Source organism: Chiloscyllium plagiosum, unplaced genomic scaffold (assembly GCF_037043375.1).
Source record: "Chiloscyllium plagiosum isolate Xiang-an unplaced genomic scaffold, Cpla_swu_hap1 HiC_scaffold_29, whole genome shotgun sequence".
Taxonomy (NCBI): Eukaryota; Metazoa; Chordata; class Chondrichthyes; order Orectolobiformes; family Hemiscylliidae; genus Chiloscyllium; species Chiloscyllium plagiosum.
The window spans coordinates 51,556,697-51,628,785 of record NW_028270167.1 but is presented as its reverse complement, the minus strand read 5'-3'; the positions used below and the strand labels follow the sequence as shown (position 1 = coordinate 51,628,785).

The 72,089-nt window shown below is 44.8% G+C and overlaps 1 long non-coding RNA gene across 1 annotated transcript; it reads left to right on the top strand.

Annotated features, from left to right (window-relative positions):
* The first annotated feature begins 37,313 nt into the window (after positions 1 to 37,313).
* On the top strand, positions 37,314 to 69,715 carry LOC148142303 (uncharacterized). Its single transcript, XR_015752061.1, has 5 exons — positions 37,314 to 37,353; positions 37,992 to 38,098; positions 40,853 to 40,935; positions 47,835 to 47,939; positions 68,320 to 69,715. It is a non-coding gene; the product is annotated as an uncharacterized LOC148142303 (long non-coding RNA).
* Positions 69,716 to 72,089: the final 2,374 nt, after the last annotated feature.

Below are 72,089 nucleotides of genomic sequence, written 5' to 3'. Positions count from 1 at the left end.
GGAACTGGGTGAGCACTGTCCGAGGTACTGGGGGAGCACTGTCCGAGGTACTGGGGGAGCACTGACCGAGGTACTGGGGGAGCACTGTCCGAGGTACTGGGGGAGCACTGTCCGAGGTACTGGGGGAGCACTGTCTGAGGAATTGAGGGAGACCTGTCTGAGGAATTGAGGGAGAACTGTCTTAGGAATTGAGGGAGAACTGTCTGAGGAATTGAGGGAGAACTGTCTGAGGAATTGAGAGTGCATTATCTGATGTACTGAGGGAGAAATATCTGAGGTATTGAGGGAGCAATTTCTGAGGTACTGAGGGAGCACTGTCTGAGGTACTGAGGGAGCACTGTCTGAGGTACTGAGGGAGAACTGTCTGAGGAATTGAGGGAGAAGTGTCTGAGGAATTGAGGGAGAACTGTCTGAGGAATTGAGAGTGCATTATCTGATGTACTGAGGGAGAAATATCTGAGGTATTGAGGGAGCAATTTCTGAGGTACTGAGGGAGAACTATCTGAGGAATTGAGGGAGCACTATCTGAGGTACTGAGGGAGCATCTTCTGATGTACTGAGGGAGAAATATCTGAGGTATTGAGGGAGCAATTTCTGAGGTACTGATGGAGAACTATCTGAGGTATTGAGGGAGTACTATCCGATGTATTGAGGGAGCACTATCTGAGGTACTGAGAGAGCACTATCTGTTGTACTGTGGAAGCAATATCTGAGGTATTGAGGGAGCACTATCTGATGTCCTGAGGAAGCACTATCTGAGGCATTGAGGGAGAACTATCTGAGGGACTGAGGGAGCACTTTCTGAGGTATTGAGGGAGAACTGTCTGAGGAATTGAGGGAGAACTGTCTGACGAATTGAGGGAGAACTGTCTGAGGAATTGAGAGTGCATTATCTGATGTACTGAGGGAGAAATATCTGAGGTACTGAGGGAGCAATTTCTGAGGTACTGAGGGAGCACTGTCCGAGGTTACTGAGGGAGCACTGTCCGAGGTACTGAGGGAGCACTGTCCGAGGTACTGAGGGAGCACTGTCCGAGGTTACTGAGGGAGCACTGTCCAAGGCCCTGAGGGAGCACTGTCCGAGGTACTGAGGAAGCACTGTCCGAGATACTGGGGGAGCACTGTCCGAGGTACTGGGGGAGCACTGTCCGAGTTACTGGGGGAGCACTGTCTGAGGAATTGAGGGAGAACTGTCTGAGGAATTGAGGGAGAACTGTCTGAGGAATTGAGGGAGAATTGTCTGAGGAATTGAGGGAGAACTGTCTGAGGAATTGAGAGTGCATTATCTGATGTACTGAGGGAGAAATATCTGAGGTATTGAGGGAGCAATTTCTGAGGTACTGAGGGAGCACGGTCTGAGGTACTGAGGGAGCACTGTCTGAGGTACTGAGGGAGAACTGTCTGAGGAATTGAGGGAGAACTGTCTGAGGAATTGAGGGAGAACTGTCTGAGGAATTGAGAGTGCATTATCTGATGTACTGAGGGAGAAATATCTGAGGTATTGAGGGAGCAATTTCTGAGGTACTGAGGGAGAACTATCTGAGGAATTGAGGGAGCACTATCTGAGGTACTGAGGGAGCAACTTCTGAGGTACTGAGGGAGAACAATCTGAGGTATTGAGGGAGGACTTTCTGAGCTATTGAGGGAGCACTTTCTGCGGTACTGAGGGAGCACTATCTGAGGTATTGAGGGAGTACTATCCGATGTATTGAGGGAGCACTATCTGAGGTACTGTGGAAGCAATATCTGAGGTATTGAGGGAGCACTATCTGATGTCCTGAGGAAGCACTATCTGAGGCATTGAGGGAGAACTATCTGAGGGACTGAGGGAGCACTTTCTGAGGTATTGAGGGAGAACTGTCTGAGGAATTGAGGGAGAACTGTCTGAGGAATTGAGGGAGAACTGTCTGAGGAATTGAGAGTGCATTATCTGATGTACTGAGGGAGAAATATCTGAGGTATTGAGGGAGCAATTTCTGAGGTACTGAGGGAGAACTATCTGAGGAATTGAGGGAGCACTATCTGAGGTACTGAGGGAGCATCTTCTGAGGTACTGAGGGAGAACAATCTGAGGTATTGAGGGAGGACTTTCTGAGCTATTGAGGGAGCACTTTCTGCGGTACTGAGGGAGCACTATCTGAGGTATTGAGGGAGTACTATCCGATGTATTGAGGGAGCACTATCTGAGGTACTGAGAGAGCACTATCTGAGGCATTGAGGGAGAACTATCTGAGGGACTGAGGGAGCACTTTCTGAGGTATTGAGGGAGAACTGTCTGAGGAATTGAGGGAGAACTGTCTGAGGAATTGAGGGAGAACTGTCTGAGGAATTGAGAGTGCATTATCTGATGTACTGAGGGAGAAGTATCTGAGGTATTGAGGGAGCAATTTCTGAGGTACTGAGGGAGAACTATCTGAGGAATTGAGGGAGCACTATCTGAGGTACTGAGGGAGCATCTTCTGAGGTACTGAGGGAGAACAATCTGAGGTATTGAGGGAGGGCTTTCTGAGCTATTGAGGGAGCACTTTCTGCGGTACTGAGGGAGCACTATCTGAGGTATTGAGGGAGTACTATCCGATGTATTGAGGGAGCACTATCTGAGGTACTGAGAGAGCCGTATCTGTTGTACTGGGGAAGCAATATCTGAGGTATTGAGGGAGCACTATCTGATGTCCCGAGGAAGCACTATCTGAGGCATTGAGGCAGAACTATCTGAGGGACTGAGGGAGCACTTTCTGAGGTATTGAGGGAGAACTGTCTGAGGTATTGAGGGAGAACTGTCTGAGGAATTGAGGGAGAACTGTCTGAGGAATTGAGAGTGCATTATCTGATGTACTGAGGGAGAAATATCTGAGGTATTGTGGGAGCAATTTCTGAGGTACTGAGGGAGCACTGTCCGAGGTACTGAGGGAGCACTGTCCGAGGTACTGAGGGAGCACTGTCCGAGGTGCTGAGGGAGCACTGTCCGAGGTACTGAGGGAGCACTGTCCGAGGTTACTGAGGGAGCACTGTCCGAGGTCCTGACGGAGCACTGTCCGAGGTACTGAGGGAGCACTGTCCGAGGCACTGGGGGAGCACTGTCTGAGGAATTGAGGGAGAATTGTCTGAGGAATTGAGGGAGAACTGTCTGAGGAATTGAGGGAGAATTGTCTGAGGAATTGAGGGAGAACTGTCTGAGGAATTGAGAGTGCATTATCTGATGTACTGAGGGAGAAATATCTGAGGTATTGAGGGAGCAATTTCTGAGGTACTGAGGGAGCACGGTCTGAGGTACTGAGGGAGCACTGTCTGAGGTACTGAGGGAGAACTGTCTGAGGAATTGAGGGAGAACTGTCTGAGGAATTGAGGGAGAACTGTCTGAGGAATTGAGAGTGCATTATCTGATGTACTGAGGGAGAAATATCTGAGGTATTGAGGGAGCAATTTCTGAGGTACTGAGGGAGGACTATCTGAGGAATTGAGGGAGCACTATCTGAGGTACTGAGGGAGCATCTTCTGAGGTACTGAGGGAGAACAATCTGAGGTATTGAGGGAGGACTTTCTGAGCTATTGAGGGAGCACTTTCTGCGGTACTGAGGGAGCACTATCTGAGGTATTGAGGGAGTACTATCCCATGTATTGAGGGAGCACTATCTGAGGTACTGTGGAAGCAATATCTGAGGTATTGAGGGAGCACTATCTGATGTCCTGAGGAAGCACTATCTGAGGCATTGAGGGAGAACTATCTGAGGGACTGAGGGAGCACTTTCTGAGGTATTGAGGGAGAACTGTCTGAGGAATTGAGGGAGAACTGTCTGAGGAATTGAGGGAGAACTGTCTGAGGAATTGAGAGTGCATTATCTGATGTACTGAGGGAGAAGTATCTGAGGTATTGAGGGAGCAATTTCTGAGGTACTGAGGGAGAACTATCTGAGGAATTGAGGGAGCACTATCTGAGGTACTGAGGGAGCATCTTCTGAGGTACTGAGGGAGAACAATCTGAGGTATTGAGGGAGGGCTTTCCGAGCTATTGAGGGAGCACTTTCTGCGGTACTGAGGGAGCACTATCTGAGGTATTGAGGGAGTACTATCCGATGTATTGAGGGAGCACTATCTGAGGTACTGAGAGAGCCGTATCTGTTGTACTGGGGAAGCAATATCTGAGGTATTGAGGGAGCACTATCTGATGTCCCGAGGAAGCACTATCTGAGGCATTGAGGCAGAACTATCTGAGGGACTGAGGGAGCACTTTCTGAGGTATTGAGGGAGAACTGTCTGAGGTATTGAGGGAGAACTGTCTGAGGAATTGAGGGAGAACTGTCTGAGGAATTGAGAGTGCATTATCTGATGTACTGAGGGAGAAATATCTGAGGTATTGTGGGAGCAATTTCTGAGGTACTGAGGGAGCACTGTCCGAGGTACTGAGGGAGCACTGTCCGAGGTACTGAGGGAGCACTGTCCGAGGTGCTGAGGGAGCACTGTCCGAGGTTACTGAGGGAGCACTGTCCGAGGTCCTGAGGGAGCACTGTCCGAGGTACTGAGGGAGCACTGTCCGAGGCACTGGGGGAGCACTGTCTGAGGAATTGAGGGAGAACTGTCTGAGGAATTGAGGGAGAACTGTCTGAGGAATTGAGGGAGAATTGTCTGAGGAATTGAGGGAGAACTGTCTGAGGAATTGAGAGTGCATTATCTGATGTACTGAGGGAGAAATATCTGAGGTATTGAGGGAGCAATTTCTGAGGTACTGAGGGAGCACGGTCTGAGGTACTGAGGGAGCACTGTCTGAGGTACTGAGGGAGAACTGTCTGAGGAATTGAGGGAGAACTGTCTGAGGAATTGAGGGAGAACTGTCTGAGGAATTGAGAGTGCATTATCTGATGTACTGAGGGAGAAATATCTGAGGTATTGAGGGAGCAATTTCTGAGGTACTGAGGGAGGACTATCTGAGGAATTGAGGGAGCACTATCTGAGGTACTGAGGGAGCATCTTCTGAGGTACTGAGGGAGAACAATCTGAGGTATTGAGGGAGGACTTTCTGAGCTATTGAGGGAGCACTTTCTGCGGTACTGAGGGAGCACTATCTGAGGTATTGAGGGAGTACTATCCCATGTATTGAGGGAGCACTATCTGAGGTACTGTGGAAGCAATATCTGAGGTATTGAGGGAGCACTATCTGATGTCCTGAGGAAGCACTATCTGAGGCATTGAGGGAGAACTATCTGAGGGACTGAGGGAGCACTTTCTGAGGTATTGAGGGAGAACTGTCTGAGGAATTGAGGGAGAACTGTCTGAGGAATTGAGGGAGAACTGTCTGAGGAATTGAGGGAGAACTGTCTGAGGAATTGAGAGTGCATTATCTGATGTACTGAGGGAGAAATATCTGAGGTATTGAGGGAGCAATTTCTGAGGTACTGAGGGAGAACTATCTGAGGAATTGAGGGAGCACTATCTGAGGTACTGAGGGAGCATCTTCTGAGGTACTGAGGGAGAACAATCTGAGGTATTGAGGGAGGACTTTCTGAGCTATTGAGGGAGCACTTTCTGCGGTACTGAGGGAGCACTATCTGAGGTATTGAGGGAGTACTATCCGATGTATTGAGGGAGCACTATCTGAGGTACTGAGAGAGCACTATCTGTTGTACTGTGGGAGCAATATCTGAGGTATTGAGGGAGCACTATCTGATGTCCTGAGGAAGCACTATCTGAGGCATTGAGGGAGAACTATCTGAGGGACTGAGGGAGCACTTTCTGAGGTATTGAGGGAGAACTGTCTGAGGAATTGAGGGAGAACTGTCTGAGGAATTGAGGGAGAACTGTCTGAGGAATTGAGAGTGCATTATCTGATGTACTGAGGGAGAAGTATCTGAGGTATTGAGGGAGCAATTTCTGAGGTACTGAGGGAGAACTATCTGAGGAATTGAGGGAGCACTATCTGAGGAGAAAGTGAGGTCTGCAGATGCTGGAGATCAAAGTTGAAACTTTATTGCTGGAACAGCACAGCAGGTCAGGCAGCATCCAGGGAACAGGAGATTCGACGTTTCGGGCACAGACCCTTCTTCAGGAACTATCTGAGGTACTGACGAAGCTCTATCTGAGGTATTGAGGGAGTACTAAGTGATGTCTTGAGGGAGCACTTTCTGTGTTTTGAGGAAACACTATCTGAGGTATTGAGGGAGCACTTTCTGAGGTTTTGAGGGAGCACTTTCTGAGGTTTTGAGGGAGCACTTTCTGAGGTTTTGAGGGAGCACTTTCTGAGGTTATGAGGGAGCACTTTCTGAGGTTTTGAGGGAGCACTTTCTGAGGTTATGAGGGAGCACTTTCTGAGGGGCTGAGGGAGCACTTTCTGAGGGGCTGAGGGAGCACTTTCTGAGGGGCTGAGGGAGCACTTTCTGAGGTATTGAGGGAGCACTTTCTGAGGTATTGAGGGAGCACTTTCTGAGGTATTGAGGGAGCACTTTCTGAGGTATTGAGGCAGCACTATCTGAGGTACTGAGGAAGCACTATCTGAGGTACTGAGGAAGCACTATCTGAGGTACTGAGGAAGCACTATCTGAGGTATTGAGGAAGCACTATCTGAGGTACTGAAGAAGCACTATCTGAGGTACTGAAGAAGCACTATCTGAGGAACTGAGGGAGCACTTTCAGAGCTATTGAGGGAGCACTATTTGAGGCATTGAAGGAGCACTATTTGAGGTATTGAGGGAGCACTATCTGAGGCATTGAGGGAGCACTATCTGAGGTATTGAGGGAGAACTAACTGAGGCTTTGAGGGAGCACTTTCTGAGGTTTTGAGGGAGCACTTTCTGAGGTTTTGAGGGAGCACTTTCTGAGGTTTTGAGGCAGCACTTTCTGAGGTATTGAGGCAGCACTTTCTGAGGTATTGAGGCAGCACTTTCTGAGGTATTGAGGCAGCACTTTCTGAGGTACTGAGGAAGCACTATCTGAGGTACTGAGGAAGCATTATCTGAGGTACTGAAGAAGCACTATCTGAGGTACTGAGGAAGCACTTTCTGAAGTACTGAGAGAGCACTATCTGAGGCATTGAGGGAGCACTATCTGAGGCATTGAGGGAGCACTATCTGAGGCATTGAGAGAGCACTATCTGAGGCATTGAGGAGCACTATCTGAGGCATTGAGGGAGCACTATCTGAGGTATTGAGGGAGAACTAACTGAGGTACTGAGAGCACTTTCTGAGGTATTGAGGGAGCACTATCTGAGGTATTGAAGGAGCACTTTCTGAGGTCTTAAGGGAGTACTATCTGAGGTACTGAGGAAGCAGTATCTGAGGCATTGAGGGAGAACTAGCTCACTCACTATAATAATTTCAGTCCGAGACAAATATCTGAATCAGCCGTTTATTTATGCACCTATAGGTGGGTGCTTTGTCTAATTACCAGGTAAGGCAATGACAAAATGCACAGTATATCCCAAAAAACCCTTGCAATTTATACTGTTTTTTTTCCCATATGTTTTCCTTATTCCATTGTCTGTTCCCTGCTTTGCTTACGTCACTCATTTCCTTAAGACTTTTCCCACAACTTCTGTTTATCCTGTCTTGTCCGTGACAAACTCTTATCTCTGACTCCCATAAGGGTGTTTGACGTCAGTCTATTGTAGATTATTGATTAGGCATATCTTTTCTTCTATCAGCATCTATTTCCATCCAGAGGCCACTTTGACCTCTTTGATTAGGGTTAGTTCCTATGTCTCCGAGTAGGGGGAAACAGATGCTTTCCTGTTTGCCCATATATCCACCATTGTTCTGTATTCACGTCCCATGCTAACATATCCTTTCTTTTTGCTGAATATGTATTTTCTCATTTCTGTTCTGTATCAGAATTTATACTTGCAGAAATAACATTAATCATTTATATCCCACAATTTCCCCTTTCTCTTTTCATTACTATCTGTTATCTTCTGCATTTTTGTCTTTTTTTTTTAAACATTGTTCCCAAAATTCGCAAGCATCATTTCAGAGATTTCATCCATCTTCGTCTCACTCATCTCCTTATTATTTAGTTGATAAAGTTCCTCTGTCAAATTTCCCCTCAGGGGCATTCGTTTCATCAAGGCTGTTTCAATCAGCCTCTGGGTGAGCCCTCGTATACAGAGTATGATACAACAGCCAATGGCCACCAATACCCCGACTACTACTATCAGGGAAGTAAGGATAAAAACCACCACCCCCTTTCTCTGCTAAAATCATATCAAGGGCTATTCTGTTTTCCCATGCCATCCTACTCGTCGCATCAAGCTGTTCTGATATTCCTTTAACCGCCTCTCTTGTATAATTTATAAATCACTGTTGATTATTCAAAATGTAATTTATCCAGTCTACATTTTTATTAATTGTTACCCACCAAAAGAGAGCTGACTCAAAGCCTGCTGCAATCTGGTTACGAGCCTTTAATTCATCAGGTACTCCCCTAGAGACTCCTACCGAATCAAGATAAATCCTGTCATCAAAAGAAGTATCTAACAGTAATCTCTTACCCCTTCCCTTTTTCCCTACTATCTTTTCCTTCTCAAATGCCAAGGTAAATGAAATTGCCAATTGTACAATTGCACATATCCCTGTCCAATCCGGAGGTAGGGTGGGTCTCAATATTTTTCCTCCACAGATCCGCTCGGGGAACCTTTAATGCTGAGTAGTTCCCTCCCTTCTCCGTTTCGGTAACATTCTTCATCTCTGTACATAATTTCAGCTCCCCCAAATGTCTCGACCGACTCGTACCTCGCCTGTGCACACATGACGTGTGATTTCCAACTGCGGCGGAAAATGTGGGGGGGGGGGGGACTTTTGCATCTTTCTCCTCCAAGGGAGGGAACATCAGAGATAGGGAGGTACAATTCCGATCATTCCATGCAGTCTCATCCTGATGCAGGGCTATCATACATTTCATGCCCTTCCTGTCTCGCTTCCACCCGAGCGGAAAGGGAACCACCTGGGCCACTGGCCTACCGGAGGCACATGCATAGCAATTGCTTTTGATAATATAGATAGATAGAAGAATACAGCGCAGTACAGGCCCTTCGGCCCTCGATGTTGCAAACGTTTTACAGTATACTTTACCCATTCAACCCAGGCATTTGTATCCCCGTACCCAGTCTCTATCTCGATGGTCTGTTTCAAATCCTTTACCTCTATAATTTTTACTACTTTAGGATCATCGGGAGGGGTGAAAGGTTGTATCTCATTACCCAGTAATTCTACCCGTTTTCCCTGTCCTACGCTAATTCGAAAACAACAGCCCACAAACTCCTTCCCATTTGCTTTCATTTCAATCCCAAATGTTTCTTAGATTAGATTAGATTAGATTACAGTGTAGAAACAGGCCCTTCGGCCCAACAAGTCCACACCGACCCGCCGAAGCGAAACCCACCCGTACCCCTACATTTACCCTTTACCTAACACTACGGGCAATTTAGTATGGCCAATTCACCTCACCCTGCACACCTTTGTGATGTGGGAGGAAACCGGAGCACCCGGAGGAAACCCACGCAGACACGGGGAGAACGTGCAAACTCCACACAGTCAGTCGCCTGAGGCGGGAATTGAACCCGGGTCTCTGGCGCTGTGAGGCAGCAGTGCTAACCACTGTGCCACCGTGCCGCCCACTAATTGTTTCATTTAATTGTACCTCATAAGTGCCACCTCCCAAAACTGCTTCGTGCCATGTGGTTTTCCTTATCGTTAAATATATGGGGTTACACTTTTTATCGGGACAATCGCATGCTGGTTGGAAGGGGGCCTGGTGTATTGTGACAAGACCATTATACCAGGTACCATCCCCGAGGCCATCCCCATAGGACTTAAGATGTATCTCTGAGTTGCGGTATTGTCTCTGATTAGCTACATTCGCACAATTTACTAAGCTACATACATCAGTGTCTATTACTTGTGGATTATCAGACTCAGGAACCATTAATAATACATATGAAAATGATATTTGACAAAATCCTAATACGAAGAGGGCTAGCATCATAACTCTAAGCATTCCCAGTATTCTAATCACTATGCTAAAACACAAAAAGGCTTAATATACAATCTTACAGAAATAATCCCGCGCTCGCGTCGCCACTGTATAGTCAATTACTCAAAGTCTCTTTAGTCTGAGTTTCAGCGGGTCTTGCGTTGATTCGGCTGTCCAGACTTCTTCCTCAACTGGAGGGTCCACTGGCCCTTTAATCCGAGTATAATGAGTCCAGCCTTTCTCCGCCGTCCTTATTCCCGTTTCGGTAGTCAAAAGAGCCTGATACGGCCCTTCCCAGTCTGGCTGCAGCTTAGTCTCTGTCCATGATTTTATTAAGACCCAATCTCCTGGCCGGATGGGATGAACAGCAAATTCAAGGGGCGGAGTCTGTGCCAATAGACCCTGTTTTCTGAGGAAAGATAAAGAGGAGGACAAGCCCAGTACATACTTCTTTAAAAACAAATCTTTAGTTTCGGGAATTGGCAATTCTCCCTGCGTTCCCAAATAAGGTAATCCAAATAAAATTTCATAGGGGGATGGTCCCAAATCTTTCCTCGGGGCTGTTCGCACTCGCAAGAGAGCTATAGGTAAACATTTGGTCCAAGGGAGTCTGGTTTCTATGATCAATTTAGAGAGTTGTTGTTTGAGTGTTTGGTTCATTCTCTCGACTCTTCCTGATGATGGCATGGAGTATGGAATTCCCAGGAAATCCCCAACCCCTTCATTATCTCCTGTAACACTTTAGAGGTAAAATGAGTTCCTTGGTCGGAATCTATACGGTTCACTAGCCCATATCGGGGAATTATGTGCTCTAATATTGTTTTAGACACCCCATTTGCAGTGGTGGTAGCTAGAGGGGTACCCTTCAACCCAACCAGATAAATGATCTACTATGACCAACATATATTTTAGTCTTCCTACTCTAGGTAGTTCAGTATAACCTACTTGTATACTCTGGAAGGGTCTCAATCCTGGGTCTCTTCTTCCCGGGGCCTGTTTTCTCAGAACTTTTTTATTTACCTTTCTGCATATTTGTTTAGCAATGGTATATATCCCTTTACATCCATATTCCCTAAGAACTAAATCACACATTGCTTGTACTCCCCAGTGACTGCCTTGGTGTAGGATAGCCATAATCTCCCACATCATCATTTTGTTTAACATTTCCCTTCCATCAGGTAACCCTCCAATGCCCGTCAGCTGTCTTTGTAGCCCCTAAATCTCTCAATTCTCTTTCTTCTCTTTCAGTAAATATAGGAGTTCCCCTAGGACCTGGGACAGTAGGTATTAGGGAATGAATCACCACTTCTTGTGGGTTCAGGGCGGCTTCCCTAGCCACTTCATCAGCTAATCTATTTCCCCTAACCTCTGGTTCATTTCCTTTCTGATGACCATTTACGTGCACTACGGCTATCTCTCGGGGGAGTAATAAAGATTCCAAGACCCGTTGAATCAATTCTTCATGAACTAATTCCTTCCCCCGGCTATTGATCAATCCTCTTTCCTGCCATATCTTTCCGAACGTGTGCACAACACCAAATGCATATTTAGAATCAGTGTATACTGTTCCCTCTTTATTTTCTAATGTCCTAAGGGCTCTCTCCAATGCATAGAGTTCGCAGGTCTGAGCTGACCACCCATTTGGCAACCTTCCTGCCTCCACCACACTACTTTTTGTCCCATCTATAACTGCATACCCATTATGCTTTTTCCCTTCAATCACCCGGGATGACCAGTCTATAAAACGTCAAGCCCCTGCATGAAGTGGAACATCTCTCAGGTCCATGCGGACCTTAGTTTGGTATCCGAGAATGTCAAGGCAGTCATGCCCTGGATTCTGAGGAGAGTCTCCTTCCCCTTTCCAAAGAAAAGCAGCTGGATTTAAACAATTGTCGGTGACTAGCACTAAATCATCCTTTTCTATCAGTATCGCCTCATATTTCAAAATCCGCGAGTCTGTCAACCATTGCCCAGCTTTTTGGTTTAGGATTGTTCTCACTTGATGTGGAGTGCTTACTATTAGGGCTCCCCCAAATGTAAGCTTTCTGCTTTCCTCCACCAACAGTGCAGTGGCAGCCACGGCTTGCACACTCTCAGGCCATCCCCGGGATACTGGATCCAATAGCTTTGAAAGATATGCTACTGGTTGTTTCATCCTCCCCACCTCTGGGTTAATACGCCCAAAGCCGCTCCCTTATCTACGGTGACAAAGAGGTGGAAGGGTTTATCTAGGAAAGGTAAGGCTAACAGGGGGGCATAAATCAAATCTCTTTTGAGTTTCTCGACTAGTTCTTTTTCCTCATCATTCCAATTTAGATGTTCTGGCTCCCCCTCTATTAGTTTGAGATATAATTTCCTAGTCTTCTGAGCATAGGAATCTATCCACAATCTGCAATATCCCGTTAGACCCAAAAATTTGCGTAGCTCTCGTTTAGTGCTGGGCAGCGGCATCCCCACTATTCCCTCTATCCGCTCCGGGCTTATCTTTCGCTTACCCTCACTCACTAAATGTCCCAAGTATTTTACTTCTTGCTCCACATATTGTATTTTGTTTTTAGATACTCGCAGGCCCTGCTGGCCCAGAAAATTCAATAATTTGTTCGTGGCTTCTACTACTCTTTCTCTTCTTATTCCTGATACTTAGAGGTCGTCTTCATACTGCAACAGAGTAGTCCCCTTGGGACTGCTAAATTTCTCCAATATTTGTTCTAACTTCTGTCCAAATAAATTCGGGGATTCCGTAAACCCCTGGGGGAGCACAGTCCATCGGTATTGCTGTTTCCGCCCTGTCTTGGGATCCTCCCATTCAAAGGCAAACAAATTCCTACTTTCCTCCGCCAAGGGACAAGCCCAAAAGGCATCCTTTAAATCTATCACACTAAACCATTTGTGGTCATGAGGGATCTTACTTAATAACGTGTAGGGGTTTGGCACCACTGGGTGCCTGACCTGTACTATCCGATATAATGTTCTCAAATCCTGCACCAATCGATAAGTTCCATCAGATTTCCGCACTGGTAGAATTGGGGTATTATAAGGAGACATACATGGCTCCAACAGTCCATCTCTAATCAGTCCCTCAATTACTGGCTGCAGTCCCCGTTTACCTTCTATGGAAATAGGATATTGTCGCTCACAGACAACGTCCCCTTTCCGTTTTAAATTTATTAAAAGGGGAGGGATCTGTAGTTTTCCACGATTCCCTTCTCTAGCCCATACTATAGGGTCTATCTCTCTCTCTGCATCCTCTGTCAACATTGCCCGTTGTACAACTAATTATTTTTCCTGAATTCCAATCTCCAGTCCTAAAAGGATAATTAGGTCTCTCCCCAGTAAGTTACTTCCTATATCAGGGATATACAGCAGTTCCCCTGTACCCTACCTTTAGGACCTTCTATCATCATAGGTTCAAATAGTGGAACAGTAAATCCTTCCCCTTTCACCCCGAAACAGTAATTGACTGTGTTAACATTTCTACTTTCTTTGGTTTAAACTTCAGCGATGACCGTGCCGCCCCCGTATCTACTAGGAAGACTACCTCTTCCCTACAGGGTCCCACCTTCAAGTTTATCAAGGGTTCCTGGTGGGCCCCCAGGGTAGGAACCCCTGACACCCCTATTCATCATAATTCATAAGCGGAATTGCCTTTTCTTCCCTTTGTAGATCAGGACACTCACGCTTAAAATGCCCTATCTTTCCACAATAATAGCATCCTGCCTGTAGCGACTTCCATCTCTGCCCCTGTCGCTCAAACCCTCTATCAAATGTTCCCCCTTGTCCTCTCCCTCTCCCTCTTCCTCTCTGTCCTACATGCTGCCTCCTGCCGCTCCGGTTGCCCACTATCGGTTCCATTCTCCTCTTAATTACCTCATCTACTATAGCTACCATCATTTTCGCCTTCTGTTTTTGTCTCTCATCCTCCCTCTCTACAAATACTTTCTGTGCCTCTCTCAACAATTCATCTAATGGTTTTTCGCTCCATCCTTCTATCTTCTGTATCTTTCTCTGTATGTCTGGCCATGCTTTTGTCACAAATGTACTTTCAAAAGACCCTGTGCCACTGGGTCCTCGGGGTTCATTCCAGAGTATTTCCGCATTGAGTCCCTTAATCTTTGCAAGAAAGCTGAGGGAGTCTCATCTTTCTCCTGTCTAATTTCAAAGGCTTTAATCAAATTCTGTGACTTCAGAACTGCCTCTCTTATTCCTTTTAGAATCAGGTCTTTCAATTCCCTCATTTCTTCTCTATGCTCCGGGTTTTGGTTTTCCCACTGGGGGTCTCTGAGGGGAAACTTCACCTCTCCCTGTCCAGCATCCCCATCTCCAATCGGGTGTTCCCTGTCCCATATTTTAATAGCACCTCCTCATATAAGTGCCCTTTCCTCCCCTGTAAATAGTATATTCAAAATAGACATTAATTCAGCCCAGGTATACAGACTGGGCCCCAAAAATTGATCAATTTGTTCAGACAACCCCACCGGATCCTCAACCAGGACCTTCATTTCCTTTTTAAATGTTCTGACCTCCCCACTGGTGAGGGGGGCACTTACAAACCCAATCTCTTTGTCCCCTATGGGTACCTCCCGAAGGGGATAAGTCGTTACGTTTTTCCCCTTTTTTCTTTTGTTTTCCCCCCTTAGACTTTGATTTAGATTCTCCGAAGGCTTCCTTTACATCTACTGTAGCTTCCCTTTCTTTTGCTGAGGATTGAGGGTCAGGAACAACAACATCCCCAGCCCCTGTCCCTTCGTCCTCCTCTTGTGAATCATCTGTTCCCTGTCTGTCTGTCTGTCCTCCTTCCCCTTGTTCACCTAACCTGATTTTATGGTACGGAGGGGGGGGGGGGGGGCAAACAGTTAAGAGGATCCCAGGGACGAGGTGGGGCAGAGGGGGAATCCTTTGTCTTTACTAACATCATTCCCAAACTGCCCTTCCAACAGGACGCATAATCCGCCTCCTCTTGACTAAAAGGTTGTTTTCCATTCACATACAACCCTAAATACTGACAGACCCAATCCTCGTCTGAACCATACTTTGACCAGAAGACAGCCGGACGAAGAATTAGTTCTTTGGTCCATACTAAACAACAATATTTAATCATTTTCTTTTTATCTTTTGCCCTTGTACAAGTATTACTTTTCCAATCCCGCAACATCCCCCCCAACGGACTTTCAGGAGGAATGTTACCAGGGACTTTTTCGTCCCTTACTCCGTGACAACTACTCTGCCTACCCCCCCCATTTTCCCGGGGCCCTCGCTAGTCCCTCAGCGAGTAAATTCCTCTTTTCCCGGCCACCAAGGCAATACTTAAAAGTCTGTTTTTCTTACCTTGGTCTGTGCACAGAATTGTCTGGCCCCTTTTGTCACCGTATCTTCTATCGAGCTCCTATCACTGTCTGATTCAGATGTCTCTCTTATAGGATTCACATCAGTCAACCAAGGGAGCAGACCAAACCGGGACACGAGACCGCTCCTCAATGGGGAACGGGACGCGTCTTCCCAGTGTCCAAGGCCAGCCACTCCCCCCGGTGATGGAAGAAAATCCCGGACACGAGCCCCCAATTGTGAGAAACAAAAGCTCACTCATTTTAATAATTTCAGTCCGAGACAAAATTCCTGAACAGCAGCGTCATTTTATTTATAGGTGGGTGCTTTGTCTAATTACCAGGTAAGGCAATGACAAAATGCACAGTATATCCCAAAAAACCCTTGCAATTTATACTGGTTTTTTTCCCATATGTTTTCCTTATTTCATTGTCTGTTCCCTGCTTCGCTTACGTCACTCATTTCCTTAAGACTTATCCCACAACTTCTGGTTATCCTGTCTTGTCCGTGACAAACTCTTATCTCTGACTCCCATAAGGGTGTTTGACGTCAGTCTATTGTAGATTATTGATTAGGCATATCTTTTCTTCTATCAGCATCTATTTCCATCCAGAGGCCACTTTGACCTCTTTGATTAGGGTTAGTTCCTATGTCTCCGAGTAGGGGGAAACAGATGCTTTCCTGTTTGCCCATATATCCACCATTGTTCTGTATTCACGTCTCATGCTAACATATCCTTTCTTTTTGCTGAATATGTATTTTCTCATTCCTGTTCTGTATCAGAATTTCTACTTGCAGAAATAACATTAATTCATTTATATCCCACATAACTTAACCATACTAGCTAGGTATGTAAATTACCAATCGTTCTGGGAGTTTGAAAATAAATTTCTTACTCTAGTTGTGTAAACCGACCTGTGAATTATTCACGCCGATCTGTGAATTATTCTCAGCTCGTCCCCTACACTATTGCAAAATCATCCATGTGTTTATCTAAGGATTGTTTAAATCTCCCTAATGTACGTTATCAGATTTACATCTCAACTATTTCTTAAAAATCTCACATTGATTCATGGGAGAGGTTTAATGCTCCACTATGTAGTGAGAATGATCAATCTTGCAAAATAGTTTGCTTTCTGACCAATCCTGAAGCGTTCACTCCCCGAGAATGCTTTGGCCTCTCTCCTCATTCACTCTGGTAAGAGGACCGGCCGCTACTCGATCCTCCTGTTCCGCCCCTTCCTCTCAATTGCGGAGTTGATTCAGGCGCGACTCAACAGGCTAAGGGAGAAGGGAAGTTGGAGTCGATGCCTTGTCATGTGGTGAAAGTATCCCGAATCTTGGATCGAGAGGCCTGAGTTTATTTCACAGCTTGTGCAGGTGTGTATAATAACAACTTTATTAAGAATAAACAAGGGAAGGCAGGAACAAAGTAAAAACAATAGAACATGCAAACAATGTGGTGGGGCTCTCAGTGCTCTGGTGATTTTAGTCTTTACCATGTGTTTCAGGGCCCCAGGGCATCCCAGTACAGACTGTGCCACTCCTTCTTGTGCACAGCCAGATACCACGATTGTGGGGCAAAGTGATGTGGTGGGGTACGGATTCTGGATTAGTGGTGCTGGAAGAGCACAGCAGTTCAGGCAGCATCCGAGGAGCAGTAAAATCGACGTTTCGGGCAAAAACCCTTCATCCGGAATAAAGGCAGAGAGCCTGAAGCGTGGAGAGATAAGAGATAAGCTAGAGGAGGGTGGGAGTGGGGAGAAAGTAGCATAGAGTACAATAGGTGAGTGGGGGAGGGGATGAAGGTGATAGGTCGGGGGCAGTTGGAGGGTGGAGTGGACAGTTGGAAAAGAAAATAGGCAGGCAGGACAAGTCAGGACAAGTCACAGGGACAGTGTTGAGCTTGAAGTTTGGAACTGGGATGAGGCGGGGGAAGGCGAGATGAGGGAACTGTTGAAGTCCCCAATGATACCCTGGGGTTGAAGTGTTGCGAGGCGGAAGATGAGGCGTTCTTCCTCCAGGGGTCTGGTGGTGAGGGAGCGGCGGTGAAGGAGGTCCAGAACCTCCATGTCCTCGGCAGAGTGGGAGGGAGAGTTGAAATGTTGGGCCACAGGGCGGTGGGGTTGATTGGTGTGGGTGTCCCGGAGATGTTCCCTAAAGCGCTCTGCTAGGAGGTGTCCAGTCTCCCCAATGTAGAGGAGACCCCATCGGGAGCAACAGATACAATAAATGATATTAATGGATGTGCAGGTAAAACTTTGGATGTGTAAGGCTCCTTTAGGGCCTTGGATAGAGGTGAGAGAGGAGGTGTGGGTGCAGGTTTTGCAATACCTGCGGTGACAGGGGAAGGTGCCAGGTTGGGAGGGTGGGTTGTGATGGGCGGGGACCTGACCAGGTAGTCACGGAGGGAATGGTCTTTGCGGAAGGCAGAAAGGGGTGGGGAGGGAAATATATCCCTGGTGGTGGGGTCTGTTTGGAGGTGGCGCAAATGTCGGCGGAATGATACGGTTTACGCGAAGATTGCTAGGGTGGCAGGTGAGCACCAGGGGCGTTCTGTCCTTGTTACGGTTGGAGGGGTGGGGTTTGAGTTCGGAGGTGCGGGATGTGGACGAGATGCGTTGGAGGAGGGCATCTTTAACCATGTGGGAAGGAAAATTGCGGTCTCTAAAGAAGGAGGCCACCTGGTGTGTTCTGTGTGGAACTGATCCTCCTGGGAGCAGATACGGCTGAGGCGGAGGAATTGGAATACGGGATGGCATTTTTGCAAGAGGTATGGTGGGAAGAGGTGTAATCCAGGTAGCTGTGGGAGTCGGTGGGTTTGTAAAAATGTCAGTGTCAAGTCGGTCGTCATTAATGGAGATGGAGAGGTCCAGGAAGGGGAGGGTGGTGTCAGAGATGGTCCAGGTAAATTTAAGGTCAGGGTGGAATGTGTTGGTGAAGTTGATGAATTGCTCAACCTACTCGCGGGAGCACGAGGTCGCGCCAATGCATTCATCAATGTAGCGGAGGAAGAGGTGGGGAGTGGTGCTGGTGTAATTACGGAAGATCAACTGTTCTACGTAGCCAACAAAGAGACAGGCCCATACGTGTTCCCATGGCTACTCCTTTGGTCTGGAGGAAGTGGGAGGATTCGAAGGAGAAATTGTTAAGGTTGAGGACCAGTTCGGCCAAACGAATGAGAGTGTCGGTGGAAAGGTACTTTTGGGGACGTCGGGAGAGGAAAGAACGGAGGGCTTGGAAGCCCTGGTCATGGTGGATGGAGGTGTAGAGGGGTTGGATATCCATGGTGAAGATGAGGCATTGGGGGCCGGGGAAACAGAAGTCTTGGAGGAGGTGGAGGATGTGGGTGGTGTCTCGAACGTATGTGGGGAGTTCCTGGACTGGCGTGACAGGACAGTGTCGTGGTAGGTAGAGATGAGTTCAGTGGGGCAGGAGCATGCTGAGACAATGGGTCGGCCAGGGTGGTCAGGCTTGTGGATCTTGGGAAGGAGGTAGAACCGGGCAGTGTGGGGTTCCCGGACTGTGAGGTTGCAAGCTGTGGGTGGGAGATCTCCTGAGATGATGAGGTTCTGCATGGTGTGAGAGATAATGGTTTGGGGATGGGGGTGTGGTCATGGTCGAGGGGACAGCAGGAAGAGGTGTCCTCGAGTTGGTGTTTGGCTTCAGTGGTGTCGAGGTCAGTGCGCCAGACTACCACTGCGCCCCCTTTATCTGCTGGTGAAATGGTGAGGTTAGGATTGGAGCAGAGGGATTGGAGGGCTGTCTCCTTACTTGCTCAAGGATGCACCGGCACTAGAGGGGGTGCAGAGGAGGTTAACTAGGTCGAGGGGGTTGGCTTAACAGAGAATGGAAAATATTTATTGGAAATCAGAAGAATGGGAAATATATAAAATAATGAATGGAATGGATAAAATAGAAGTAGAGAGAATGTTTCCACTGGCAAGTGAAGCCAGGACCAGAGGGCATCACCTGAAGATGAGAGGCAGCAAATTTAGGACTGAATTGAGAAGGAACTTCTTGACCTCTATGGAATTCATTGCCCAGGGGATTAGTTGATGGTAGTTCAGTAAATGTTTTTAAAGCTAAGGTAACTTTTTTAAAAGGAATAACTAATTAATTAAGGGATATGGTGAGAACGTTGGTAAATGGTTCTGCGTCCAAAAAATGATCAGCCATGATTTTAATGAATGGCAGAGCAAGCTAAACAGGTTTATTTGCAAGCACTCGCTTTGCAGCTTCTTCATCAAGTGGTTGTGTGATTTTTAACTTTGTGCCTCACTGTTGTAACTGATAAACAGCAACAAAAGCCATGAAGCAGTGTGCATGCGCCAGGTAACAATGGGCCACTGGTGGTTGATGTCAGCGGAAGACCATTGGAAAGGCAGGGGCAGAGCTGGAGGACCTGGCGGGGCATTTGGTCCTCCGACCAATCAGAATAAATGAGGGATGGGACTAGACTATACCACATGATCAAACTCACGGTGGGCGCGGATGTGCGGGACGTGTGGATGGAGAGCTGTTGGTAAGGAAAGAAATAAACAGCAGGTAGTGGGAGGAAAATGGTGTTGGTATGGGCTGAGATGTTTTACAAACATTTGGTTCACATCGGAAAATACAATTTGAAACTTACAGTCCCGTTTTTGCAGTAAACTGGAAAATAACCTGATCATGTGATCGCTGCCATCTTTATTCGGGGCAAAGATTCACTGGACACGTGCGCGGCCGCCAGCTTTGTCGGGGGCAAACTTCAGAGGTGTGCATGTGCAGCCCTCCCTGGTAGAGAGTCATAGGGCAGGATATACCCAGAGCACATTCAAACCCAGAGAAACGGATTTTTTTTTTTCTGGATTTGTTTCTTCATCCATTTAAATGATTTGGATGTGAATAGAGCCGGTACGGTTCGTAAGTTTGCAGATGACACCAAAATTGGAGGTATTGTAGACAGTGATAAAGGTTGTCTCAGAATACAATGGGATAATGATCAGATGGGCCAATGGGCTGTGGAGTGGCAGATAGGGTTTAATTTAGATAAATGTGAGGTGCTGCATTTTAGAAAAGCAAATCAGAGCAGGACTCACACTGAATTGTAAGGTCTTGGAGAGTCTTGCTGAACAAAGAGACCTTGGAATGCATGTTCATGGTTCCTTGAAAGTAGAGTCACAGGTAGATAGGATAGTGAAGAAATTGTTTGGGATTCTTCCCTTCGTTGAACAGAGCATTGAGTAAAGGAGCTGTACAGGACATTGGTTGGGCCACTTTTGGAATATGGTGCGCAATTCTGATCTCCCTCTTATCAGAAAGAGGCACTGAAACATGGAAGGTTTGAGAATTGATTTTTTTTAATAGATATTTTTATTAGAAATTTAACATTTTTACAAGTTTACAAAAATAAACAAAACTCTCAGATATAAACATTGATATACAATTAGCTCAAATATACAATAGCCAAAATTTAACAAAAAAAAACACAACAACAAAAAAAAACGAAAAAAAGAAAAAAAAATAAACAAAACTCAACTATCTACTAATCTAACCTACAACTAACCAGAGTGTATATTTAAGTCTCTTACATGCTCGGGATGTGTTAGCATCAGAAATAATAAAACACGTATTCATGCGGGATTCCTCCCCCGAGGGGCCCCGGACCAGCCAGTTTTGTAATCTCAATTAAATAAAAGCCCTTGTTAGGATAGCCGAAATATCTGTATTTATGTAATTCAAAAAGGGCTGGCATATTTTATAAAATAATTCGGTCTTTCGGTGCACCATATTTGTAAGGAAGTCAAGGGGAATACATTCCATAATTAGTCTGTGCCAATTTGAAAGTGCAGGGAGGCCCTCAGCCGCCCAGTTCACCAAAATATTTTTCCTTGCACAGAAAGAAAGAATAGAAAATAGTCTCTTCCCGTACGTGTCCAGGGAGGGAAAGTTCGAAAAGCCCAAGAGGAGAGAAACAGGGTCCACTTTAATTTCCGTTCCTAAAATTTCTGTCAGGGTACTTGCTACTTTAGTCCAATATCTACGGATCTTATGACAGGTCCATAAGCAATGTACAAGAGTGCCCACCTCTATTTTGCATTTAGGACACATTGGAGATGCTCCTGCCTTAAATTTTGCCAATCGAACTGGTGCTATATGGGCCCTATGAAGTATCTTCCGCTGGATAGCCTGGGTTCTGTTACAAATAGTAATTCTTCTAGCATTTTCCCAAATATCATTCCACGTTTCTGTGGAGATTTCTAGTCCCAGATCCTGATCCCATGTTTTAAGCAGATTATCCATATCTCCCGATACTTCATCATGTAGTAAATGATAAATAGTACTGATGGAAGATACCCCCACTGGTCGTAGGACACTACATTCTCTATCGGATTTATAAAGACTATCTAATAACGTAGTCTTCTTCTGTATATAATCTCGAATTTGGAAGTATCGAAAGAGGTTTCCATTGGGTAATCCGAATTTCTGACGCATCTGTTCGAAAGACATCACGACCCCGTCTTTAAATAGATCCCCTCGACATGAGATACCCCTGGATCTCCAGAATTTAAAAGTGGCATCTGTTAACCCCGGTTGGAATCCCCATGCTCCCACTATCGGTGCATAGGGGGATGTTTTATGTGAATTGCCCTCATTTTGCCGCATTATATTCCAAGCCTTGATTGTATTTAGTATTATATGGTTTTTACAGTTATCTGTCATGATTTTCCTCTTGTCTGAGAATAAAAGGTTAATAAGTGGGTATTTTACTTGAGAAGCCTCGATGTCCAACCAGATTGATTGTGGATCAGACAAGACCCAATCTGCTATGTAACTTAATAGGGAACTTAACTGATATTTCCTAAAGTCTGGGAAGTCCAATCCACCCCTTGCCTGTGGAAGCTGTAGGTTCTTCAGCTTAATGAGGGCCCGCCTATGATTCCAGATAAAGGAACCCAGCCAGCCATATAATTTACATAAAACCGTCCTCGGCAGCATCACCGGAAGCATTCTCATAGGATATAGGAGACGGGGCAGGACATTCATTTTGATTAGTGCTATTCTACCCAACCAGGAAATTGGTAGGTCTCCCCATCGCTGGAAGTCCTGCCTTATCCTTTCCAATAAATACACAAAATTAGCCTTATACAACTGACCAAATACTGGAGTAATAAAAATGCCTAAATATAAGAAGCCCTCCAGGGACCAGCGAAAGAGAAAAAGGGATCCGTCCGCTAAGCGGGGGGTATCATAGCAAGGCCACCCATTGGCATAGCCTCCGATTTTGAAAAATTAATTTTATAGCCTGAGAATGCACTAAATGTATTAATAACTTGGATTAAGCGAGGTATGGACATCAAAGGGTTACTGAGGAATAGAAGAACATCGTCTGCATAAAGGATAATTTTATGTTTACCTGTACCAATCCTTGGGGCTACTATATTAGGATCAGCTCATATAGCTTCTGCTCGTGGTTCAATTATTAGCGTGAATAACAATGGCGAGAGGGGACATCCCTGACAGCAGCCCCTACCCACACTGAAGCTATCCGAACCTAATCCATTGGTAACCATAACTGCTTTGGGATCACTATACAATGTTGAGACCCATTTGGTAAACACCTGTTCAACGCCAAACCTTTCCAATGTGTAAAACAAATATGACCATTCGATCCTATCAAATGCCTTTTCTGCATCTAATGAAACCACTACTCCTGGTATCTTTCCCTGATGACAAGCTTGAATCATATTCAGAGCCCTTCTAACATTATTGGATGATCTACGGCCCTTAATAAACCCCGTCTGATCCTCCTTTATAATATGTGGCAGTATCCTTTCTAGTCTCAGTGCTAACGTTTTAGAGAGGATTTTAAGATCTACATTTAGCAAGTATATTGGTCTGTATGATGTACAATCTTCTGGGTCCTTTCCTTTTTTAAGGATAAGAGAGATACTTGCCTCTTTCAGCGAAGGCGGGAGACAGCCCTGACTATATGCATAGTTGTACATGTCCATAAGTGGACCAGCCAGTATTTCTGTAAATTCTTTATAGAATTCAGCTTGAAAACCATCTGGGCCATGCGCCTTACCATTTTGAAGTTGCCTAATTGCATCAACTATTTCTTGGGGTGTAAGAGGAGCATTTAGGACCGATACTTGTTCCGGAGTTAGGCCTGGAAAAGTCAAATTTTTAAAAAATGACTGCATCCTCTTCGTCCTATCTTCACAACCCTGTGATTTATATAACTCAGAATAAAATTCTCTAAAGATCGCATTAATCTTTTTGTGATCATGAGTCAAAATACCCGTACTTTCCTTGATAGACGTAATAGTCTGAGGGGCCTTTTTTTTCTTTGCAAGAAATGCTAAGTATCTACCCGGTTTGTCACCATATTCATATAACCTTTGCTTTGCAAATAATATTTCCCTCTTAGCCGTTTGAGTAGGCGTAGTGTTTAGAGCTGTCCTAAGAGCTGTAATCCTTTGCAATTTAATAATAGAAGGTCTATCAGTGTATGCTGTTTCAGCCGCTTTTAAGCGGGCTTCAAGCAGACGCTGTTGTTCTCCCTTTAATTTCTTCTGGGTCGCTGAGTAGGAGATGATCAAGCCTCGCGTGTAAGCTTTGATGGTCTCCCACATCATTGACGGGTTGCTAGCTGTAACTGAATTAATTTCTAAAAAAGTTTTAAATTCTTGAGAGAAGTACTTTACAAATTTACTATCTTTCATTCGGAAGGGGTCCATACGCCAATGCCGAGGGGATGTCCCATTGTTCCTCGCCTGAGTTTCCATATATACAGCAGCGTGGTCAGAAATTGCTATACTACCTATTTTATAGGATGATATGGAATTTAAAAAAATCGAGGGGGCAAGAAACATATCAATTCTGGTATGACATTTATGTGGATTAGAGTAGAAAGAAAAATCTCCTACCCTGTGGATGAAGACATCTCCATACATCTACTAATCCTAATTCTTTGTTCAGATCCATCAATTGTCTAGATCTGGGAGATACTCCTGCAGTACTCTTGGGAATCCTATCTATTTCCGGATCCATAATATAATTAAAGTCTCCCCCTATAATTATATGACGGGCATCAAAAGCCATCAATTTTGAAAAGGCTTCCGTTATAAATTTAAAGGGGTGTGCCGGGGGGCAGTACAAATTTAAAATCCCATATTCCTCTCCATTTATGAGGGCTTAAATCAAGATATATTGTCCAGATTCGTCTTTTATCTGCTTTAGGATTTTGAAAGGGAAATTCTTCCGAACAAGAATAACAACTCCCCTGCTTTTTGAGCTAAAAGAAGAAAAAAAGGCCTGATCAAATCCGCCCTGTCGTAATTTCAAGTGTTCTTTATCTGACAGGTGTGTCTCCTGTAGGAGAGCTAAGTCAACTCTTTCCTTCTTAAGATTTGATAATATTTTCTTCCTTTTGACTGGCGAATTACTCCCCTTGACATTCCAGGTGCACCACTTAACCGACTGATCAACCATAATCCTCTGGGCCAATCCGAGACCCCTCGGGAGGGGGAACCCTATCCAGAACATCCCGAGCGTAGAACATGTAAAATTTACAAAAATAAAGCCTCTTTAATATACCCACAACAATATAGTAAAAAGCTATTTCTAAATTAAAAAAAATAAAACTTATCTAAGTGGAGACTTTCCCCCTTGTTCCCAGGGGGTGTCACTGCCTCTCCAAAAGTCCCTCATATCCTCTCCCAACCAATGCCCCACCCTTGACCCAGGCACTCCTCAATAAAATGAGGAGAATTCAAATATAATACAAAGCTAGAGTTAACAGTGAGCACCCTACCCCCACCCATACCAACACCTGGGTATATTTGGTAATGTTAATACCATATATAAACATATAACTATAAAATTACCACCTCAACAAATAATAATTAAATATAATAATACAAAATAACAAGGGGAAAACAACCCCGCTCCTAGAGACAGAGGTAAAATTGAATAAGGTAACCACCTCCCCCCACCAACATTAACCAAATCCCCCAGCTTTTATATATATATATATATATATATATATATATACATACACACACACATATACATACATCCCTCATATATACATAAAATAATAACAGAAAACAACCCCAAGGTGGGGCGGGGGGGGGAATCAAATCCCTCTCCCCACCCCCCATGATAATATTAAACAGTAAGGTAAGAGAAAAGAGAGAAAAAAGGGGGGGATATAAACCAAAGCGGGGGGGAAAGGCAGACTAACATCCATTATGTATTATAGTTTATCTAAGAGAGTCCAAGAATTCCTTAGCCTTTTCTGGTGATCCAAAGTTATATACGGATCCTTCATGGTTAAAGCGTAACGTCGCTGGGTAGCGTAAGGAGTACTGAATATTTAAGTCCCTTAAACGCTTCTTCGCCTCGTCGAATGCCTTCCTCTTTCGAACCAGAGCTGGGGAAAAGTCCTGAAATAGCATGATCTTGGATCCTTTGTAGATCATTGCTTGGGGGTCTTTTCCGAGATTTCTAGAGGCTTCTAGGAGTATCTGCCTCTCCTTGCAGCTCTGCAGCCGGAACAGGACCGGGCGTGGGCGCTGGTTCGAGCCGGGCCCGCGTATTGCGACCCGGTAGGCCCATTCCACCCTTACCTGGCCTGATCCAGCTTGCAGATTTAAAAGTTGTGGCAGCCACTGCTCCAGGAATGCTGTAAGCTGGCCTTCCTCTTCCTGTTCGGGAAGGCCCAGCAAACGAATATTTTTTCGACGACCTTGATTATCGAGGTCGTCAATATGATTTTCCAAGGTCCGGACTCGCTGCTCGAGAGTCCGGACCTGATCCACGGCCAATTGAGCGGTATTTTCGGAGGTCACGGCCTTTAGCTCCACCCCTCCGACTCGGCGTTCAATTTCTTGAATCTCTCGGTCGTGCTTCTGCAGCGCGGCCGAGAGCGACTCCCAACGATTTCTGGATTCTGCAATAAAGGCATCGATCTTCGAGTCAAGCTTGGAAATCATTTCTGCAAGGCTTGTTACTGTTGGTAAGTCCCCCGGGGCGGCTGTGGACGCCAAGCTGCAGCTGGAGAGGGTGGGGGAGGGGTTCCTGCTTGCTGAGAGCTGCGGGCTCCCTTCCCTTTAGTCATTTTAACTTAGGATTAAATTGTTTAAATATAATATTACACAACTAATTAAATTACACAACTATTATAAATGATTTGGTGAGCGTGGTAGGGAGTGGGTGACCCACTGTACCCAAATTTTTGGAGGAGCACCATCTTGGATCCCCTTGAGAATTGATTTTTTAAGAATGTTGCCAGGGTTGGAGGATTTGAGTTGCAGGGAGAGGCATAATCGGCTGGGGCCATTTTCCCTGGAGTGTCATAGGCTGAGGTGTGATGTTGAAGAGGTTTATAAAATCGTGAGGGGCATGGATAGCGTAAATAGACAAGGTGTTTACCCTGGGGTGGTGGAGCCCAGAACTAGAGGATATAGGTTTAGGGTGAGAGGGGAAAATTCAAAAGGACCTAAAGGGCAACCAAAATTGTAACATTTAAAAGGCATTTGAATAGGAAGGGTTCAGAGGGATGGTGGTCAAGTGCTGACAAATGGGAATAGTTTAGGTTAGAATATCTGGTTTGCATAGATGGGTTGGACTGAAGAGTCTGTTTTTGTGCTAGACATCTCTGACTGTGGGATCATAAAAGTGAACACTGCTCTGATTCACCTCTGGGCTCCTTGATGTCCACTTGTTCGTTATCTAACTTCCTCAGTCTCACATGAGTGTATTTTTGCCATGTTTAGTATTTTACTACTACGTTCACAGACCTTTTTGTAAATGAATTGTCCACTGCTGCCCGACTCCTGACCGTATGCTGCTCCATTATCAGGTTATTTTTTCCACAATATCTTTGACGGTCAAGAATTCTTTTTTCCAATAGTGAGTGGATTTTTCTTCCATTTCTGACAGTCACATTCTGCACCATTTTCATTCCCTATAATTCACATTGCACTCCCTGAAACATCATGTGTATTTCTCCTTCCACAGACACCAGTGATCATTGCCAAAGCCGTGTTGCCTGTGGAGAGGGTGATGTTTGACGTCCTTGTACAGCTGCAGTTTGAATGGTGAAGGCACGCCCACAACGTGGTTGGGTAAGAGACATTACAGATTATTCACTCAGCGATAGTGAAAAGTAGAAGATATCTGTACAAATCAACATGTTTTTAATTTCACAAAAAATATTGAGAACTTTTGACATAAGGCTACAGCTGGACAATATTATGTCCAGTGACCAAAACCATTGCCAAATATGCAATTTTTCAGGAACGCCTTAAAGGAAGAAAGCAGATCTTAGAGGGTGGGAATTCCAGACCATGCTGCCTTGGAATCTATCAAAACAGTCACACAGCTGAACTCAAAAATAAACACATCATTGGGAGTCTAAACTAAAATGAGTTCTTGAGATATGAAAGGGTGTGTGGTGCAGGGAGATAGGAATGATTACAGCCAGGAATTAAGTCAAGGATGTGAAAGTAAATTGCTGTTGCTCATAAATGGGAGCCTTTTGATGGATCAGCAAGTTCTGGAACAAGTGAGCACTTGGGCGGTAGAGTTTTCAATAATTCTGGAGATTAGAGGGAGGGTGATTGTGGGATTCTGGCCAGGAGTGGGTTTAGATAATGAAATCTAGAGTTAGCAAAATGAATGAATGAGAGTTTCAGTAAATGAGCTGAGACTGTGGTGAGGTCGGGTGATATCACTGAAGTTGAAATAATGGTCTTGGAGTGGGACTGGGCTATCACCCTCACCTCAGGAATTCAGCTGTTTGTCAGTTTCTGAATCGAGTCTGTAACAAGATCAGGAACTGAGTGGCCCTGGCAGAACCCAAACTGGGTGTCACAGAAGGTTATTGCTGAGCAGCTGCGTGACAGCACTGTTGATGACACCTTCCATCACTTCACTGCTGAGCGAGTGTCGACTGATGGAGGGAAATTGGCTGAGTTGGCTCTGTCCTGCATTTTTGTGTTGAGCATCCCTGGGAAATGTTCCACAATGTCAGTAGGTGCCAGTACTGGACTTGTCTTGGTGGGCAGCAATTTCTGGAGCACAGCCATCAGTATTATTGCCACAATGTTGGTAGGGCTGACAGCCTTTACACTACTTCTCCATTTCTTGATCTGATTTGAAATAAGTTTTCAACCAAATTGATTCACGTCTGTGATGTCAGGGACCAATGTAAAAGGCTTATCCACTTGGCACTGCTGGCTGAAGATTGCTGCAAATGCTGTTGTCTTGTCTGTTGCATGGATGTGTGAGACCCCTCCAAGAATAAGGTTGGGGATATCTGTGATGCTTCCTGCAGTGAGTTGTTTAATTGCCCATCACCATTCCTGACTAGGTGTGGCAGAACTGCAGAGCTCAGATCTGATCCATTGGTTGTTGGATCACATAGTTCTATTTGGTGTTGCTTGCACTGTTAGGCATGCAGGTTGGGTAGCTTCACCAATTTGGCACCACATTTTTAGGTATCCCTGGTATTGCTCCTGGCATGCCCTGCGGAACTCTCCATTGAACCAGGGTTGATCCCCTGGCTTGATGTTAATAGTTGAATGGGGGATATACCAGGCCATGAGATTTCAGATTGGGCTGAAGTACAGTTCTGCTGTTGTTGGCACACAGTGAGACAGAAGTTGCAGGGTCAAGAGGGCTGATTGTGTTGTTGTATTTTCCAGTGCATTGGTAGATGTAATGTGGTCCATCCAGTTTCATTCCTTTGTTGAGACTGTGCAGTGACTAACACAATGAGTGATTTGATGGGCCACTGACAGGAATACAACTTTTCAAAAAAGGTTTTGTGATTTACACATGAAAGAAATGAAACTATCATGGTATTCGAACAGATGAAAGACTCAACAGACAATCAAGGTATTTTTCAATGGGATAATTTCAGTTACATCACACTAAATTTTTGCTATAAATTCTGTGCCTTAGAATTGTGTCCTCCACAATCTCCTGATGAAGAAGCAGCGCTCTGAAAGCTAGTGTGATTCCAATTAAACCTGTCGAACTATAACCTGGTGTTGTGTGATTATTAACTGAGAATATTACAGCACTACTAACAGGACTGCATGTAAAGAGGCTCAGTCCAGTTAATCAATACATTCGGAAGGATTTCCTCCAAGTTTGATGACGCAATATTCGTCAAAACCATCAACTTCAACCTGCAATGTTGTTATTCACAAAAACTTCAGGCTGACAGAACGCTCCCTACCCCACTGCAATGTGGAAACTGGGCCCGGCCCAGGAATTGGAACTGGGACATTTGTGGACTATGATCTCAAAGGAAGTGAGCAAACACAATTCTGACAGATTAGTCCTCAAAGATGAGTAGCAAGTTTGAGACAAGGCAGGTGGTATACCATCTTCCACTTAGCTTAATTGCATTTCTTATTTACAGTTGTGTTTTGCAAAGTAAAAAGAACCGGTTTGTTTTCCGTGGTTGGGGAGTTTTATCCTCGTTGATCACAGTTGTTGCCTCTCACTCCCCAAGTCAAATCATAGGATCTATAACAAAACAATAAACTGCAGGTGCTGGAGATCTGAACCCCAGAAACAAAGTGCTGGAGAAACTCAGCAGTTCTAATGGCATCGGTGAAGAGAAAAATAATGTTACATTTCAATTTCAGTGACTCTTCGTCTGAACGAACAAATGGTCATGAGACTTGGAGCTTACAATGTTTTATTCCCCTCAGAGATGCTGCTGGACCTGCGGTTCTCCAGCACTGTGCTTTCTATAGTGAACTTTATTTACAAAGCAGATCGGAAAAATACTAATCTCCAAAAGTGAAAGGTTCATTGCAAACATGAGCATAGTTTCCACACTTGAGTTACAGAAGCACATCTCAGTTTAAAAACTCAAAATAATATTCCATATCAAAATGAGCCAAGTTACACCAGTAATAAAGCTCATCCACCCAATGAGGCACTTCAGCACAACATCCTGCAGTGTTGCACACAGCCACCTTGACCAAAGAATGATCACATGTCACAAAATTGAAGTTGAAACTTTATTGCTGGAACAGCACAGCAGGTCAGGCAGCATCCAGGGAACAGGAGATTCGACGTTTCGGGCACAGGCCCTTCCTCAGGAAACAGGCCCTTCCTGAGGAAGGGCCTGTGCCCGAAACGTCGAATCTCCTGTTCCCTGGATGCTGCCTGACCTGCTGTGCTGTTCCAGCAATAAAGTTTCAACTTTGATCTCCAGCATCTGCAGACCTCACTTTCTCCACAAAATTGAAGGCCAAGAGCATGAATCTTTAAAGGAGCTGAAGTCAAACTCAATTTTTGTTGTGGTTCTGTTCGCCGAGCTGGGAAATTGTGTTGCAAACGTTTCGTCCCCTGTCTAGGTGACATCCTCAGTGCTTGGGAGCCTCCTGTGAAGTGCTTCTGTGATGTTTCCTCTGGCATTTATAGTGGCCTGTCCCTGCCGCTTCCGGTTGTCAGTTCCAGCTGTCCGCTGTAGTGGCCGGTATATTGGGTCCAGGTCGATGTGTTTGTTGATTGACTCTCTGGATGAGTGCCATGCCTCTAGGAATTCCCTGGCTGTTCTCTGTTTGGCTTGCCCTATAATGGTAGTGTTGTCCCAGTCGAATTCATGTTGCTTGTCATCTGCGTGTGTGGCTACTAAGGATAGCTGGTCGTGTCGTTTCGTGGCTAGTTGGTTTCATGGATACGGATCGTTAGCTGTCTTCCTGTTTGTCCTATATAGTGTTTTGTGCAGTCCTTGCATGGGATTTTGTACACTACATTGGTTTTGCTCATGCTGGGTATCGGGTCCTTCGTTCTGGTGAGTTATTGTCTGAGAGTGGCTTTTGGTTTGTGTGCTGTTATGAGTCCTAGTGGTCGCAGTAGTCTGGATGTCAGTTCGGAAATGCTCCTGATGAATGGTAGTGTGGCTAGTCCTTTGGGTTGTGGCATGTCCTCGTTCCATTGTCTTTCCCTTAGGCATCTGTTGATGAAATTGCGAGGATATCCGTTTTTGGCGAATACCTTGTACAGGTGTTCGTCTTCCTCTTTTTGCAGTTCTGGTGTGCTGCAGTGTGTTGTGGCCCTTTTTGAATAGTGTCTTGATGCAACTTTGTTTGTGTGTATTGGGGTGGATGCTTTCGTAGTTCAGGACTTGGTCTGTGTGTGTGGCTTTCCTGTAAACCTTTGTGGAGAATTCTCCGTTCGGTGTTCTCTGTACCATCACATCTAGGAATGGGAGTTGGTTGTCCTTTTCTTCCTCTCTCGTGAATCGGATTCCTGTGAGTGTGGCGTTGATGATCTGGTGCGTGTTCTCTATTTCTGTGTTTTTAATTATTACAACATTGTCATCCACATATCTGACCCAGAGTTTGGGTTAATTATTGTAATCATTAAAAACACAGAAATAGAGAACACACACCAGATCATCAATGCCACACTCACAGGAATCCGATTCACTAGAGAGGAATAAAAGGACAACCAACTCCCATTCCTAGACGTTGGTACAGAGAACACCAAACGGAGAATTCTCCACAAAGGTTTACAGGAAAGCCACACACACAGACCAAGTCCTGAACTATGAAAGCATCCACCCCAATACATACAAACAAAGTTGTATCAAGACACTGTTCAAAAGAGCCACAACACACTGCAGCACACCAGAACTGCAAAAAGAGGAAGAGGAACACCTATACATGGTATTCGCAAAAAACGGATATCCTCGCAAACAGGAAGACAGCTAACGATCCGCATCCACGAACATCAACTAGCCAAGAAACGACACGACCAGCTATCCCTAGTAGCCACACATGCAGACGACAAGCAACATGAATTTAACTGGGACAACACTACCATTATAGGGCAAGCGAAACAAAGAACAGCCAGGGAATTCCTAGAAGCTTGGCACTCATCCACAAACTCCATCAACAAACACATAGACCTGGACCCAATATACCGGCCACGACAGCGGACAGCTGAAACTGACAACTGGAAGCGGCAGGGACAGGCCACTATAAATGCCGGAGGAAACATCACAGAAGCGCTTCACAGGAGGCTCCCAAGCACTGAGGATGTCACCTAGACAGGGGACGAAACGTTTGCAACGAAAACTTCCAGCTCAGCGAACAGAACCACAGCAACGAGCACCCGAGCTACAAACCTTCTCACAAACTTTGAACGGATACCCTCGCAATTTCATCAACAGATGCCTAAGGGAAAGACAATGGAATGAGAACATGCCACAACCCAAAGGATTAGCCACACTACCATACAGCAGGAGCATTTCTGAACTGACATCCAGATTACTGAAACCACTAGGACTCATAACAGCACATAAACCAACAGCCACTCTCAGACAACAACTCACCAGAACGAAGGACCCGATACCCAACATGAGCAAAACCAATGTAGTGTACAAAATCCTATGCAAGGACTGCACAAAACACTACATAGGACAAACAGGAAGACAGCTAACGATCCGCATCCATGAAACCAACTAGCCACGAAATGACACGACCAGCTATCCTTAGTAGCCACACACGCAGATGACAAGCAACATGAATTCGACTGGGACAACACTACCACTATAGTGCAAGCCAAACAGAGAACAGCCAGGGAATTCTTAGAGGCATGGCACTCATCCACAGACTCTATCAACAAACACATCGACCTGGACCCAATATACCGGCCACTACAGCGGACAGATGGAACTGACAACCGGAAGCGGTAGAGACAGGCCACGATAAATGCCGGAGGAAACATCACAGAAGCGCTTCACAGGAGGCTCCCAAGCACTGAGGATGTCACCAAGACAGGGGACAAAACGTTTGCAACACACATTCCCAGCTTGGCGAACAGAACCACAGCAACGAGCTCCCGAGCTACAAATCTTCTCCCAAAAATTGAAAACTCAATTTTTGAAAGGATTTTTATTAAACATGATTGAACATTTAAATCTCAGGGCATAATCTATTTTTTTTAAACAAAGTGTGTGGGAACCATCCCACATCTTGCTAAAGGTTCAGTTCGGCCTGATACATAGAGCCAAAGGTCAAGCAAACATCACACTTTCCATTCACTTCTACAAAGGGCTGACATCACATTTCATCAGGACTTAAAGTATTTTATAAATTGTTTGTAAAATCATTTGTCACGTTAAAGAACTGGACAATAAATGTCATCGTATACAATAAGAGTGAAGCCTGTGACAGCAGTTTTAGCTTTGGAGGGCAGTGTGTGCGCTTCCTAAATTCTGGGAGCATTTTGGGAGACTGCTCCCAGATGGTGATAGTGAGCATATCTGCAATGCACTGTTTAGATTTGGGAATCCATGGGAAACAATCTGTGGTTTCACTAATACTTGGCTTGTGTTGTTGGTGTACAGTAAGCAATCCATAAAGTTACTTATGTATTGTTGTTGACTACCTGAAAGGTATTCAAATCTGCCAGGATGCCTTCAATATATAAATGCATCTATTGTAAATATTTGGAATATCCCAGAACTGCCCAGTGCTTGGCAAATTCAGGGGGGACAAAAAATCACATTGAGTAATTTGAAATTAAGAATCCAAGAGGACGTAACCACTGAAGTATTCAATTCAAATAGTTAAATGGAGTGTTCACATTTAAAATACCTGTTATCCATAGGAATGGATGGACTGACAGAATTGGGATCAAATTCCTGGCTGGGGAGTGTGAAATGTGCTTTGATAAAGTCACCTGCATTTACCAACAATAATTTGGCAAGTTTGGAAATTTAACAAACAATACTAACTTTGGTGATGCTCCAGTCAGGTCCCAAGCTCTATGAAAAAAATAACAATGTTCAGGTTTATTGCATACACTCTGAAATACGTGTTTCTTCTACAGATCCTGCAAGTTTCCCCAATGAGCATAGTCCATCCAAATGATGTTGCTAACTTTGGCCAACTCATTTCTTTCCGAGCCTCTATAACCTGAAGAATGACCAGAAGCAATTACTCCACATATGTGGGAGCATTACCGACGAGGATTTTTTCCTTCAGAATTGACTTCCATATATTCAGTGCCCAGAAAAGATAAAAAGCTTGTTATCTTTTATAGAGCAATGTTTCAGTGGGAGTAAAACGCTAACCTTTTCTTGCTTAATAATCACGCTGCCTAAATTTTAAACATGAATACTTTTTAATAGTTCACCAGATCCTAACGAAATATTTTGTGCAAAACAAATCACATGATACGTAGTTATTCAGATAATAAAACAAGTTTGTTCATTGAAGAACCCAGAGGAAAAGGTCATGAAACAATGTGAGTTTGATATACCTCAATTATCATTTCAAGTGCAATCTCTGCATAAATTCTCCTTTTCCTCCTCGAAGTATTCAACTTCTTGAATAACTGAGAGAATGAAGTCACAGTTGTACAACACAAAATCAGACCCTTCAGTCCAACTTGCCCATGCTGACCAGATATCAAAAATTAATCTAATCCCATTTGCCAGCATTTTTTTATATCCATCTTAAACCCTTTCTACTGATTATCAGTTTATTTTACTTTATCAGCACTTGAAAGACTGACTTTTTTTTCTCCCAACATTGGTTAAAGAAATCATAAGTTCATTCATCCAAGTTAATTTTGTAATCTTTCACAAAGAAACAAGTGAGAACAACATATAGCTGAGTGCAAAACAAAATACTGCAGCAGCGCGATATCTGGGAACACTCTAAAGGTGAGGCATTGATACTGCACAAGTTTGTCAGCACGGTTTCAATTACTGATAATAATTTAGTAATGTCTTAGCCTTCACATAGTTAAGGTAAATGTGAGATATCTGAATTTCATGAATTGGTTCGTATTGCACTTTGAGAAGATTAAACCAAGAATAATTTTTGTTGATCAAAGGAGAAAGTGATGACCAAAGAAGCTGGACATCAGAGTTGAAAAGTTTCATGCTGGAAAAGCACAGCAAGTCAGGCAGCATCCGAGAACCAGGAGAGTTGATGTTTCGGGCATAAGCCCTTCATCAGGAATCACAGGCTTCAAAAAAATAACTGGCATAGACTTATGCCAGTACATACGTAGAAGGGTCAGAACATGTTACTATCAGATTAGAGACTAATTTCAGATTTGGTACCATTCAGTGCAACATTTCAGGATGATATTTACATATGTACCTAAAAGAGAAGTTGTCTAAAATTACAAGCTCTAGAATGATTATACGATTAAACCTGGAAATAAAGCTGGTGAACAAGAATGGCAAATCAGTCCCATCAGTATCGCCTTGGGCAGTGTCAAGTAAGAATTTGACAACAGAGTTGCCACTTTGGTATAACCTGCAATCTGGCCAAATTGCAGCAAAAATCTGTTCAATTTTATCTGCAAACTATTGAATGCAAAATCCTCCTTGCACAATATTGATGCAGCATTTTGGGATGTCATTTTTAAAATATATTATTTTCAAAGTTACTCACAATTAAGAGTGATCACTTGGTGCTGTCTGCATAACACAGTACAAAAAGGAATGAACAAAAAAAAACATGATAACCCAAATTCAGAGTCACTAATTCATTGATATTGCATGGGTCCAGCATTTTTAAGTAATCAATTTTTAAAAATAAATGCAGATACATTTACTAACTATATTGGAGTACAGTCAGGTTTCTTACTGAACGGTGACAGGATTGGACAGACTCTGCATGGATTTAAGAGAGGGGAATCATACTTAGCAAATCTACTGAAAGAATCTACAGAGTCGAATATTAAAGAAAGAAATTGCAGGACATTTAGAAAAGCTTATCATTAAACATGGTAGACTGGGTTTTGTGAAAGAGAAACTATATTTGACAAATTTACGACAGTTCATTGAGGAGATAACAAGCAGGGCTAATAAAGGGCAATCCAATGATGTTCTGTATTTGGATTTTCAAAATGTAAATGATCAGGTGCTACATAAAAGTTAATTGCACAATTTAGGAGCTCATGTTATCGGGGTAATGCATTGGCATGGGCTGAGGATTGGTTAACCACACTGGCTGTTGCTGAGTCCTTACTTGGAGTACTGTATACAATGTTAGCTCCTATATTTAATAAAGGGTAAACCAACATCGGAGACCATTCAAAAAAGATTCACTTAGCTGCTTTCAGGACGAAAGGGTTGACCTATCAAGAATAGATAAGCAGGGGTGATCTTATGTCAACAAGATTCTGAGGAACTTGACAGGGTAGATGTTGACTAGATCTTCTAGCACCAGTGAAGTCTCAAACCAGGGACATTACATAAGGGAACATTCTTTTTAGAAAAAGTAAAGATTTTTTTCTCTCAGTGAATGGCTAGAATTTTCTCGCCCAAACAATTGTGAAAGTTAAATGTGGGAGGGGAATGGTTGGGTTACTCTTCGGAGGGTTGTTCTGGCTTGTTGGGCTGAAGGGCCTGTTTCTACACAGTAGGGTATCTGTGATTCTATCTCAAATTATTTTAAAAGAGGGCAGATAGATTTTTGAAATGTTGAGGGCTTTGCGGATCAAGCATAAAAGAGATGTTGAGGTCTGGGTTGGCCCAGCCATGATCTGATAGAATGGGGGAACAAGCTAAAGGGATGAATTGTCTACTCCTGCTCCGATTTCTTGAGGCTCCATTTCATGTTTTTTTTTGTTTCCAAAGAAGAGCGTGATACATTGTGCTAAAGACCTCAGATGTGAAAATTGGGTGTTTATGTACTGATTCAGAAGGCATTGATTCATCAATCACACCTATACAGTCATGAGTAGGAAGGCAATTCCCTCCATGAATAAAGGAAATCTACTGCAGAGCTCACACAAAGGGAATTCTTACCCTCAGTAAACTCTCCCATCACATTACCCAACATATCAGCTAAAGCAGGACACACTGCGCATGCTCTAGCCAACAAAGTGACCCCCGGGTGATCGATTCAGCACCAGACCAATGAAAGAACAGTGGGCGAGGCTGGATGACCAAGCGGGATGTTGGTCCTCCAACCAATCAAAGTGACTGAAGGGCGGAGCTAAACTAAACCATGTGATCACCCTCGCGCGCGGCGCAGAGTCGCTGTAATGAATGTTCGGCAAGTTATGGAGAGAAAGGATACGGTAAGGAAAGAAATAAATAGGGAAACGGGAGAAAAACTGTGCTGCTACGAGCGGAGAGGTTTTACAAACAAATTGTGCACGTCGGAAAATCCAAATTTGAACGTCCCAGTCCCGTGTTTGCAGTAAATGAGGAATGGCCTCAGCGCGGCTACAGGCCTGAGTGAGCGCCGCCATCTTTATTTGGGGCAACGATTCACTGTACACGTGCGGAGCCGCCATCTTTGTAGGGGGCAAGTTGCAGCCAGGCGCATGTGCAGCCTTTCTCTGGAATAGAGTCTTTGTGATCATAGCAGCCAATACTGCTCTGATTCACATCTGGGCTCCCACATCACCACTTTGTCAATATCTAGCTTCCTCAGTCTCGAACCATAGGTGTATTTTTGGTCTGTTAACTACTGTATTAAAACTTTTTTAGACCCTTTGTAAATGAGTTTTTCACTGCAGCCCAGCCCCTGACCACGTACTGCTCTATTATCAGATTACTTTTTTCTTGAATATTTTTGACAGTCAAGAATTCTTTTTTCCAACAAGCAAGTGTATTTTCCTTCCATTTCTGACTATCAAATTCTGCACCATTTTCATTCCCTGTAATCCATTTTGCACTCCCTGAAACATCAACTGTGTTTCTCCTTCCACAGATACCAGTGATTAATGCCAAAGCCCTGTTGCTTGTGGAGAGGGTGATGTTTGACTTTCTTGTACAGCTGCAGTTTATGTGGTGAAGGTGCTCCTACAATGTGGTTGGGTAAGAGACATTATAGATTATTCATTCAGCAACAGTGTTGATTTGAAAATAATGTCTAATTCAGCAACAGTTTGTATTTTTATTATCATGCTTATAATTTCACAAAAGTACTCTTGAGAACTTTAGTCATAAGACCAGAGATGGAGATATTAGGTCAGGTGACCAAAAGCATTGCCAAAAAACAGGTTTTGAGGGATGTCTAAAAGGTGGAAAGCAGACCTGTGAGGTTTTGGCTGTGAATCTCAGACTATGCTGCTTCAGCAACTGTAGAAACATCCACACAGGTGAAGTAATGAATTAACAAATGGTTGGGAGTCTTAAAGAAAATGTGTTGTCGAGGTCTCACAGTGTGTGGGGTGCAGGGAGCTAGGGATGATCACAGCCAGGAATTAAATCAAGTGTGAGAATTCTAAATTGAGGGATATTGGCCAGGTGCTGGCAGGTGAGACTAGATTGGGTTGGGGTATCTTGTCGGCATGGACGGGTTGGACCGAAGGCTCTGTTTTCTTGCTGTACATCTCTATGGCTGTATGCTGTTGATTATAATTAGGAGCCTTTTGATGAATCAACAAGCAGAGATTTAGACTTTCTTGAGATTACAGGGAGGTTGAATGTGGGAAGCTGTCCCTGAGTGTGTTTGGAAAATGAAGTCTGGAGATAACACAAGTTGGATGAAAGTATATGAGCTGAGACAAGGATGGAATCAGCTAGAAATAGTGGTCTTGGAGTGGGACTGAGTTATCACACTCACCTCACCTCTGGGATTCAGCTGGTTGTCAGGTTGTGAATCAGGGCGGTAACACAATCGGGAGCTGAGTGGCCCTGGTGGAGCCTAAAGTGAGTGTCACTCAGCTGGCTGTTGATGAGCAGCTGCTGCTTGGTAGCCCTGTTGATGACATCTTCCATCACTTTTTACTGCTGATCGAGTGTGGACTGATAGATGTAAATTTCCTGGATTGGATTGCCCTGTGCTTTTGTGTTGAACATGCCTGGGCAATGTTCCACATTGTCCGTAGATGCCAGTGCTGGAGCAGTACTTGGCTTGGTGGGTGGCAAGTTCTGGAGCACAAGCCATCACTATTATTTCCAGAATATTGGCAAGGCCCGTAGACTTTGCACTACTTAACCATTTCTTGATGTTATTCAAACTTAATCGAACTGGCTTAAAATTCTCATCTGTGATGTTAGAAACCAATGGAGAAGGCTAAGATGGATAATCCCACTTTGCACTTCTGGCTGCAGATTGCTGCAAATGCTGTCATCTTGTCTGGTGCATGGATGTGTGAGGCCTCTCGATCAGTAAGGGTGGGGATATCTGTGATGCTTCCTCCAGTGAGTTGTTTAATTGTCCATCACTGTTCACAACTGGGTGTGGCAGAACTGCAGAGTTCCGATCTGTTCCATTGGATGTAGGATCACTTAGCTTTGTTGCTTGCTGCTGATGCTGTTTGATATGCAGATGGTCCTGTTTGGTAGCTTCACCAGGTTGGCACTTCAGTTTTAAGTCTGCCTGGTGCTGCTCATGGTATGCCCTCCTTTACTGTCCATTGTGATGGGTGAGAGCAGGATTTACAAACCCATGAGATTACAGATTGTGCTGGAGTACAGTTCTGCTGCTGTTGATGTCCCACAGTGCCTCAGAGATATCCAGTTTGAGATCCTACATCTCTTCAAAGTCTGTCCCATTTAGAACGGTGATAGTGCCACTCAACACTGTGGAGGTTTTTCTCAACTTTAAGGCACGACTTTGTCTCCAAAAGGAATGTGTGATGGTCGCTCTTACTGATACTGTCATGGCCAGATGTATCTGCCGCTGGTCAATTCATAACAATGAGATCAAGTATGTTTTACACTCTTGTTGGTTCCCTCACCACCCGCTGCAGACTCAGTTGAGCAGCTATTTCCTTTAGGATCTGACCAGCTCAGTCAGTAATTCTGTTGCAGAGCTAGTCTCGATTGTGGACATTGAAATCCTGTACCCTGAGTACGTTTGACACCATTTTACTTCCTCAGTGCTTCCTCCAAATGTTGTTCAACATGAAGGAGAACTGATCCATCAGCCAAGGGAGGACGGTACGTGGTAATCGGCAGGAGCCATGAGACTTCCTGGTCTCCGGAGCCAATGCTGTGTACTCCCAGGGCAAATCCTCCCTGTCTGTACACCACTGTGCCACCACCTCTGCCTGGTCTGTCCTGCCGGTGGGACAGGACATATCCAGTGATTTCAGGAGAAAGTGAAGACTGCAGATGCTGGAGATCAGAGTCAAGAGTCTGGTGCTGGAAAAGCACAGCAGGTCAGGCTGATGAAGGGCTGAGGCTCGAGACGCCGATTCTCCTGCTCCTCGGATGCTGCCTGACCTGTTGTGCTTTTCCAGCACCACACTCTCGATATCTCGGGATGATGATGGTAGTGTCTGGTCATTGTCTGTAAGGGATGATTCCGTGAGTATGAGTATGTCAGGCTGTTCCTTGACTAGTCTGTGAGACAGCTCTCCACATTTTGGCACCAAAAACCATATGTTAGTGAGGAGGACGTTGCACCATTGAGAGGGCTGAATCTGTGGTTGTAATTTCTGGTGCCTTGTTAGTTGCCAACTGGTTCATCCTGTTTCATTCCTGTGTTGAGACTTTGCAGTGATTAATACAGTGAGTAGCTGGCTGGGCCGCTGTCAGGTTGGCAGGATGTTTTTCACCATTGAAAATGGTTCCATGGAGATCAGGAGATTCCTAACACTTTTTTTTACTTGAATTCAGATTCCACCATCTGCCAAGACGGGATTCGAACCAGGACTTCAGTCGTTTGTTTTAATATTCTGGATAAAAGCTAAATACATCAGGTTTGTTAACTCATTTTAAATATCACTAACCCTGGTTTTGTTTCTTTGTAAAACACTGTCCATCATCCTGTCTCCTCCATCCTCCCCTCCAACACGAGTGAGGAGCACATGGAGTTTCTCTGTCACTAAGACTGAGATAATACGATCTGCTGCTTCTCTCCCTCCCACGAGCCCACTGAGTCAAACTGCCTCACGTGGTGTTCCTGGTTTTTGTCCTAAAACTACATCTTTCTCCAGTCTCTTGTCAAGCCTTATCAGAGCTCACCTTTACCCTAATCTCGCTAAACTCATTTTCCACCTCTCTTTCCTCCGCTGCTGCCTCATCATCCCCCTCGCCAATTCATAGATATTGTTCCTTGTTCTCTCTGTTGGTCTTTTCTGGTTATGTCCTTCTCTCCCATTCTGTGAAAAACTAATATTTGACCTCACCGTTGTTGGAAAATCCTGCTCCATCTCCACTCTCCCTTTCCTTTCTGAATTCCTTGCATTTGGTGTCCCTCAACGATCGATCCTTGGTCTCTCCTGTATCTCACGTACATAGTGCCAGGAAGTGATATCGTCCAAAAACACTGTTAGGTTTGACATGTACACTGACGATGCCCAGCTCTCCATCCCCATCATCCCTCTCCATTACTCCACTGTTACTCAGTTATCAAACTGCTTATCACATTCCCACTACTCGATTAGCTTCAATTTCCTCCAATGACACATTGGCACGGTTAAACCCATTGCCTTACCTTTACCTTTCTGCTGAGCCCCTCCCTCCCACTCTGAGACAGAACTCTGAGGCAGAACGACACTTTTCACAATATTGCTGTTATATCTGACCCCAAGATGACCTTCTGATCAGACATCCACACAATCACAACCCCAGGAATTCCAATCTCTTAAACGTTGCTTTTCTCCACCTCACCCCAGCTCCATTGCCACTGAAACCCCTTACCCTCGTCTGTGTCGCCTTAAACCTGAATAAAAAACAGAATCTTTGATTCCGTGACTCGGAATCTGGTTTCAGACTCCCCTCTCAGTATTTACCCTCAGACACATCCTCTTTTTATTTATCCTGTCAAACCCCCTAAGAATTCCATCTGTCTCAATGAGATCACCTCTCTTTCTCCAAAATCCAGTGAGTAGAGTCCCAACCTTTTCAGTCTTTATTTAAAAGATAATCCCTCCAATCCAGGGATCATCTCATTGAATCTTCCCTGAAATGCCTCCAATAAAGTGACACATTTCCTGATCTAAAGGGACCAAAACTGCTCTCATTACTGCAGATATGGGGGTCTCACCAGCACTTCCACACGGTACTCTCAGGTATACACTCCAAACTCTAATACTGAGAACCTTTGAAACAAAACGTTCCATTCCTCTTCCTGCTTCCCTGTTGTAACTGTGTGGTAGCTTTCTGTGTTTCCTGCACAATTACCCCGGTCCCTTTGTGGTGCAGCTTTCTACAGTTTCCACCATTTAAATAATACTTTGTTCTTTTATTATCTCCTCCAAAATGAGCAACTTCCCATTTTCCCAAGTTACACCCCATCTGGCAACTTGTTGCTCCCTTCTGTGCATCTCTCTCTTTTCATAATCCTCTTAGACCTTTACAGTTATGCCTTTTCTAGAAGATATCTCCCCTTCCCATTCTTCCAAACATTTACTGGGAGCACTGGGCAGTGGGAAACAGAGAGAGTTGCTATCTTTTTAGGGATACGCTTTGGAGTGATTTGAGAGGATCTTTCTACCCATTGGCCAGGATGGAGACAACTTGCCCATCGTTAGGCATTAGCCTTTCACACCCATGTCTTACTGATGAGGCAGAGCGGCAGCACGGAATGAAAGAAAAGAAAGTAATTCTTGTTCCCCATATCTCACTGACGCTTGGATCATTTTCTCCAATGTGTCAAAGAACTGCTGTGTTCAGTCACATGAGATCTCAAGTTGGAATCTCCTAGAAACCCACAGATTTCCCCCTGAGTTGAGTGCTGTTGTCCTCAAGGATAATGTGTACAGTCATCCTGGGCCACGAGGAGGGGATAGTGTGGGTTTCTAACTTGGACTGATAGTGACAGATTTTATAAACTTGTATTACAGGGTATTACTGGTTGACATTCAGATGGTAATCTCAGTAAGTATTCTGCTAAACTCTGATTGAATTACTCAGTATATCAGGATCTGGATATTTGCATTGTGTGTGTGAGTATTGTGTTCCAGATCAATCCCATTTGCTGCTTAAAAATTCTCCTTTGAATCATCGCATTCGCTCAAAAGGTCTCCCCAAACCTTCAAAGTGTCATGTAATCCTTTTATGATGACCTGATGAGTGTAAGGTCTATTATTCGAATGTGTAAGTTTTGTATAAGGATGTCTCAGAGAGGGAGCAGAATATTCTTAAAGGGGAGAATAATCATTTTGAGGAGAGGCTGTTGTTTAATGGTATCAATGACATAGGAATAGAAGAGTTCACATTATTGGATCATTTGAATCTCTTGTGGGATAGAATTGACCTCCATCAGAAGGATGGATTGTACCTGCACTGGAAAGGAAGAGTTGCTAGTGCTATTCATGAGGCATTAGACCAGTGAAGAAATGTGGGGAAACCGAAAGAGAAAGTGAGGACGAGCGAAGTCTGAGGCTGGTACAATTCAGACGTCAAACAGTCAAGGCAGGCAAAGGCATGGCAGAGAACGAGGTAGGACTGAGCAGTTACACTGCATTTATTTCAATGCAGGAGGCCCGATAGGTCAGGCAGATGAGCTCAGGGCATAGGTTTGAACATGGCAATGGGATAGTATAGCAATTACAAAGGCATGACTTAATGATGGATAGGACTAGCAGCTTAATGTTCCAGTGTATAGATGCTATAGCAAAGATAGAAAGGGGGCAACAGAGCAGGGGGAGTGGTATTTTTGATTAGGGATAACATTACAGCTGGGCTTCAAGAGGGTATTCCAGGGAGTACATCGAGGCAAGTTATACAGGTGGAACTGAGAAATAAGAAAAGGATGATCTCCTTACTGGGATTGTACTATTGAACCCTCCTCACCCCTTCCCCAATAGTCAGCAGGGAATTGAGAAGCAAATTTACAAAGACATCACTTATCTGTAAGAATAGTATGGTTGTATACAAGACTTGACCTTTTTTATTCATTCACAGGATGAGGGTGTCACTGGCTGGGCCCAAAGGGCAGTAAAGAGTGAACCACATTGCTGTGGGTCTGGAGTCACATGTAGGTCAGACCTGTTAAGAATGGCAGATTCCTCCCCTGAAGGATATTAGTGAATCTGATGGGATTTTTTTTTTCCTCGCAACAATCGACAATGGATTCACAGTCTTTCATAGATTCCTATTTCCAAATTTTTATCGAATTCACATTCCACCAACTGCTATGGCAGGATTCACACCCAGGCTCCAGAACGTAATCTGGGTATCTGGATTATCCGTTTAGCCAAAATATCACTCGGCCATTTGGCAGGGTGAGTGACTGAGGTATCCGTAGGACAGCACATCAGCACCAAAATTCCCATGGTCTCTGCGGAACATAGAAAGGGCTGGGGAGGGAAATATATTCGAGGTGGTGGGGTCTGACTGTAGGTAGCGGAAATGGCGCTTTATCTGGTGATAACTGGGGTGGCAACTGAGGACCGGTGGATTATATTCTTCTTGTGGTTGGAGGGCTGATGTAAAGGCGAAGCTGCAGGAAGTGGAGGATATGCATTGAAGGGCATTGTTGATCACGTGGAAGGGAGATGTGGTGCTTGAAGTAGGAAACCTTTTCTGGGATGTCCTGGAGTGGAATTGCTTCTCCTGGGAGCACATATGGCAGAAGCAGAGGAACTGAGAGTACAGGATCACGTTTTTACTGAATATACTCGAGGGTAATCAGGAGAACAAAAAGGGGACATGACATATCTCTAGGAAATAGTTTAAGGAGAATCCAAAGAGATTCTTCAAATACATTAAGGATAAAATAATAACCAGGCAGAGAATAGGACACCTTAAAGATCAAGAAGGCCATCTATGGAACAACAGGAAGTGGGAGAGATACTATGCTATTCTGTTCGAGAGAGTTTGGAGAAATAATAGTGATAGCTTGAAAAGTGCCCATATTACAGAGGAGGTGGTACTGGATGTCTTAAATCGTAGCAAGGTGTATCCCAGAAATTTGTGGAAAGCTAGGAAAGTGATAGCAGTGCTCCTCCCTGAGATATTTATATCATCGTTTATGACAGGTGAGGTGTTGGAAGATGTGTGCCATTATTTTAAAAAGTAGTAAGGAAAGGCCAGGGAGCAAGAGGACAGTCACTCTGACGTCAGTGGCAGGCAAGTTGTTGGAAGGGATTCTGAGGGATAGGATTTACATGTATTTGGAAAGACGAGGAATGATTAGTGATAGTCAACGTGGGAAATTTTGTGTGTGGGAAATTCTCTCTCTCTAACTTGATTGAGTTTTTTTAAAGGCAGACTGTGGACGTTGTCTGTATGGACACTGAGCAGACTGGTTAGCAAGGTTAGATAACATTGAATGTTGGGAGAACCAGACATTTGGATACAAAACTGGCTTGAAGGTAGGCGGCGGAGGGTTGATTTGTGGACTGGAGGCCTGTGAGCAGCTGTGTGCTGCAGGAATGGATATGGGGTCCTTAAATAAATGACTTGGATGTGAATATGAGGTATGGTCAGTAGGTTTACAGAAGACACCAAAATTGGAGGTGTAGTGGACAGTGAAGAAGGTTAGTTCAGAATACAACAGGATCTTGATCAGATGGGCCATTGGAGCAAGGAATGGCAGATGGAGTTCAATTTAGATAAGTATGAGCTGTTGTATTTTGGAAAGGCAAATCAGGGCTGGACGTATGCACTTAATGGTAAAATCCTGGGGAGTGTTGCTGAACAAAGAAACCATGGTGTGCAGGTTAATTGTTCCTTGAAAGTGGTGTTGCAGGTAGGGAGGCGAGTGAAGGTTGCGTTTGGTACACTTAATTTTTTTTGGTCAATGCATTGAATACAGAAGCTGGGGCGTTATATTGTGGCTGGACAGGACATTGATTAAGCCATTCAGGAATTCTGTTTTAAGTTCAAAATTCCCTGTTTTGGGAAGGTTGTTGTGAATCTTGAAAGAGTTCAGACAAGATTTACAACAATTTTGCCAGGGTTGGAGGATTTGAGCTAAAGGGAGAGGCTGAATAGGGTGGGGTTAATTTCCCTGGTGAGTCAAAGACCGAGAGGTGATTTTACGGAGATTTATAAAATCACGAGGGGCATGGATATGGTGAACAACCGGAGTCTTTTCCCCCCAGGTTAGATGGGTCCAAACAAGAACACACGGGCTTAAGTTGAGAGGGCAAAAATTTAAAAGGAATCTAAGGGGCCACGTGTTCAAGCTGAGCGTGATGTATGTGTGGAATGAGCTGCCAGATGAAGTAGTGGAGGCTGATAGAATTACAACATTTAAAAGGCATCCGATTGGGTACATGAATAGGAAGGGTTTCGAATGATACGGACCAATAGCTGGCAAACGGGACTCCATTAGTTTAGGATTCCTAGTTGGCATGGACCAATTGGACCAAAGGTCTGTTTCTGTGCTGTACATCTGACACTAATAAATGAAAATAAGATGTGTTCCTCTTTTGTGGAGAGCTAGCAGAAGCACAGATAATTATCCTTGGAGCTGAGAATGTTAAGCAATGATTTCGACCAGATGCAGATTTGTTTCCAATGTATTTAATTTGCAGAGAGAGAGAGGAATTGTTAACAACGTCATAATTTTAGTAACTATTTTCAAGTAATTGGCAACTAATGCAGGGTGAATATGTGAACATTATTTTATTCAGTAAATTCTGAGCATCTGGAACAGTCTGAATGGCAGCTGGACACAGATTCAGCAGTTATTCATAAATAGATTTGGAATTTTACTTTTTAAGCAAAGGTTTGGGGGGCTAAGGGCAAATGGGAGGGGAGTTGGGACAGATTTGCAGCATCTCCAGAGGGAGAGAGTATAGCCCCAATGGGCTGAATAGCCCCCAGCCCCAAGCTCTGTGATACTGCCCCATTCACTGTGAATGATGAAGCTCATCCGAGGGCAGAGAGGGAGGATACCACCACTCACCTCACAATGGGCCTCAGGTGATTGATGTCAGCGCAGGCCAACAGGAGGCAGATGGTGGGACTGGAACACGAGGCAGTACCAGTTTATCTTCCAACCAATCGGAGTGAACGAGGGTATCCTTAAGGCTGGAATGAAAGAAAGGCACATGTAGCAGAGATTTGAGAAACTGGAGGAGATTAGAGATAGGGAGCGTTTTGTGGCTGGAGAGGAATCATATGAATAAGGAAGAGTTGTGAAGCTGGATGAGGTGACAGTGATCGGGAGAGTTGTGAGGATGGAGGAATTTGGAGACAGTGATAATGAGAGTCCTAATGTTATACAGCAAGGAAACAGGCCCTGTGGTCCAACCAGTCCATGCCGACCATAATTCCAAACTAAACTAATTGTACCTGCCTCCGTTTAGTCCACATCCATCCAAATATTTCCTATTTGCGTACTTATCTGAATGTCTTTTAAATATCGTAATTGTATTCACAACTACCACTTCCTCTGGAAGTTCATTCCACACGTGTAATTTTTTAAAAAAAAATCCCTAATGTCTTTTCTCTAATCTTTCTCATCTCTTCTCAAAATGAATGCACCCGAATTTTGAACTCCCCTCTCTCCCAGCCATTCACCTTTATCTACACTCTTCACGATTGCATAAACCTTTTAATAAGGTCACCCCTCAACCTCCTAAACTCCAGTGAAAAAAGTCCCACCCTTTCCTGATAACACAATCCCTCCATTCCCATTAATATTCCAGTAAATCTCTTCTGAACCTGCTCTGATTTAATGATATCCTTCCTATAACAGCACAACCAGAGCTGGGTTTAGAAATCCAGAAGAGGCCTCGCCAACATCCTGAACAACCTCAACATAACGTCCCAATTCCTATACTCAAAGGTGTGAAAAATGAAGGTAAGTGTGCTTGAACACTTTCTTAACCACCCTGTCTACATGTAACACGAACTTCAAACACGTGAAGCCCTCGGTCTCTTTGTTCCATATCACTACTCAACGCCTTACTTGTAATGAGTGTAAGTCCTGCCTTTGTTTGTTTTATCAAGATGTAATATTTTGTATTTATTCCAATCCAAAAATCCTTTGATTATAAAGGCAGTAGGAGTATAATTAAGACGGAAATCAGGAGGCAAAAAGGGGACGTGAGATAGCTTTGGAAAATAGGGTTAAGGATAATCCAAAAGGCTTTTATAAATACATGAAGAACAAAAGGCTAACTAGGGAGAAAATAGAGACCCTCAAAGATCAGCAAGGTAGCCATTGTGTGGAGCTGCAGGCGATGGGTGAGAGAGGGAAACAAGTATTTTGTATCAGTGTTTACTGTGGAGAAGTGCATGTGAGATATAGATAGTGGGGAAATAAATGGTGATATCTTGAAAAAAAAGTCCATATTACAGAGAAGGAGGAGGTGCTGGATGAGTGGCTAAGAAGCTGGTGCAGGGGAAAAGGATTCACATTTTTGGATCATTGTGATCAACTCTGGGGTAGAATTGACCTGCGTAAGAAGGATGGATTGTACCTGATTTGGAAGGTGTCTAATATCGAGGCAGGGAGATTTGTTAATGCTACTCGGGAGGCAGTAAATCAGTGAGGAGTAGGTGTGATCGCAAATAGCTAGTGAGAAAAGAGATATCTCTGAGGCTGGTACAGTTCAGAAGGCAAATAGTCATTGCAGGCAAGGGCAAGACACAGAACAAGGTGGGATTTAGCAGTTACACTGCATTTATTTCAATGCAAGAGGCCTGACAGGGAAGGCAAATGAGCTCAGGGTATGGTTTTGAACATGACACTGGGATATCATGGGTATTATAGAAAGGACTGGCAGCTTAATGTTTCCGGGTATAGATGCTATAGGAAGAATAGAAAAGAGGACAAGAGGAGGGGGAGTGGCATTTTTGATTAGGGACAGCATTAAGATTGTGCTTAGGGAGGACATTCCTGGGAGTACGTCCAGTGAAGTTATTTGGGTGGAACTGGGAAATAAGGAAGGGATGATCTCCTTATTGGGGTTGTCTGCGTGGGTTTCATCTGGGTGCTCTGGTTTCCTCCCACAGTGCAAAGATATGCTGGGTAAGTTCGATTATCCAGGCTGAATTGCCACAGTGTTCATGGATGTGTAGGTTGGTTGGTTATCCTGGCTGAATTGCCCACAGTGTTTAGGGATGTGTAGGTTGGGTGGATTATCCTGGCTGAATTGCCCACAGTGTTTAGGGATGTGCAGGTTGGGTGGATTGTCCAGGCTGAATTGCCCACAGTGTTCAAGGATGTTCATGTTGGGTGGATTATGCAGGCTGAATTGCCCATAGTGGTCAGGGATGTGCAGGATGGCCCTGGGAAATGCAACGTTGCAGGGGGAGGTTAGGCGACTCTGAGGGTCAGTGTCAGTGTGATGAGATGAATGGTCTTATTCCACACTGTCGGGATTCTCTGATAATTCTACTAGTTTTAAAATAGTTCCAGAAAATAATAGACCAGATCTAAAAGTTAAGGTTCTAAATTAGACAAAGGCCAATTTTCACAGCACAAGGCAAGCACTTTCAAAATTTATTTGCGGGAGGTTATTCCCAGGGAAAGGGACGGCTGGAAAGTGGGAACATAAGAACATAAGGAAACAGAGCAGGAGTAAGCCATCTGGCCCCTCAAGCCTGCTCTGCCATCCACAAGATCAGGGCTGATCTATTCATGGCCTCAGCTCCACATTCCTGCTCTCTCACCATAACCCTTAATTCTTTTCCTGTTCACAAATCTACATTTTGCCTTAAAGGCATTCAAGTTGATAACGTCAAATGCTGCACTCGGCAGGGAATTCCACAGATTCACAACCCTTTACCTGAAGAAGCTCCGCCTGAACTCAGTCCTAAATCTGCTCCCCTTATTTTGAGGTTATGCTCTAGTTTCACCCGTCCCCAGTGGAAATAACCTCCCTGCTTCTGTCTTATCTACTTCCTTCAAAGTTTTATTTTTTCCTCTCCAACCTCCCATTCTTCTAAATTACAATGACGATAGAACCAGTTTTCTCAATCTCTCCACATACGCCAACCCACTCAATTCCCAACTCAAGCTAGTGAACCTCCTGTGCCAGTACATCCTTGCTAATGTAAGGGGACCAAACCTGTACACAGTACTCCAGGTGTGGCCTCCCCAGCACACTGTATAGCTGCAGCATAACCATCCCTCTAGCAATGAAGGACAATATTCCCTTCACTGTCTTAATTACCTGCTGCACCTGCAAACCAACTTCCTGTGATTCATGCACAAGGACACCCAGCTCCCTCTGTACAGCAGCCTGCTGCAATTTTTCACCAGTTCGTCATTAGTTTGCTGTTAGTCCAACTAAAATGGATAACCTCACATTTCCCAACATTGTCCTCCATCCACCAGATCCTTACCCACTCACTTAACCTATCTGTATCCCTGTGCAGACTGACAGTGGTCTCTACAGACATTGCTCTACCTCATCTTTGTATCAAATGTGAACTCTGACACCGTACACTTGGTCCTCAACTCCAAAACATTTGTGTAAATTATAAACCGTTGTAGTGCCAAAAGTAATCCAAACACCCATTTATCCCCGTTCTTTATTTTTTGTTGGTTAACCGATCCTGTATCAATGATAATACATTACCCACAATGCCGTGCATCTTTACCTTATACAGCAGCCTTTGTGTGGCAACTTGTCGAGTACCTTCTAGAAATCCAGATACACCACATCCACCGAGTACCCCATGTCCAACGTGCTCGTCGTATCTTCAAATAATTCCAGTAAATGCGTTATACATGACCTACCTTCCATGAATCCATGCTGTGTCTGCTCAATGAGACAATTTCTACCCAGATATCTCACCACTACTTCTTTGAGAGATTCAAGCATTTTCTCCGCTACAGAAGTTAAGCTAACGGGTCCTTTTTGAAAAATAGTGGCACCACATTTTTAGCTTCCATTCTGTCAAAACCATCCCAGAATCCAACAAATTTTAGTGGATTATTACGAGTTGTATTTGCTATTTCCCCCCCACCCCCGCCATCTCCTTTTTCCCTGGGTGCATTCTTTTTAGATTAGATTACTTACAGTGTGGAAACAGGCCCTTCGGCCCAACAAGTCCACACCGACCCGCCGAAGCGTAACCCACCCAGACCCATTCCCCTATATTTACCCCTTCATCTAACACTACGGGCAATTTAGCATGGCCAATTTGCCTAACCTGCACATTTTTTGGATTGTGGGAGGAAACCGGAGCACCCGGAGGAAACCCACGGGGAGAACGTGCAAACTCCACACAGTCAGTCGCCTGAGGCGGGAATTGAACTCGGGTCTCTGGCGCTGTGAGGCAACCGTGTTAACCACTGTGCCACCGTGCCGCCCACAGCCTAAAAGTAGATGGACCAGGAGACCCATCTACCTTTAGGCTGTTATCTTTCCCAACATTACCTCTTTACTGGGAATGATTGCTTCTCTGTCCTCATCTGCCATTGCCTCCATAGGCCTGCGACAATGCGAGGATATAGACAGTATGTTCCTGTTAAGGCCAAGGCTGATAGGTGTAGAGAATGCTGCCTGTCGAGAGAAATTGTGGGCCTGGTCAAGAAAATGAAGGAGGGATATGGCAGGTACAGACAGCTGAGTTTGTGTGAATCCCTAGAGGAGTATAGGGGCAGTAGGAGTATACTCGAGGTAAACCAGGAGGGCAAAAAGGGGACATGAGATAGCATTAGGAAATAGGTTTAAGGAGAATCCAAAGTGTTTGTACAAATACACTAAGGACAAGCGAGTAACCAGGCAGAGAATAGGTACCCGCAAAAATCATCAAGGCTGTCTGTGGAACCGCAGGAGGTGGGAGAGAATCTATATGAGATTCTTTTACTGAAAGAGGATGTGGCAGCTAGAGTGTTTGGAGAAATAAATAGTGATAACGTGATAAGTGTCCATATTACAGAGAAGGGGGTACTGGATGTCTTAAACGGTAGCAAGGTGGAATAATCCCTGGGACGTACTCAGGTGTAACCCAGAACTTTGTGGGAATCTAGGGAAGTGTTTGCTGGACCCCACGCTGAGATATTTGTGTCATTGATAGTCACAGGTGAGGTGCTGGAAGATGGGCGCAATTATTTGAGAAAGGTGGGAAGGAAAGGCCAGGGAACAATAGACCAGTGAGCCTGAAATCAGTGGCACAGAAGTTGTTGGATGTGATTCTCAAGGACATGATTTACATGTAATTGGAAAGGCAAGAAGTGATGAGGGAGAGGCAGCATGGCTTTGTATATGGAAGTCACTAACGTGGACTCCAGGAAGACACAAGGTTCTACATAACAGACCGGTTAGCAAGTTTGAGACTGTAGAATACAGGGAGGACTAGCTATTTAGATACAGAATTGTCTAGAAGGTCATAGAGATGTATAACATGGAAACAGACCCTTCAGTCCGTACCGTCCATGCCAACAACTTACCCAACCCAACAACTGTGTGAGAAATATGCTGTCAGGCTGGGTGCTGGGTCCACTGCTTTTTGTCATTTATAGCAATGATTTCTATGTGAATATATGAGGTATGGTTAGTAGGTTTACACTAGACACCAAAATTGGAGGTGTAATGGACAGTGAAGAAGGTTACCTCAGTACAATGGGACTTCAATTAAATGGGCTAAGGAGGGGCAGATGGGTTTAATTTAGATAAATGAGGTTCTGCATTTTGGAAAAGCAAATCAGAGCAGGGCTTGTACACTTAATGAGGAGGTCCTGGGGAGTGTTGCTGAACAAAGAGACCTTGGAATGCAGGTTCACACTTCCTTGAAAGTGGAATCTTAGGTAGGCTAGTGAAGAAGATGTTTTGTATTGAGTATAGGAGTTGCGACATTATTTTGGAGCTGTACAGGGCATTGATTCACCTACTTCTCGAATTCTGCTTTCACTCCTGGTCTCCCCGCTATAGGAATGATGTTGTGAAACGTGAAAGGATTCAGAAAAGATGCACAAAGATGTTGCCAGGGTTGAGAGTTTGAGATATAGGGAGAGGCTGAATTGGCTGGGGCTGTTTTCCCTGGGCATCGGATGCTGAGAGGTGACCTCAGTGGTTGATACACTCGTGAGGGACATGGTGAGGGTGAACAGCCAGGGTCTTTTTCCCACGTTAGGTGTGTCCAAAACGAGAGAGCACAGGCTTAAGGTGTGAGGGAAAAGATTTAAAAGGGATGTGAGGGGCAATGTTTTCAAGCTGAACATGGTATGTGTATGGAATGAGCTGCCAGAGAAAGTGTGGAGGCTGGTACAATTGCAACATTTAAAAGGCATCTGATTGGATATGTGATCAGGCAAGTTTGAGAAGGATATGAGCCAAGTCCTGGCAAATGGGATGAGATTAATTTAGGATATCTGGTGGGCATGGACAAGTTGGACCAAGGGGTCTGTTTCTGTGCTGTACATTTCTATGACACTAATAAATTAAAATTAAGATCGGTTTCTCTTTTATGGAGAGTTAGCAGAAGGTCAGAAAATTCTCCTTGGAGCTGAGAAGGTTAAGCAGTGATTTCAACGAGGAGCAGTATTGTTTCCAGGAAATTTAATTTACAGAGAGACAGCATGAGAAATTAATAACATTGTCACAATTTTTATGAACTACTTTCGGTAAGTGGCAAATAATGCAGGGTAAAAACGTGAAGATTATTTTACTCAGTAAGTTCTGAGCGTCTGGAACAGTTTGATTGACAGCTGGATGCAGATTCAGTAGTTATTGTCAAAACAAATTTGCAATTTTCCTTTTTAAAGGAAGGATTTGGAGGGCTATGTCCAAATGGAAGGTGAGTTGGGATTGACTGGCACCATCTCCAGACGGAGAGTGTACAGCCCCATTAGGCTGAATAGCCCCCAGCCCCTGTGCTCTGAGACACTGTCTCATTCACTGAATGACGAAGCTCATCACAGGGCAGAGCCATAGACATGTACAGCATGAAAACATACTCTTTGGTTAAACTGGTCTATGCAGACCAGATATCCCAACCTAATCTAGTCCCATTTGCCAACACTTGGCACATATCCCTCTACTCCCTTACTATTCATATACCCATCCAGATGCCAAATGGTATAATTGTACCAACCTCCTCCACTTCCCGAGAGAAGATTCCATCCACGCACCAACTCCACTGTGAAAGAAATTGCCCCTCAGATCCATTTTAAGTCTTTCCCTTCTCATCTTAAACCTATGCCCTCTCGCTCTGGACTCCTCCACCCCAGGGAAGATACCTTGTCTATTTATACTACCCATGCCCCTCGTGATTTAATAAACCTTTGAGGTCATCCCTCAGCCTCTGATGCATCTGGGAGGATCCCACCACTTATATCACAATGGAGCCTGGCTGATTGACACAGCTTCAGACCAGTAGGACAGTTGGCGTGATCCTCCAGCCAAAGGGAGTGAATGAGGGGTGGGTCCAGCGGGCCAACACCTGACCATGAGCTTTGCAAGCGCAGTGTCACTGTGAGCGGGAGGGGTCTCAGTGAGTGTGAAGGGACTGGGAGAGAGATGGAGTTCGTGTGGACTGGGAGGGTTGATAAACACTGTTTCAGTCTGCTAGACCTGAAAAAAATACTCGGGGTAAATTAAAACCAAAAGAACTGCGGATGCTGTAAATCACACACAACAACCTCAAGGTACTGGAAAAGCTCCGCAGATCTGACAGCATCTGTGAAGAGAAATCAGTTCTCATTTTGGATCCGGTGACGCTTCCTCAGGTACTGATATTACTGAGAAAAATACTATTGGTTTATATGCAGAAGGTAGGGGTTAAGGAGTAAATGATAGGTGTGGATAGAGTCAAAAGAGAGAGAGACAGAGAGAGAGGAGCAGTTGGACAAAGGAGTGGATATCAACCTTGGCTGGGGGAGAGTAAATACCTGTTTATGGGGACTGTTAGTGGTTATCCATAGGTAGTGTGTAATAGCAGGCTATGTAATAACAAGGCCTGGTATTTGAGGTAGGGGGCAAAGAAACTAGAACGTGGGAGAGTTCAGGACCTAAAATTATTGAATTCGATGTTGAAGCCATGGGATTGCAGGGTCCCCGAGTGGGAGATGAGGTGTTGTTCTTCCAGCTTGCTTTAAAGTGTGGCGCTGGAAAAGCACAGCAATTCAGGCAGCATCCAAAGAGCAGGATAATCGACATATTGGGCATATAAGCACTTCATCAGAAATGTGGGAGTGGGGGAAGCTGGCTGAGAGATAAATAGGGAGGGGTGTGTGGGGTTGGGGGGAAGGGAGCTAGGAAGAGACGAGGTAGATGTAGATGGGGTAGTAAAAACAATGACTGCAGATGCTGGAAACCGGATTCTGGATTAGTGGTGCTGGAGGAGCACAGCAGTTCAGGCAGCATCCTGATGAAGGTCTTTTGCCCGAAACGTCGATTTCAAAGCTCCTTGGATGCTGCCTGAACTGCTAAGCTCTTCCAGCACCACTAATCCAGTAGATGGGATAGTGGTGAGAGGGTGGAATGGATAATTGGGAAGGATGATGGACAGGTGGGACAGTTCAACAGGCCAGTGCCGAGTTGGAGGGTTGAATCTGTGATGAGGTGGGGGAGAGGAGATGAGGAAACCTTGATGCCGTGTGGTTGAAAGGTCCCAAGGTGGAAGATGAGGTGTTCTTCCTCCAGGGGTCGGGTGGCTCGGATCTGGAGGTGGATGACACCCAGGAATTGCATGTCCTTGGCAGCGTGGCGGCAGAGGGGGGTAACTGAAGTGTTTGGCCACAGGGCGGTGGGGTTGGTTGGTGCATGTTCCCTGAAATGTTCCACAAGTTGGCATCCTGACTCCCCACTGTAGAGGAGACCGCATCGAGAGCAAAGGACACAAAAAGTGAGGTGTTATTGGATGTGCAGGAAAATCTCTGCTGGATGTGGGAGGATCCTGTAGTGCCTTGGATGGAGTTGAGGGGGGAGGTGTGGGCACAGGTGGCAAGTGAAGGTGCTGGGAGTGGAGGATAGTTTGGTGGGTCGCATGGATCTAATGAGGAAGTCACAGAGGGAATGGTCTCGGGAATGCTGAAAGGGGTGGGGAGAGAAATATATCTCTGGTGGTGTTGTCTGATTTTAGTTGGTGGAAATGGCAGACGATGATGCATTGTATCTGGGTGGAAGGTGAGGAAGAGGGGGATTCCATACTTGTTGCAGTTGGAGGTGTGGGTGCCAAGGGCAGTGGTGTGGGAAGTGGAGGAGATACACGGGAGGAGAAATTGCAGTCCTTGAAATCGGAGGCCATTTGGTATGTTCTGAAGTGTTCTGCCAGCTTGCATCAAGCTTCACTGGAACACTGCAGTAAGCATGAGACAGAGATGTTGGCCTGGGAACAGCCTTGTGTGTTAAAGTGGGGGGCAACTGGATGCTCCGGGTTTTTTTTGCATCAGAACATAGATCATCGCCGTCTTTTCCACCACCGCTACTGAGATGCTACCAGGTTCCTGTCTACTCCATTAACAGCTTTCCGCCCTTCCAGCCGGATTGTTATCCACTCTTTTGTCTTTCCAAATGTTCCAGTCTCTCTTTGGGCTCTGTCCCCACCTATTATTTACTCTTTAACCCTTATCTCCTGTAGTCCAAAAATGTGCAGATTAGGAGAATTGGCCCAGCTAAATTTCCCGTAGTGTTCAGGGATGTGCATTAGTCCGGGGAAATGGTGAGTAAACGGAATGGGAATGGGTCTGGGTGGGTGTAGAATTGTTGGGCCGAAGGGCCTGTTTCCTGTGGGGATTCTAATTTTCCCAGTTGCCATCGGTTCTGAGGAAGGGTCACTGGACCCATGATGACCCTTTGTGTGTGCAGGAGGAGGAAACGGGAAAGGAGAGAGTGGCAGCAGAAACCGGATGAAATGTATCAGTGGAGACTGGGAGGGTTGAGTGACACTCTGTGCAGGTCGTTAATCTGAATTAGAAACTCCTGGTCCCTGGTTTGCAGCAAAGTGGAAGATGGCTTGGGCCTCAGGCAGTGAGAGGTGCTGGGTTATGGCTGCCATCTTTATCTGGGGCCAAGGTACAGCAAGGAGCATGCACGTGTCCTCTTCCTGGGTGGGGGCGGTGCGATTTGAAGAGGAGCATCCAACACCTACCAAAAGAAGTGTTTGCCTTCACTATTCATCTTGCACTGACTATGAGCTTTGTTTTGTGAATTTATTTTATAGGATATTAGTTGAGAATAATTGAGACTGTGATCTCAAAAGCAAGTTTCTACAGTCCACAGAGTCATCACGATCTGAATATCATTGACATTTAACTGTGAAAGGAGAAAGGTTTATCTGTTCTGTCTGTGGGAAAATATCTTCAATATTTTTGTCAAGCCAAAAGCAGAACGATGTTCAGGTCCATGGTTGGATCACCCTTTGGGTGTGTGTTCAATTCTTGGCCCTGTAGCTGTGGAAGGAGGTATTGGCCTGAGAGAGAGCACAGATTTATCCATATTACACCTCGTCTCTTTGCAGGAACTGTCAGATTTAGTCTCAATCATCCACTTTATGATGTTAACCTGTAAACTCCTTACTTCCAATTCCCTGCAAATTTCACATTGAAATTCCTTGTGGACTCAAATTCCAGCACCATTTCAGGTGGAAAGTTCCAGATTCTGACAACTGTCTGTTCATTCGGAAACTGCTGAAGTCCATTTTGACTCTGGGGTTACAAAGGGATGAATTGAAAGATGAGATGCTGGTCCTGAGCTCCCATTGAGATGCATTGGAACAGTACAGGAGGCTGAGGGCAGTGTAGGTGTGACCAGACAATGAAAATGACAGGGCTGCACTGTGAGGGCTACTTGGATCAATGAGAGTGTTTTGGAGTTGGATGTAAACAGAGTGAGGTGAGACAGGGAGAAGGTGAAGCTGAAACTCCGTTTTACTTCAGACTATTCAGAAATTCACAGTCCCAATGGGAATAGCCAATTTGTCAGTGATACCTGCGGAGTATTTAAGTTTATAAAAGTACAACATATCAGCTGAACTAAAGATTTGTTTTATTATAATGGGCATGTTTGAAGTGAAGGAAGGTTGCTCACTCATTTAAATTCTCTTAATGGGAGTAACTAGATGAATGTAGTGAGATGTTGTTACAAGAGCCCTCAGACCCGTGGTGTGCTCCTCTTGCACAATGTGGGACATAAGGGATGCTTCCAGTGTCCCTTACGGCTATGTGTGCAGGCAGTGTGCCCACCTGTCGCTACTGAGAAACTGTTTTTCAGACCTGGAACTGAGAATGGACTCGCTGTGGAGCAATGCTGAGATTTTTATGGACAGAATGGTTAATGAGTTAGTCACACTGCAGGTGAGAGTTACACAGGCAGAAAGGGAATGTGTGACCATCAGATCAAGTAAAAGGCTCAGGAAGGAAATGCAGGACTCCCCAGCGGTTATTCCCTTCTTATACAGATACTATGCACCACTTGGAATTCTATAAAGGGGGCAACAGGTGGGGTGGCCTCTCAGGGGAAATCAGCAACAGCCAGGTTCATGACACTGCTCCACTGCACAGAACAGGAGGAGGGAGAATGGCAGAGCTGTAGTGACAGGGGATCCAGTAGACAGGCGTGTCTGTGGCCACAGACATGAATCCAAACAGTGGAATTGAACCCAGGTCCCTTTATTGATAAGTGCACAGACCAATAAAGGTCAGTGTCCCAAATGCAACCTTCAGCACTTGACCACCCTGAAGCTCCATTTTCCAGGGACTGTGCACTTGTTCTGAGGTCTTCAGAGGGATTGAAGGGGACAGGAAAAAAACAGGAGCAAGGTTGTGTTGCAGATCTATAAAATAACTGTCTCTCTCGCCTCTCGGTTTCTCCCCCCGCCTCGGTCGCCCACACCCCTCGTGCCTCCTCCCCACCACAGGGAAAAGACCTTGTGTATTTACTCTATCCATGCCCCTCCTGATTTTATAAACCCCTATAAGGTCACCCATCAGCATCTAATGCTCCAGGGAAAACAGTGTATTCAGCCTCTCCCTGTAGCTCAAATCCTCCAACCCTGGCAACATGCTTGTAATTCTTTTCTGACCCCTTTCACGTTTCACAATATTGTTTTGATAGGAAGGAGACCAGAATTGTATGCAATATTCCAAGATTGACCTAACCAATGTCCTGTAGAGCCGCAATATGACCTCCCAACTCCTATACTCAGTGCTCTGACCGATAAATGAAAGCATACTAAACACCTACTTCACTATCCTATCTACCTGCGATTCTGCTTTCAAGGAGCTATGAACCTGCATTCCAAGGTCTCTTTGTTCAGGAGCACTCCCGAGGACCTTACCATTAAGTGTATACACCCTGCTAATATTTGCTTTTCCAATATGCAGCACCTCACATTTATCTAAATTAAACTCTTTCTGCCAGTCCTCAGCACATTCGACCCTCTGATCAAGATCCTGTTGTAATCTGAGGTAATCCTCTTCACTGTCCACTACACCTGCAATTTTGGTGTCATCTTACTAACAATGCTTCCTATATTCACATCCAAATCATTCATATAAATGATGAAAATTAGTGGATCCAGCACCAATACTTTGTGACACCCCACTGGTCACAGGTCTCCAATCTGAAAAGCAACCTTCCACCACCACCCTCTGTCTTCTACCTTTGAGCCAGTTTTGTATCCAAATGGCTAGTTCTCTCTATCTTCCTTGAGATCTAACCTTGCTAACCAGTCTTCCATGGGGAACCTTGTTGAACACCTTACTGAAATCCATGTAGATCGTTTACACCGCTTTGCCCTCATCAATCCTCTTTGTTACTTCTTCTAAAAAATTGACTCATGTTCATGAGAGGTGATTTCTCACACACAAAGCAGTTATTAATATCCACGACTTAACTGTACATTGGGGTCTGCGTCACACAATTATAGGTGTTAATATTCTGGATAAAGTTCACGTACACCAGCTTTGTGTTAGTGACTGTGTGTTGAGTCTTGTTAATAACACCAATGCCGGTTAGTTCCTTTTGAAAGGCAGTCCCTTCCGTTCTGCTTGTCTCCTCCATCCCCACCGTAGACAGTAAGTGGGAGGAGCTCATGGAGTTTCCATGTGAGTGAAATTGAGAAAATCTTCCCTTCATTCCATTAGCCCACCAGGAAATAGTGGTAGTGTCCTTACCTCTGTACCACGAGGTTTGGGTTCAAAGTTGAGTAACAGCATCTTTGAAGAGGCTGTTTGGAAAACATGCCCAAGCTTCCAGCTGTCCCTGCCTGAGCCTCCAAATACAACCTTCCTGTAGTTTCTCTCCTGTCAGACTCTCCCATTGCTCAGTTTGTCCAGGATCCCCTCCTGCTGCAGCACTGCTCCTGTCCCTCACTGAGCTGTCCATCCCCCCAGTGTCCTCCACATTCATTCATTGTTTACCATCCTATTGTCCCAGTACTCCAGTCCTCCAGCCCCGCCCCCTCCACCCTATTGGGCAGCAACTGCTGTCAATCACCCAGGGTCCTATGTGATCTGGAACATGCTCTGTAGGAGGGGCAACCAGTGCACGGGCGCAGTGCTGGCCAATTGTTGGCGTATGTGCAGTATGGGACAGTGCCAGGGAGGCTGTGGGTGTGTGGGATTAATCTGTCATTTGGCAGCTCACTCCTTTCCTCCTCTGGGAACAGGACCCAGGGGAATGGTCCCAGCCCTGGTATCGTGACAAGTGGTCGGCGTATCAGTGGGGGGAGCATTTTGCAGAAAGTTATCTGAACTCGTGTGAAGATTCAGTAATGTTATGGAGAGGATCAAGGATGGGCCTGCAATTAAAGTTCTAATTTGGTTCATTTTAGTTCAACCAGATATGATTTGGCCAGTGTGTGCAGGATGGTTCTTATCAGAGGGTCGGTGTGGGGAATATAAATAAGAGATTCCAGATTGGGAAAAAAAAATCAGTTTGGGTCTGACCAGGAAGGAAACCCTGGGAGGTGGGAGGAGGATTCACCAACACCCAGGAGGCTCTGATTCAGAGTAATAGACTTGATTAGATTAGATTTCCTACAGTGTGGCAACAGGCCCTTCGGCCCAACCAGTCCACACTGAAGAGTAACCCACGCAGACCCATTTCCCATGGCCGATTCACCTGACTTGAGCATCTTTGGATTGTGGGAGGAAACCGCAGCACCCGGAGGAAACCCACGCAGACACGGGGAGAACGTGCAAACTCCACACAGACAGTCACCCAAGGCTGGAATCGAACCTGGGACCCTAGTGTTGTGGGGCAGCAGTGCCATCGTGCCACCCCCTTTTTTTTTGTTCTTAGCCTGCAGGCAGGAGCTAGGGAGCTGAATTCAAGGAGAGGAGAGAGAGTGTGAGAACTGGGTGTGGAGGAAAGGAGTGAGGAGATTGGTCTGGTCTTCAGTTAACGAGAGAGAAATTGTGAGACTGAGATTTAAAGCTTTGGGGCAACAAGGAAACTACAATTTAATACTATCATTGTCTTATAAAGATCTTGTTTTCTCTGTACGGTACTGAAATGGCGGATTTGCGGATGAGAAATTCAAATTGAACTTCATGTTCAGTTTTGATGGTTACTTGATCCGTGCCGATCTGAATATCATTGGCCTTTTCATGTTGAAGGAAAGGTGTGTATTCTGTCCGTGGGTGAATATTTCAAATATCACTGTGACTGGAAACATTACTGAGACACAGCCAAGTCCATGTCAGTGTGGTGACTGTGGAGAGAGATTTCGTTTGTTTTTAAAAGTCTGAAAACATGGCACATTTTCCAGGAACAATTAAGCTACAGATTTGTTTTGTATGAGGACAAGGTTTTAATTAACCAAGCAACCAGAAAGAGACAAGGATGCCTGCACCATGGAACAAACCATGAAAACGGGATTGTTGTAAAGGAGTTAATTATCGATCATGGCTTGTAATTCATTGGCGTTGTCACGTCGGTTCCAGCGCCTTTGGGAAATAGTGGAAATGTGATGAATTTAATGTAGGTTTCAGTTATTAAACGGGAAAAAGTGCAGAAGAAATTTACAAGGATTTTTGCCAGGGCTCAGGGGTCTGAGTTATAGGAAGAGGTTGGACAAGCAAGGATTTTTTTTTTGGTTAGAGCAGAGGAAACAGGGGGGGAATCTTTTCTCGAAGTCTATAAGACAATGAGAGGCATGGGTAAGGTGAATGCACTCAGTCTTTTGCCCAGTGAATCAAGGACTGGAGGGCATCAGTTTAAGGTTATAGGAGAAAGAATGAAAGGGAACCTGAGGGGCAACTGTTTTACACAGAGGGTGGTATGTATATGGACTGAGCTGCCAGTGGAAGTGGTTGAGGTGGGTACATTAATAACATGTAAAAAATATTTGGACAAATGCATGGATAGCAAAGGGTCAGAAGCAGATGGGCCAAATGCAGGAAAATGTGGTTCACGTGATGGGCATTTTGGCGGGCATGGGCCAGTTTGGGCCAAAGGGCCAGCCTCTGCTATAGGATGCTCTGACTCCAAGTATATTTGCTATTTCTCCTGCTATCTCTGGTAGCACCCTGGGATGTATTTCATCTGAGCAAGGAGACGTGTCCACCTTGAACTCCATTAGCTTGCCCAGTTCTAACGCTTTCGTGATGATGGTTGTTTCTTGCTCCTCACCTTCCTTTGTCTCTTTATCAATTACTGGCATGTTCTTCATATCCTCCACTGTGAAGACTGCTGTGTGCTCATATTCCTGAACCCTGCTGGATAGGAATAACTAGGTACAGAACTCTGAGAGGTCTTCTTTGAGTCTTTATTGATGAGACATGGCAGGTACCTTGATAGTGTACATGCAAAACACCTCCAGGCAGCATCAGGTAACCCCCCGCCTGTCCGATGTGCCACTCCCATTCTTATACCTTTGTGGTTTTGAATGGAGGCTGTCTCTCAATATTATTTCCATAGCAACGGCAGTTAAAAAGTCGAGTTCAGCTCAACACTTTGTGTGAAATCACATACCCCTCCCCCACACCCCTGTGGCTCAGTAAGGTCTCTGACAGGCACTTCAGTTTCAGTGGGGCTGTCTGTCAGGATTCTGATGTTGAAGAACTGGTGTTGGACTGGGGTAGGCAAAGTTTAAAAACCACACATCACCAAGTTGTACTTCCAAATAAACCTGTTGGACTATAAGCTTTTGCAGTGTGCTGTGAGTTTGAACTTGATCAGGATTATCTCTATGGTAACAGTTAAGTGCTTCAACAATTACAGAGGCCATATGTTCCCCACATAATAGGTTCCCCTCTAGCAGTGTAAACTGCTATTCTGACCCTGGGGATAGCTACTCAATCCCATCTAGCTTTCTGTGGATCTTTAAAGTTTTTCTAATCTCCTAGATTCTCCTTGGCCTTTGCCAATTTGTATGCTTTCTATTTCAATTTGATAAACTCCCTTATTTCCTTAGCCACCCATGACAGATTTCTTCTTTTCCTACAGTCCTTTGTTTTCACTGATATATACTTTTGCTGAGCAGTTTGAAAATTTTTTTGATATTCCTCCACTGTCTGTCAACTGTCCCACCCTAAAGTCTTTGCTTCCAGTCTATATTAGCCAACTCCTGCCTCATCCTATTGTAGTCTCCTTTGTTTAAGCACAGGATCTTGGGATTGGATTTAATCTTCCCGCTTTCCAACTGTATTCTAAATTCAATCATACTTAACACAAGTCTTTTATCAGATTATGAGGTGAGGCGATGTTACCTGGGTGTTTTGGTTTTCATTGTCAGAGACCTTGGCTTTGTAATAAAGTACAGGATAGATATTCACAACAGAATGGCTGTTGGAGGTTCCTGGTTACAGGTGTTTCAGTAAGATTAGGGAGGGTGGGAAAAAAGGAGGGGGGGTGGCATTGCTAATTAGAAATGGTATAACGGCTGCAGAAAGGAAGTTTGAGGGGGATCTGCCTCTGGAGGTAGTATGGGCTGAAGTCAGAAATAGGAAAAGTGCAGTCACCTTGTTGGGTGTTTACTATAGGCCCCCCAATAGCAGCAGAGATGTGGAGAAACAGATTGGGAAACAGATTTTGGAAAGGTGCAGAAGCCACAGGGTCGTAGTCATGGGCGACTTCAACTTCCCAAATATTGATTGGAAGCTCTTTAGATCAAGTAGATTGGATGGGGCGGTGTTTGTGCAGTGTGTCCAGGAAGCTTTTCTAACGCAGTATGTAGATTGTCCAACCAGAGGGGAGGCCATATTGGATTTGGTACTCGGTAATGAACCGGGACAAGTGGAGGGCCTGTTAGTGGGTGAACATTTTGGTGATGGTGACCACAATTCTGTGACTTTCACCTTGGTTATGGAGAGAGATAGGTGCGCACAACAAGGTAGATTTTATAATTGGGGGAAGGGAAATTACGATGCTGTAAGGCAGGATTTGAGGAGCATACGTTGGGAGCATAGGCTGTCAGGGAAGGATGTGGTGGAAATGTGGAACTTTTTCAAAGAGCAGATACGACGTGTCCATGATATGTATGTACCTATCAGGCAGGAAAGAAATGGTCGTGTGAGGGAGCCTTGGTTGACGAGAGAGGTTGAATGTCTGGTAAAGAGGAAGAAGGAGGCTTACATAAGGTTGAGGAAACAGGATTCAGTCAGAGCAGTGGAGGGATACAGGATAGCCAGAAGGGACCTGAAGAAAGGGATTAGGAGAGCTAAGAGAGGGCATGAAAAATCGTTGGCGGATAGGATCAAGGATAACCCCAAGGCATTTTATGCGTATGTGAGAAACATGAGAATGACGAGAACGAGGGTAGGTCCGATCAAGGACAGTAGTGGGAGACTGTGTATTGAGTCGGAAGAGATAGGAGAGGTCTTGAACAAGTACTTCTCTTCAGTATTTACGAACGAGAGGGACCGTATTGTAGAAGAGGAGAGTGTGAAATGGACTGGTAAGCTAGAAGAGATACCTGTTAGGAAGGAAGATGTGTTGGACATTTTGAACAACTTGAGGATAGACAAGTCCCCCGGGCCTGACGGGATATATCCTAGGATTATGTGGGAAGCAAGAGAGGAAATTGCAGTACCGTTGGCAATGATCTTCTCGTCTTCACTGGCAACGGGGGTGGTACCAGGGGACTGGAGAGTAGCGAATGTTGTTCCCCTGTTCAAAAAAGGGAATAGGGATAACCCCGGGAATTACAGGCCTGTTAGTCTTACTTCTGTGGTAGGCAAAGTAATGGAAAGGGGACTGAGGGATAGGATTTATGAGTATCTGGAAAGACACTGCTTGATTAGGGACAGCCAGCACGGATTTGTGAAGGGTAGGTCTTGCCTTACAAGTCTTATTGAATTCTTCGAGGAGGTGACCAAGCATGTGGATGAGGGAAGAGCAGTGGATGTCGTGTACATGGATTTTAGTAAGGCATTTGATAAGGTTCCCCATGGTAGGCTTATGCGGAAAGTCAGGAGGCATGGGATAGAGGGAAATTTGGCCAATTGGATAGAAAACTGGCTAACCGGTCGAAGGCAGAGAGTGGTGGTAGATGGTAAATATTCAGCCTGGAGCCCAGTTACAAGTGGAGTTCCGCAGGGATCAGTTCTGGGTCCTCTGCTGTTTGTAATTTTTATTAATGACTTAGATGAGGGAGTCGAAGGGTGGGTCAGTAAATTTGCAGATGATACGAAGATAGGTGGAGTTGTGGACAGTGAGGAGGGCTGTTGTCGGCTGCAAAGAGACTTAGATATGATGCAGAGCTGGGCTGAGGAGTGGCAGATGGAGTTCAACCCTGCCAAGTGTGAGGTTGTCCATTTTGGAAGAACAAATAAGAATGCGGAATACAGGGTTAATGGTAGGGTTCTTAGTCAGGTGGAGGAACAGAGGGATCTTGGGGTCTATGTACATAGATCTTTGAAGGTTGCCACTCAGGTGGATAGAGTTTGTAAGAAGGCCTATGGAGTATTATCGTTCATTAGCAGAGGGATTGAATTCAAGAGTCGTGAAGTGATGTTGCAGCTGTACAGGACTTTGGTTAGGCCACAGTTGGAGTACTGTGTGCAGTTCTGGTCGCCTCACTTTAGGAAAGATGTGGAAGCTTTGGAGAGGGTGCAGAGAAGATTTACCAGGATGTTGCCTGGAATGGAGAGGAAGTCGTACGAGGATAGGTTGAGAGTTCTCGGCCTTTTCTCGTTGGAACGGCGAAGGATGAGGGTTGACTTGATAGAGGTTTATAAGATGATCAGAGGAATAGATAGAGTAGACAGTCAGAAACTTTTTCCCCGGGTACAACAGAGTGTTACAAGGGGACATAAATTTAAGGTGAAGGGTGGAAGGTATAGGGGAGATGTCAGGGGTGGGTTCTTTACCCAGAGAGTGGTGGGGGCATGGAATGCGCTGCCCGTGGGAGTGGTAGAGTCGGAATCATTGGCGACCTTTAAGCGGCATTTGGATAGGTACATGGATGGGTACTTAATCTAGGTTAGAAGTTCGGCACAACATCGTGGGCCGAAGGGCCTGTTCTGTGCTGTATTGTTCTATGTTCTATGTTCTATGTTCTATGTAGAATATTCTGGACAGTGTGAATGTACTACACAGTCTAAAACCATACATCACTGTCTCCCCTCCATTCACATGATTTGGAAATGCCGGTGTTGGACTGGGGTGTACAAAAATTTTAAAATCACACAACGCCAGGTTATAGTCCCTCAGGTTAAATTGGAAGCACACTAGATTTCGGAGTGTCGCTCCTTCATCATGATCCAATTAAACCTGCTGGACTATAACCTGTTGTTGTGATTTTTAACTCACCTCAATTTAAAATTGCAAAATCATTATCTCCCACACGCTTCCTCACTATCTCATCCACCTGACTATCCTGCTTTTTCCGAAAATCTCCTTTGGTGAAGGTAGTGAGTTTTGGATTCAGCTTTCCAGTTATTACCGTAAAAAGATAAGCCCTCAGCCCAGGAGAGGCAATGCAGCCCTTTGAACCAGCTCCACCATTTAATACCATAATGATTGAGCTCACCTCGGTCTCAGCTGGATTTTTCCCACCTGCTCCCTCTCTCGCCCTTCATCTCATTGCAAATTTAACATCTGTATCTCTTCAGTAAATTTGCTTATTGTCCTGGCATCCACTGTATTTTGAATAAGGAATTCCCCAGATTCACAGCACTTTGAGATAGGTACATTCTTCTTCATGAGAATAGAATAGAGTCCCTACAGTGCAGAGACAGGGTATTCGTCCATGGAGTCCACACCAACCCTATAATGAGCATCCCATTCAGACTCACCCATTTCCTGTATTTCCCATGGTTAATGGCTTAACCTGCACAGGCATGGACACTGTGGGAATTTAGCATAGCCAATCCACTTAACCTGCACATCTTTGGACTGAGAGATGAAACTGGAGTACCCAAAGGAAACTTGCACAGACACGGAGAGAACGTGTAAACTCCACACAGTCGCCTAAGGCTGGAATCAAATCCAGGTCCCTGACGCTGTGAGTCAACAATGCTAACAATTGAGCCACCTCTGCTTAAAACCTGCTCCTCCTATTAACCACTCCACGCCCCAGTTGGCTGAATCTATATTCTTTACATCAAAAAATCAGGTTGTGGAAGCAGATGTCTCAGTAAAACCCAGTGACAGTCCATATGTTCTGTGTGTCTGTATGTGGATCCTACACACAACCCTCCAGCCTACACTTTATAATCACTTCCCAGAGACAGGGCTCCAGTGGCTTCATGGGGACTACAACTCCCACAAGCCCTGAGGCAGGGACCACGCATGTGTGGGGAAACCCAGAACTGTACATGTACAGAAAATGGGTGGGTTTTGGAGCATGTACTTTGGGTAAGTATACTTTGCGGAAAGTACTTCACACTGTGATTGGCTGGAGGAGGAATGCATCTGCTCATAGTATTGATCAGTTGGGGGGTCAAAGTGTCACTACACGCATGGAGGACCATTCTCTATTCCCAATTCATTGTAATGGTGGGAATCAACTGATGGGGAACGAAGAATGATCTGACCCATTCTCCCAGACTGTAGGTTCCTCTTCTGTCCAGGATCTGCCACCTCCCTTTCTGTTTCCTTTTGTTTCATTCTGCTGTTACATTACTGACTTGCAGCAACTGAAGGGAAAGGAAGTGAACCCAGAAAGGGTGCAGAGTCTAACCAGGGACGGGAAGTGGTGGCATGGATCTTTTTATCAGTAATGCTATGAGAATGTGGAGGGTGTACATTAGGGGGTAGCAGAGTCAGAATGGTGGGAGAGAGTAAGTGGGCTGGAGGGTTACAGCTTTGAGGGAAGAAAGGGGAAAAGGATATTCCAGAGAAACTAGAATTGTCTGTTCTGAATTTCTAATCTGTAAATATTCCTTTATACAGGGTGCTAGATGGTGAAGATTTGCAACTGAAATCTCAGAATCATGTGCAGATCATGATTAAGTTAACCAGCATTTGAAGAACCAAAGATAGAGAATCTCTCGGCCAAAATCCTGCAACACTCTCCCTCCCAGCATTGTCGGTCTATCTGCACCAAATGGACTGTGAATGGTTCAAGACAGCAGCTCACTACCATCTTCTCAAGGGTAACGAGAGATGGGGTATAAATGCTGGCTGAGCCAGTGATGCCCATATCCTGGAAACGGTTTCTGTCTCGAGTTGCTAAAACCCAGTTGATGTTACTGCAGGATGATGAGGGAGGCTGAGTACATCCTCCAGGAGGCAGCACCATCACATTACCCCTGCCTACACCCACACAGTAACACAGCAACATCACTGGTACAAAAGTCAGTAAAGTTAAAGGAGGACTTCGATATAGTTCTTCGAGGTAAAGTCATGAAAGGGGATTGGAACACAGCAGGAACAGGAGACTGAGCTGGATGGTCAGCTGTTTCCCATTGAATGGTGGAGCAGGATTGAAAGGCTGAATGGTCTCCTCCTGCTGCTATCTTCCAGGAGATTGAACTTCCACATCTTTTTTCAGTGAGGGATGGTTTGATGGATTTTATTTAACATTTATCTTTAACACAAGGTTTGTAAATTTTGGTTTTAAAATGTTGTAAAGGTTGTTTGCACAGCAAATAAAATTAAAGAAAATAAATTAAACTGTCTGAATATAAGTTTTAAAACTTTCAACCTCCTGTAAAACAAAATCCTGTCTATTCCCGGACCCCATCACTTTCCAGCTACTCAAACTCCAGGAAAATATTCCCTCCCTGTCTGAACCTTTGGTTTGATTTAACTGCTTTTCAGTTCTCGTTCTGTGAGCTGTGAAGCATTCTTTTTCCCATTTCTCCGACCCAGAAATGTTATCACAGTAACTTTCCCACCATCAAAATCATCATTACGCCATTTTGCTTTTGGTTAACATATAATCACCAGCAGAGAAAAATGAGGACCACAGATGCTGGAAGCCAGAGCCTAGATTAGAGTAGTGCAGGAAAAGGGCTTTACCAAAACGTTGCTTTTCCTTCTCCTTGGATTCTGCCTAACTTGCTGTTCTTTTCCAGCACCACTCTAATCTAGACATATCATCACCAGCAGTAACCAATCATTTGTGTAACCAATTGAATATTTCCAAACAAAGCCCATTACTGGCCAAGCAAACCATTATAAGTGACAAAGTGAGAAGGGACTAAATCAAAGTAGAGTTGTATGGAGGGGGCAGCGGTGGAGATAAAGCACTGTATCCCCTGCGGTGCCCACCTCTATCTCAAAGCATCGAGAGCATTGATACGCAGCACATGCTCCTTCTCCAAGGACACTTTGCTGTGTAGCCTTTATCCTCAATCATGGAATAGAATCCCGACAGTGTGGAAGCAGAGCATTGGCCCATCAAATCCCACCGACCATCCGAAGAGCATCCCAGACAGAGCACTCCATCCCTGCAACAGTGCATTTCCCATGGCTGATCCACCTAGTCTGCACATTCCTGGACACTGTGGACAACTTAGCACGACTGGCCCACCTGACCCGCATATCTTTGGATTGTGGGAGGAAGCACCTGGAGGGGACCCACACTATCATGGGGAGAATGTGGGAACTCGACATTGACCAAGGCTGGACTCCAACCTTGTACGTGGTGCTGTGAAGCAGCAGTGCTATGATCATAATTTAAATCAAAACAGATTATCATTGCTTTTTGTCACATTGCTGTTTGTGGAGACTAACTGCACAGAGAGACACCCTGAGGTTCAGAAAGTGGCAATATAAATTCAGTCAACTCCAGCCCAGTTCATGTGATGAACAACCACAACATCAAAACTCCAACAGTGTCGTCATATACAAGGTCCTGTGCTGATTCTGATGGACAGTAACTCCAGAATCAGAGTCCTGCAGTGATGTCTGAACTCTACCCCACACGGAGCAGGTGGGTGACCACTTCCCTGTGAGCACTCACTGGGCTCTCAGTCGTGTTGAAGACTCAGCAAATCCTTTGTCACACAGATAGGGAAACAGCTTCTAACCAGTGTGAACCCGCTTGGGTCTCAGGGGACAGGATGAATAACTGAATCCTCTCTCACATACTGACCATATGATTGGCCTCTCCCCCTGTGTGGGCTTGCTGGGGTCTCAGGGGGTAGGATGAATCACTGAATCCCCCCTCACACACTGACCATCTGAATGGTCTCTCCCCTGTGTGGGCTCACTGGGGTCTCAGCAGGTGGTGCATTTGTGTGTATCTCTTCTCCCACACTGGGAACAAGTGAATGACCTTTCCCCAGAGTGAGCTCGCTGGTGTTTCAGCAGGTCACTGCGTGAATCCTTTCCCACACACTGAGCAGATGAATGGCCTCTCCCCGATGGGAATGCACTGATGTCTCCGCAGATGGGAGATTTGAATGAATCCTTTCACACACATGGAGCAGGTGAAGGATCTAAATCCACTGTGCTATCTCTGGTGTCTCAGCAGATTGTAAGATCGAGTAAACCCTTTCCCATACGTGAGGCAGGTGAGCGGCCTCTCCGCAGTGTGACTGTCAGTGAGTGTCCACTGGGAAGGGTAGGTAAATTCCTTCCCACAATCCCCACTTTTGCGTACCCTCGCCCTGGTCCCATCATAATGGTGTCTTCCCAGATCACATGACTGGTTAAATATTCGATCACAAGCAAAACATGGGAATGATTTGTCTGGGCTGAGAATGCTGCGTTCTCCTTCCATATTACCGATAAGGATCTGGACCTGTGCAATTGGATGACTCTGCAGTTGATGTGATGTTAAAGCTGAGTTTCCCATCTGGGAACTCTCTCTCTCTGTAAAACAATTTTTCCCTATCATTATTACAACTCCCAAAACCTGCTTTCCCATCAGTCCTCCTGAACTTCTAAATTTGGACTAATGCAATGACCTCAGTAATGTGCCTTTCTCTCACTTGTTTCTGAAAGTAAATTAGGAACATTTTGAATAACTTTGCACACTTTACCAGAAGAACCCATACCTATTCTTTCATTTACAAGTTTTAACCCGTGGGAAATTTGCTAGCTTCTCCAATGACCGTTATAATGTTCTGACCACTTCTACAGAGCTAATGTAAGTCAATTCTAACAATTATCAATAGATTGTATCTAACCAGGATGCCCCCACAACAGGAAGTGCTCTGACACTCAATGCCTATAAGTTGTGTTTTTTTTTCTTAAAGCCCCTCATGCTTCTGGCAATCTGGCAATACAATTGAAGATATTTTATACAGTAGCCTTACAGTCTCAATTGCCAGTTCCAGTCCATGAAGCCGCCAGTTACACACACCAGTGACTTGAATTCTGACGACAGTGTTGCCCTGGCAGGAGAGATTGAAGAGCATGAAACTGTCTTCTCTGGAGTATCTAAAATGAAACACTTGAAATGAACAAAATTCTTCAAAAGCTCGATAGGACAGATACAGGAAGGATGTTCTCCCTGGCTGGTATATCTGGAATGAAGTCAGCACTAACTGTGGTATCTTTACCCAGCATCCCCTTTAGCTGCATCAATGTTTAAGATGTATTTGCTGCTCTAATTCCACTCTCTTGATCACTCCCATTTGTAATGGCTGTACTGTTGGGGCCATGCAAATTTATAACATTTGATTCAATCCATCCCAAAGTCTTTCTGTATAGGTGTCTCACTTTTTTTCACAGAGACTCTCAATCAATCTGACCTCTTCACAATCCCT